This window comes from Phacochoerus africanus, chromosome 3 (assembly GCF_016906955.1).
Source record: "Phacochoerus africanus isolate WHEZ1 chromosome 3, ROS_Pafr_v1, whole genome shotgun sequence".
Taxonomy (NCBI): domain Eukaryota; kingdom Metazoa; phylum Chordata; class Mammalia; order Artiodactyla; family Suidae; genus Phacochoerus; species Phacochoerus africanus.
The window spans coordinates 204,527,809-204,596,944 of NC_062546.1; the positions used below are offsets into that span (position 1 = coordinate 204,527,809).

Consider the following 69,136-nt stretch of genomic DNA (forward strand, 5'->3'; position numbering starts at 1 on the left):
GGCCCTCGACGGTGCATCTCAGAGGCGGAGGAGGAAGCGAGTGTCAGGACGGCGAAGGTCAGCGGCCAGTGGCCCCTGGGCAGGTCCCCTCAGAAGCCCTGCGAGGGGACAGGTGCTCTGGCCTCTGCTGTACCAGGTGATTTTCCTGGCTTTGCTTCAGCTTCTGTGATGAGCAGGGGCCATCACTTCCCTCCCCTGAGCAGCCCCCACACTGGCTGTGACAGTGGAGACCCTCCCCCAGGTCACAGAGTGTTGCCAGCACAGGCGCAGGGCCCCTTGTCAACTGCCCAATCCAGTGAGTCAGTGTGGGCCTGGCTCATGGGGCAGCAGGGGACAACCCGGAAACGGGTCTCAGGGCCGGTCACTTTCTCCAAAGGCGGACCCTCCTCGCCAGGCCCCTCGGGAGGTGGGGTATGAGATCGGGGCCACCAGGAGCACTGCCGGGCCGTCCCTTGGTCCTTAAAGGGCTTTTAGCTGTTTGCTGTGGGGTCTGCGGCGGAGAGAGTACCGGCCTCCAAGGGTGTCCCCTCCTGGTCCCCGGACCTCACGTGGCACAGGGGACTCCGCACAGTGATTGAGGGTCTGCAGACAGGACCACCCTGGGTTGTCTGGGTGGGTGGGCCCTGTGCTCCAGGGTCCTCGGGGGGGAGGCAGGAGGGCCAGGGTCAGAGGCCAGTGGCCAAGGAAGGGACAACGAGCCAGGGGATGTGGGCCGTGTCCAGAAGCTGGAAGGACCCCATCCCTACAGCCTGCGGGAGGAACCGGCCCTGAGGACACCAGGACCTGAGGCCTCTGGCAAGCGAGCACGCGTGTTGCCCGAGCCACGGTCCACGGGGTTCGGACGGCCCCGCCCCCAGCCCCACAAAGCACGCCTGGCTCTCCCCAGGGACCGGCCTCCGGGCGACACCTGCAGGGGCCTCCGAGCAGGGGCCGAGGCTTGCCCCACCCTGGCTGAAGGCTACGTCCCTGTGGCCATGAGCTGCGCACGCACACACTCCCCGCTTCCAGAGCCCACACTGGGTGTCTGCGGGGAGGAGCCAGGGAAGGACATGGCAGCCTCCTGAGCTCCCGGGCTTGGGCCTGCTGAGGTCCTGCAGGCAGAGCCGGTGTGGTGGGCACCCCCACCTGCACCTGTGGCAGCTTCCTGGGGCACAGCTCTGCCCCCGAGGGGCTCACTGCTGACTGGCCCTCAGAGCAGAGGGCATTTAGGGCAAACTAAGGAGGCTGAGCTAAGTGCCTTCACCACCAGCCCTGTAACTTCAAGGCAAGAAGTAGTGACAGCAGAGAAGAGCAAACACACGGCACTTGTTGGAGGAGAGGAAAGGGCCGTCTTATGTTAAAATATAGATAAGGGAGCTTCCCGGTGGCTCAGCAGGTTAAGGACCTGGCATTGTCACTGTGGCAGCTTGGGTCACTGCTGTGATGCAGGTTCCAGCCCCGGCCTGGAAACGTCCATATGCCACAGGTGCTACAAACAAACAAACCCAAACAGACAAACAACATAGAAAAAGGTCTGGGATCTTTCAAGTCACTCCTGATAGGGCAATTTTTTTTTTTTTTGTACTCACAAATTTAAAACTCTGGCCAGCTGGAAAAGCCAGAGCAGGATCAGATAGGCCCGCCTGCAGGCACCACTGGTCTGTGGTGATGAACCGGCTAATAACGGCGGCTGCGCGCTCTGGAAACGAGTCCTCGGCACCAGACGTTACAGCTGTTGTCGCCGCCGCCTCTCCCTGCCACGGGCAGCAGCGCTTCCGCAGACAAATGGCTCGTTGTGCGGCTTTTTGCAGTGGGGATTTCTAGCCAGCTGGAATTCTTTCTGCATGTAAATCACATTCTCTCAGTAAGATTTTTTTCCCCTTTGCAGAAGGGACTCATTTTAATTTCGGCTTCGGCTGGTGTGTAGCAAGGCTTCTTGCTTTTTATTTCAACGGAAATGAGTTTATTGCATTTGTCTTCTAAGAAAGCAAGCTTCATGTTGAGTATGCAAATACCACCGATGGCAGCGACAAGGAAAACCGCCCCTAGCACAGGGCAGCTCAGCAACGAGACGCGTCAGCATCAGGGGCTGTAGGGGCGGACCTTTCTGCAGGAGGCCCAGGGGCCAGAGGCGGGGGACTGTGTGAGGCCAGGGAAGCAGAGGAGACTCCAGCAGGACCGGAGCTTATTATCACAACAGGATGGGGACCCAGGCCAGCCTACGAGCGATCAGGAGCCTGGACCAGGCCCCCGCCCTCTCCCGAAGGTGGCCCCCAGGGCATGGCGCCTGGGGCAGAGGGAGGACCCTCTCAGGTGAGGGCGACGGTGACGAGTGTGCTCAAGACCTGCCTCTCCAGGCGCCCGCCGGGCTGTGGGGCCTGTGCGGGCGTCTGGAGCCTGGACTGGGGAGGGGGCTGGGAGCAGGGCCAGAGGCCTGACTCGAGAGCAGCCGGGTTCCTAGAGGGGGCAGCCCACAGCTCCAAATCACAGGCCTGATGATCCAGAGAGGTCTGGGGTGGCCGCCACCACTGGCCACCTATGGGGACTCGCTCTGGCCGAGTGACAACCCTGATTCCCACCTGAGGTGTCGACACGGGCAGCAGCACTGAGGGCGATTCCGGGAGGGGGGCACCACGGCAGGCCCCGGGGCCGCATCCCGCGTCAGGGGCCGGGGATCACCAGCCAGCCCGGTGGAGGGGGTGGGCCGGTGCTCGGGGATGCGTAGGGGGGTGAAAGAAGCAGGAAGAGGGACCAGACCTCAGGTCAGGGGTCTGGAGTCATCCATGGCTGTCCCCTGGCTCCCAACAGAAAGACCCCCTGCGATGCAGGGCTCACCCATCCCCCCAGGAAAGCAGGCAGGACACAGAGAACAAGCAAGGACACTGGCACGTGGGGGTCACCTCCCCAAAACGGGGGGCACATGAGAAGCAGCGTCACGAACAGGAGGAGGGCTGAGCCCACCTCTGGTCCAGCTGCAGACAGCAGAGCCCATGGGGACCGGGCGCCCGTGGTGACATCCCAGGACCCAGGCTGGGCGCAGGGCTCACGCAGACGGGCGAGGTCCCTGGGGTCAGGCTCAAAGTGGTCCTTCAGGCTTCCAGACTCCTAGGAGACGGCGCAAGGCGCACAGTCCGCTGCGAGACACACAAGACCTCGCCCTGAGCGTCTGCGCCGGCGGGGCTGACGGCGCAGACGGGAGAAGCCGAGGCCGAGCCCGTGCGTCCCAACGCCTGAGGCTCCACGAGGAGGAGGAGGGGGGCGGGCAGGGCCTGCCTCCTTCCCTGCAGGTGGGGGCGACCTTACGAGGTGGCTTAACAGGCCCCCTGCCCCCTCCCCGGGACCCGGCCGCGGGCTCCCACTGGGGCCACATCTCCACGGTCCCCCCGTCTGGATCCTCCCTTCCTCAGCTCCTGCGGAGGGCGCTGCGGTGCCCCGGGGGGGGTGGGCCTGGACCTCCTCAACTGATGCCTCGCCCCCAGGGTGGGTCACCGAGCCCCGCGCCTGGTGTAGTGGCTCCCATCCGGAGCTGCGGGGCACCTGCTTCTTCACTGCCCTCCATTCAGTGCTGGCAGGTGCCTGAGCCCAGAGGCACCACACACACCCACATACAGAACCAGTCACCATCAACACATGCCAGGAAATGCCTTTTTAAATTTAAAAGCTGGGATTTCTAGTTCCACCCATGTTGCTGCAAGTGGCATTATTTTGTTCTTTTTTATGGCTGAGTAGTATTCCATTGTGTGTATGTACCACGTCCTAATCCATTCATCTGCTGGTGGACACTCAGGGTGTTTCCATGTCTTGGCTACTGTGAATAGGGCTGCAATGAACACAGGGGAGGCACGTATCTTTTTCAATGAAAGCTTTGTCCAGACACATGCCCAAGGGTGGGGTTGCTGGGCATATGGTAGTTTTATATTTAGTTTTCTGAGGTATCTCACACGAAGTGAAGTGAGTCAGAAAGAGAAAGACAAATACCACACGATATCACTGGTACCTGGAATCTAACACATGGCACAAATGAACCTTTCCACAGAAAAGAAACTCCTGGACGTGGAGGACAGACCTGTGGCTGCCAAGGGGGGGGGGCGTGAGGTGGGGGGGAATCTGGGGTTGACAGAGGCAGACTATTGCCTCTGGAGTGGGTAAGCAATGAGATGCTGCTGTACGGCACTGGGAACTGTATCTGGTCACTTACTAGACGGGCATGGAGCGGGAAGGAGGACAACGGGAGACAGACGTGCGTGTGTGTGCGTGTGACTGGGTCGCTCTGCCGTACGGTAGGAAGTGACACACACTGTAAATGGACTACAATGGAAAAAATAAAAATCATAAAAAACAGCTGGGATTTTAACGCAGTCACAAGCATAGACAGCCTCTTTATTAAAAAATAATTCCATGAAACTACATGGTAGGAACCTGAGTACTTTCCAAACACAAGTGGCAGCTGGGCTAAGCAGGAGCGGCACTTGGAAAACACGCCAACCATCTTGATACCATTTCCCGCTGGGAATTTCAACCGCATACACGTGAACTTACTTCTATGTTTGAAGAGAAAATGTGACCCTGCTTCGCGGCCTCCCACGGGGACCCTGACAGCAGCCTGAGCCAGGCTGCGAGTGTCTGGCCACACTGTGTCACCTCTTCTGAACTGGAGGCTGCAGCGGCCAAGGGTCCCGACACGGAGAAGGAGCCACCGCCCCGAGAAAGCCTCTGCTTTAGTCCCGGGTGTGAACCAGAAGGGCACTTTCCTCTGCAAAGCTCACGGCGGCAGGTGACAGAGATGCCACCTGTATCCTGGCGCCCGCATTCTGCACAGCGGCGCCTCAGTGCCCAGCCTTGATTTCCACCCGGATTACAACCCAGAAGCCTTGGGTCAGGCTTCCACTCACCTGGCGCTGACCAGACGGTGCTGCTGCGCACACAGGCTTTTCTGCTGCAGCTCCCCACACCCCCACTCTGCCAGCCCCCAAACTGTGCAGACCCGCACCCGCGCTTTCTGACAAAAAGCAGCTGCCTGCTCACTCCTTTGTTTTGACAAGCACAGCGCTGAGACCATCCACCCAGCAGTGGTAGCCACCTGCCCGCGTTCGGCCACACGCCTTGGCCGCGACGGGTGACAGCTGGGTGGACAGCAGTGGGCAGGGGACGGTGAGGCCAGGTGACCTGCTGGCCGAGGGGGCAGTAAGGAGCGGCCTGCGATCCCCTGACTCTGCTTACAAAACGGCTGCAAACCTGCTAGAACAGAGAGGACCTCTGGGAAACACGAGCACGTCCTCCTCGAAACAGCTCAGGCCTGTACACACACCCGGCGTCGGGTTCGGGGGGACACACCTACTTCCGGATCCTGCCGCCGGGCCTCGACCGGGCTTTCGAGGGGTCGGCGTCCCGGCACTAAGCCTCGGAGCTCTGAGGAGCGGAGCGGGCGCCGGTTTCCTTGCTCTGCCCGAGCTCGCGCGACAGCAGCCACCGCACGCCAGACCCCTCGCCCCGCTGGGCGCGGACCCGCCTGGGGACCCGGTTCCGCAGTCACACGCGGGCCCTGCGGGAGGGAGGCTGCAGGGCGGCAGCGAGGCCACGCACAGCACTAGCTCGTCCCGCCGAGGCGACGGGAAGGGCCAAGTCATCAACACGGTGCTTTTCCTTTCCCTCCCTTTTCTTTAATGGGTTTGCGGTGCTTGGACCAAAAGGACCCTCCTCCCCTGGCCCCATGCCTGGGGCGCTTCCGTTTCATGAAGAAAGCAGTTCGTTTTTTAGCCGCTTCAGTCTGGACTCCACCTCGGAAACTGATGGGAAACTTTATGTTCAATCCTTAAAATCCAAAGATGGGAGAGAAAAGGGAGTGGGGGGAGGGAGGCGGAGGGAGGGGGAAGAGAGGGAGCGAGAGGAGGGGGAGGGAGGGGGGGAGAGAGAAGGGGGGGAAGAGAGAGAAGAGGGGGGAGAAAGAAGGGGGGAATTGGGGGGAGGGGGAGGGAGAGAGGAGGGCGGCCCACGGGGCCCCCGCTGTGAGGATGTGGCGTCTACACAGGCGGCCAGGCGGCCAGTACGTGTGGCTACGGAGCCCGAGCGCCGTGGCCGGGGGAGCCGAGCAACGGAATTTAAACTGCCTTGGACTTGAATTCATGTCACCGCGAAAGGCCGCCCGCTGGGCGCAGAGCTGGACTAGAAAAGGCAATTTCACAGGCTTCAGGGCTACAGCTCGAGTCCTGCACCGAAAGGCGGCCTCCACGAGCCGCGCTTCAGCCCAGGGAGTGAAGAAGGGTGGTTTCCCACACGACCCACTCTGCATGGAGGGCTTGGCGTCTACACTGCTCAGCGTGTGCGTCTGATCTCGCTGACGCCCCCGGGCCTCCTTCCGGGGAAGCGGGCACAGGACCCCCGGGGTCTGGTCATCACGGGGACTCCGGAGCTCCCCGTACAGCAGACCCACGCTCTTCCCCCCCAGGGTAGCCGCCTCCTCTTCGCGGCGTCTCCTGTTCGCTTTCCCGGTCCCTCTACGGCGGCAGCGACCTTCCAAAACAACCGGATAGAGGCTTCGGGAAAACGCTCCACTCCCAACGTGCGTCCTAATCAAACCAAACTGTTGGCAAACGGGAAATAAAGGCGTGTGCGCGGGCACGTATGCGACACGCGTGTGTGTGCAGATGTACCACGGAGAGACGTGCCAGAGGAAGGGTTTTATTTCTCGACGTCTGAAGAAAGCCCGCCCAAGTCCGCCTGCCGCGGGCGGTGCGCGCTGTGCAGAAATGCAACGCTCCCGCGACACCCGCTCTCGGGGGCGACTCTTCCCCTGAGCCAAGCACCGAGCGCCCCCACAAGGCCAGAAGGCGCCCCCGGCAGCGCGTGCTCTGCACCCCGCTGCCCCGGCCTGCCCCCACCCCGCTGCTTCTAAGCCAGAGGGAGCCCAGGGGAGAGGGGTGGCCAGGGGGCATCGTCGTCCTCGGGCAGCTGGGTCGGAGGCACCGGTCACTTCAGCCAGATCCACTTGTCCCCCACGTCCTCGTTGTAGCCCGGGCTGTACTTGCGGCCTGGCAGCTGCGGGCGGGAAAGAGGGTCACTGGGGGGTGTCAAGGCCCGTCCCCCGCCCCGCCCCGCCCCCCGACCCCTTGACCCCTCGCCCCGCGGATCCTTCCGGCGGGGGCGCTACAAGCGCAGACCTACCCCAGTGCCTCTGTCACCGGCAGGAGGGTGGCAGGTGGTGCTCAGGGCAGAAGGGGGAGCCAGAGCTGCGGGGTGGCGGAGGGGATACCTCAGCCTGTCTCTCCTCCCCCTGCCTCGCCCAGGGTACCCTGCCCCAAGTTGGGGGCGGGGGGCAGGGGCGCAGGGCACACACAGTGGCAAACAGGCCACTTCCCACAGCCAGGAGGGCTCCCTGGGCAGGGGCCACAGGCTGGCAGGAGCCGCTCCTGGCGGGGGCCTTGCTCTGAAGCCCAGGGGTCTTGTGTCGGACAGGGAACGTTCCAGCACGGGCTTTGTCAGGGACGCAGTGAAACAAAGCACTGCTTTCTTTCTCACACTTTCCAGCAGCCGTGGCCACAAGGTAGACCCGTACACACCACACGCACTGCGGCAGCAACGCTCTGAATTTCGCCCTCATGAACAGGCACTAAAGCATTTAAAAGGCACCAGCCTTTCCTTTATCCTGATCAGCAAAAGACACTCAATTCCAGCCTCGCAAGGGGGAGGCGAGTCCTGCAGTAGCAGCCCAGCACCCGGAGGGAGCCCAGTGCCAGGCCCGCGCCACCCACCCCGCACCTAGCCGCACCCCGCCTGTGGGAGCGCAGGTCTGTGGTGGAAGGACAGACGTGCAGGTGGCCCGGGAGCCTCTGGTCATGAGAGGTGTCAGGAGCACAAGGGCAGAAAGGGCAACACCCAGCCCCCCGGGAGCTCACGGCCACGGGAGGATCGGGAAGGGAGCGGGCACATGGGGCAGCACCAGGCCGTCCCGAGCCTGCCAGGGGTGCCAGCAGGGAGTGTGTACAGCGGACCAGCAGAGAGGGGACACCCTGGGCACAGGGGGTGCAGGAGGGCCGCAGGACGCCAGGGTCTCTGCAAGCTCCTGAGCAGAAGGGCCAGAGCCACCTCCAGGGTCTTCAGGGCCCGGAAGTCCTGGGAAGCAGAGAGGAGCAGGAGCAGAGAGGTGGGTGGCTGCCCAGGCAGGGGAGCGCCCCGCCGGGTTCTGGAAGCAGCGTGGGGCTGCCGCGCGACGGAGGCTGGAAAACCGGGTCTGCAGCCAGGAAGGCAGGGCTGCCCCGGAGACAGACGCGAGCTCCCCCGGCAGCTCCAGGGCGGGGGTGGAGGGGTGCCACCCAGACGAGTCAGGGCACCCGGTAAACCTAAGAAGCGGGGATGCGGGAGCCCCATGCGGACTCCAGGTGACGGAGGTCTGTGGGCAGGTGGGGGCTGTGTGTGGAGACGGTGGGCGGGCAGAGTCTCTGTGTCGCACGGTAACGGCCCCAAAGACGCCCAGAACCTGTGACTGTGAGGCCACACAGCACAGGGGCCGTGCAGACCTGACTGAGCGGGGATCTCCAGGTGGGGAGACTGTGCTGGACAGTTGGGCCCAGGCCATCTCGAGGGTCCCACGAGAGGGTCAGAGCAGAGGAGATGCAGTGACAGAAGCAGAGGTTAGGCTGACCAGGGATGGGAGCCAAGGCACAGGGGCCAGAAGCTGGAAAAGGAAAGAGACAGAGGCTCCCAGAACCCCCCAGAAGGAGCACGGGCCCCACACCCGGACCTCCCACCTGGGCTTGTGCTCTGATCCCCAGGTCTGGGGATGGTGCAGGTACATGTCACCCACTCAGCTGGAGGCAAAGCCTTAGCGCAGCTACAGAACATGAGGGGCCGCTGGGGCCTGTCTGTACACGGAGAGGCCGCAGGAGAGCAGCCACCCCGAGAACCGACACCTCCCAGCGGCCTCCCCTGCCCACAAAGACATTCCCAGCCAACCGCTACAAAACACAACAAAAAAGCACAAGCTTAACTTCCACCACGCCTACAAGGTGGGCCTACCAGGAAGGACTTTCCTTTTCTCTGAAGGACCAGCCACGGCTTTATGTCCAAAGAACAGCAAGCTGACATCTCGAGGAAAGAGCAGCTGAAGCTTGTCCAGCTGCCCCCCCACCAGCAGACCCGCACCAGGCCAGCCGCCAGCACCTGCTGAGGCCACAGTCTGCCTCTGCTGTCTTCTTTGCAAATCAAATTTTAAACCACAGAGCAGAGATAAAAACTAGCAGAATATCAAACGCGCTGAGTCCAGCCAGTATCAATTAGTTGCATCACCGCCTCCGCAACCTGGACTTCCGGGGCCAGCTTCCAACGGGCCCTTGATGCCCAGAGAAGGGCACCCAGGTCCGCAGGGTCCCTGGGTGGAGGAAAGCGATCTGAAGACATAATGACCAAATAGTCCCCAAATGATAGGAAAACTACAACCCTTCACATCCAAGAAACGCCACAAACTCCAAGCAGGATACACACAGAGAAAACCACACAGAAACACACCATCATCAAATCAATGAAAACCAGTGAGAAAGAAATTTAAGAGTCTTAAAAGCAGCCAGAAGGAAAACGGTCCTTTAGGTGCAAGGGCCAAAGACGGGCCTAACTTCAGACACCTCCCCAGAAGCGGTGCGAGCCCGCAGCCCACGCAGAACCTGCGCGGGAGAAAACCGTCAGCCTGGACCTCTGGGCCGAAGGAAAGAGTCCATCGCAACGGGACGGGACTAAGCCACGGCCAGCAGAGGTCCCCACCAGCAGGACTAAGAGAACAGCCCCACAGGGAGTCCGTGCAGCGGCAGGAGGCAGACCGGAAACGAGGTTGACACGGGAGGACGGGCGGGACGAGACCAGAGCCGAGGACGTGCTGCGAGCCTAACGGGACAGGGAAGTGTGAGGTGTCCAGGGTGCTGGACGTGAGATGCACCGCCCAGAGCAAGAGCTGGAGGGCGGGAGTTGCAGGAGAGCTCCCGGGGCCCGAGAGGTGCCTCCGCCCTGCTTTCTGCGGCGCCAACGGGGGAAGGCACGGGTTCGACCCTGGGCAGCCTGGAAGCCAACAGAGGAGAGAAAGCAGATGCAGAGAAAACGCCTAACCCCTGAGGCCAGGAAGCGGGGCTGGAACGTGGCAGCAAGAGCAGGACCCTGGCGGGAGGCCCAGGACAACGCGGACGTCGGGGCTCAGCCCCTGTGACGGGCGACCTTCCCCAGACTCTGATTCGGTTTTACCGAGACAGCCAGCCTCTCTCCCTGCTCCCAGGCCGAGCCGTCTTCCTGGCACCTGTCAGAGTCCCTGCTGCGAAAGAAGCGCATGAAACCCGTTGCTCTGTGAAACAAACTCCGCGGGGACCGTCGGGTCCGAGCCTTGATGCCCGGAAACACCCATCAGGACAGAGCCGACCCAGCCCTGCTCGGCCGGCTGCCGCCCTTCCTGGAGCGCCTGCCCCAGCGCCTCCTCCCCCCGAGCTGCGGCCGGCCGGCCCTCAGGTGAAGGGGGCCAGCACCCCGGGAACCCCCCGGGACAGGTCCGCTGTCTCGTCCTCTCGGGTCCACCTCGGCGTCGCCCGCTGCAGTGACGGCAGCCCCTGCCCGGTCCGGCCCCCGCCACGTCCAAGTTGGTGCAGGCGAGGCCGAGAGAGTGCTGAGGTCACCCGGCCGGGCGGTGGGGGGCGGGCTGAGCCCCGGGCCCAGCCGCCCTGACCCTCCAACCCAGGACTCCTCCGCGAGGCGAACGGCCGCTCTGGGCGCGTGGCTCGCTCCGTCGCCGGCCTTTGTCGGGACTGGCTGGCCTCCACCCTTGCCGCGGGCCAGGGTCCCGCCCACTCACCCCCCCCCCCCCCCCCCCCCCCCCCCGGCTGCCTTCCCCCCTTTCCTGCCCTTTCACAAGCGTTCATCTCCAAGAACCGCCCTGGGGGAACTTCTGTCTCCGAGTCACCTCGGGGCTGTCCCATGAGGCTCTCCTAGCTGGAAGCTTCCCTGGGGACTGAAAGACAGGTGTGAATTCCGGCATCAACTCCGCGCTGTATTACTGTAAAAAGGTGAATGTACAACAAGGCAGGAATAAAGCCTCCCCTGGGTCTGCTTCACTCCGCGGGGCAGGCAGGGGAGATACTGGGTGCCAGGGACGCTGCTCTCGGGGCTCCGCGGAGCTCAAAGCTACCCTGTCGCTTGGGGCGGCTCCGGGACCCCCACTTCCGGCCCTGGTACCGCTTCCCCATGCGCATGCTCGTGACTCCGCCAAGAACGCCGCCTTCATTCAAAGGGAAAGCACGCAGACACTGAGGTCGCTTCTTTGCTACACAGTTTCCCAGTTCTCCACTCCTGCTAAGCGTCCATCAAGAGAAAAAACCTGAACGTCAACTTTCCAAAAGTCTTATCAAAGTCATTTTCAAACAATCTTCATTCTAAGAGTGAGCGCCTCCTATTTTTAACAGGGAAACGCCAGTGCCTACTGTAAACAGAGCCACATTTAGGACTTATCCTCACTGCCTCGAGACCCATCAGACTTGAAACCGTCTTAGCCCGGCTTCACTCACAGTAACTGACCAGGAAAGCCCCACCTCAAGCCCTCGCTCCAACACCTGAAGACAGGATGCCACCTCAACATTCCACACCACCAGTCACCACGGACCACAGAGCAAGGTCTGGGCACCCCGGTTGGTCAGGCTGCCCACGAAGCGTCACCCGATCGCTTCGCACACTGGGTCCAGGTGAAAACCTGCAATCACCCGCAGGTCAGGGCGCCTGTCGAAAGTCTGCCTTTCGTGCTGGCTTTCCTCTCCGAGGGCACAGGCCGCCTCTGCACGCAGAACGAGCCACAACGGGACGCGCAGACTAACGCTGCCCTTCAAGTAGAACTTCCCGTGGTGCATGGGGGGGGCGAGGGGGTCCCAGCACCTCTTGCAGCCGCAGCGAGCGAGGGACAGACTGACAGACCATGGGTGTCATCCACCCTCACGTGAGACGCTTCTCAACTGGGAGTCTGCGTCTGAACAAAAAACAGGTACCAGATTAAGTGCTACCTAAGGTTTCCGCATCAGGAGGAACGTGCAATGGCCAGGTCTGTGCCTGCTTCTTCCGCAGGTTTAGGCGCTTCTGTTTACTGCAGGTTTGTCTCTATTAAAGTGAGCTTCACAGAGGCAGGAACACACGGTGTGAACACATTAATGTTATTAGACATCTATTTTTAAAAGTGGTAAAGAAGAGCTCAATTCCGAAACGAAAATAGTAACCGGAGAGAGTAAAGACATAAAAATAGCAGGAGAGGAACAGAAGACTCTGTTGTCCTGGCAACTGCCTTGGACACGATCAGATTCACAGAGAGAATGCGCTATCTTAGTAGCATCTGGCCTCCTGAAATTGGAAAGAGGCTGAATCGGTAAAGCGGAAACTCACGCGCAGAGCAAGGATGGGCTGCACAGAAATAAAAAGTGACCTGATACAGTATTTGAAAAATGGCTTTGAAAAAACCAGCAGGCTGTCACGCACACAGGCAGTGCTCCCGCGACACTTACGGGGTCAATGCCAATGACGGCGGGGGGAGGGTGTGGCAAAGGCGTGGAGAGAGACTTCTCAGACTCCAGGTCCTCACAGCCCCCTGCAGGCGTCATTGGAGGGGACACCTGAGATTCCTGGACCATCCTTCCCTGAAAGGATCCGCTTTAGAGGGACCCCCCTAGTGGGGTCTACCCAGGTCCCTCCTGTCGACCCAGTCCCACACAGCACACGCACCTAAGAGCAGAGCCATAAAGCCAGCGCCTCCCCCTGCAGGCCCTGGCTGCACGCCCCGGCCCCACACTCACCCCACGACGACCCTCTTACGCCTCGTCTAGTTTGGAGACCCCAGGAGGAGCAAGTGGCTTCACAAGGAGAGGGCAGGGATGAGCTGGGAACAGAGGTTGCAGGAAAGGGGACGGTGGCGCGTCCAGAGTCACAGCCATGTCCCCACCTTCTCTCCCAGGGACCGAAGCTCCATCTCCCACCTCCATCTCTGCCCCATCCACATTCAACCCGTCAAGCAGGGCCTCCTTCCGCGTGCAGTTCTGACTCTACCACTCCAGAAACGCTGACGGCTCGCAGCCGCCTAACTCCCACCCTGTGTCCTGACACTGCAGCCCACAGGCCCTATGCTCTGACCTGCTACCCCCGCCCCCTGCACTTCACCATGGGGGTAGCACCTCCACCTCCCAGCCCCGCCCGCAGGAACCAGGACCTCTCCGACCAGAACACACTGCCTGAGATGGCTTCACTTCCACCCACAGCCTCGGGCCCCCCATCTATTTATTTATGGCTTGTTCCCCGCCCCCGCCCAGGGTGAGAGCAGGGCCTTGTTTGACCCCCCTCGTCTAACCCCAGTGCTCAGGTCCTGGAACAAGAGGCAAATCTCTGCAGAGGGACAGGTGAACCAGCGTCAGCCCCGAGCTAACGCCAGGCTCCGCGGGGCGTGTGGGGAAGGCACCGTCTCCTCGCTGCCCAGTGCTGTCCACACGGACCGGCCCCCGGGACAGAACCTTGGGTTACACAGAAGACAAGCTGCCTTCCAGTCTCCAGCCTCCCTTCCACACCTTGAAGGCTGGGGCGCAGCCACCTGCCAGGCAGAGGGCAGCCGTGCCTCCCCCGGCCCTCTGGGGACGGGACACAGGAGGCTCCAGATGCTGCAGACGCCTTCCGTTCCCAGCACGACAGCCCACCGTCCTGAGAACCCACCATCCTGAGAAGCCACCATCCTGGGAACCCACCGTCCTGGGAACCCACCGTCCTGAGAACCTCTGGAGAACAACGCCCTAGAAATGCGTTTACATGCACCGCTGAGCTTGGCCAGAACCCCACGGGCTGAAACGCAGAGGCCCTGGCTGCCACAGGCTGGGGGGACACGCGCACAGCTCTGCACTCTGCCGGCCGGGCTCCAGGCTGCGCGGGGGCGGGGGGCAGCCAGGAGGCCTCTGGGCCCGTCCTGGCGCAGCGTGGGCGGCCAGCCTCCCAGCCGGGGCTGGGCACATGAGCCACCAAGGCAGCCGACCCTCCCGCTCCACTTGGGTTCCGGCCGGGCCGCAACGCAGCCCCTCCAGGGGTCAGCCAGCAACACTCGGCACCCGGCCTGGCACAGGACAGCACCCGAGTCTGGTGCTCGCCTGAACCCGAACATCCCCGGAGGAGGGGCCCGCTCCGCCCAGGCCTGGGGTTAATGCCCACGGAGCACGGACGCGACATCCAAAGTCTCCAAGACGCAGAAGGAAAGAGGCCGCGAGGGCCAGAAGCAGGGAAACCATAAACGGCAGAGTCAGCGCACACGGAACCTAAGGAAGATGTTTAAAGGAGAGAAGATGCTGAAAGCCTGAGCGGAATAAGATCCTGTCCACAAGTCAGAAAGTCCTGGCATGACAAAAAAGGAATTTAAATCTAGACTCATCTTTGTTAACGTGTGAAACCCCAAAGACAGAGCAGCAAGCTCCTGAAAGGAAAAGGAGGCCTGATGCTTAATACAAAACCGCAAAGGTCAGGGTACTACTTCTTTTTCCAGGAATTAGAAGCACTGCCCTATAATTTCCCACCGCGAAGTATCAACGAGCTCAGTACCGACTCGAAACACGCATGCCGTGCAGCGGCCCTGCGGTGCGAACCCCGCCCCGCCAAGCGCCTGCCCCGCGTGTCTCCCCCGCGTGTCTCTGTGGGCAGAGGGCAGGCCCCTGCGGATCAGGCGGGGTCGCACCGTACCCTCATCCCCTGCCACACCAAGCAGGTGCTGAGCTGAGCCCTGGACCGGCCGGGGCGGGACCGCAAGCCAGAAGCCCCGTGTTGTTCAAGGGCCAACCGCAGAAACGTCTCGGGTTGGCCCTGTAATTTGGCTAAAACACACATTTTCAACAGTAAGATTTCTTTTTACTAAAAAATAAGAAACCGCCTACCAGGGTAGCTGATTTCCGAGGACCAAAGCCACAAAAAAGTACCCATCGACCCCGATATTCCAAGGAGCGAATGGCTGCAGAACACCCTTCGCTCTCACTCTGAGCCAGTCCTCCTCCCGAAAGGAGCGATTCCTTAAGCCGAGGGCAAGCTGCTGGCCCGGCCCCTGCAGGGAACCGGCCAGGCCGGGGCACAGACCCTGCGGCCTCGCCAGCCGCACCGGCTGGTCTAGAAACACGCCCTGCACCCCGGCACCTGGCGAGGGAACCTTCCTGAGGAGCCACACGTCTTCCAGCTGCAAGACGGCGGCCCCGAGCTGCGCAGAGGGCTCTACCGTCCGTTCGTCTTCACCCGAGTGCACCTTCCAGAGGGAAAGCCGGGCAACTGCTGCTCGCGGCTTCAACGTCCGGATAAAGCTCTGCGAATGAAGCCATCCGGGCCTGTGACTTAGTCTCACTTCAGTGTGTCACGTTTTCAACCATCAAGCAACTAAATTTCCTTTAAAAAGACAGCGTTCCTCTAAATAGCCGCACGATTTTTACTCCCCAGACAATGCAGAGCCTGCGACGCCCACGGTGACATCTGGAACGGAGGAGAGAGCGCCCACACAGCGGCGGGACCGACAGTCACCCCTCAGCCGGGTGAGCAGGGGCAACACGGCAGTGCTGTGCCCCGCGGACAGCACTTTGGCTGCGAACTCCCCCCAAACACAAATCCAGGCTAATCCCGAGAAACCCCAGTGCCCCTGACCAGTCCTCCTCAAAACTGTCAGAGTCACCAAAAGCAAGGAAAGCTGAGAGGTGGTCACGGCCAAGGGAGCTTCTGCAGACATGGCCACGGACAGTCGTGTGCTGTCCTGCGTCGGATCCCGGAGCAGAGAGGGCGTCAGGGAGAAGCCAAGGAGATCAGAATACTGGCTGGACCTGAGTTAGCAAGAGCGCATCCACCCTGCTCGTCTCCTGTAACCACGAAACACCACCGCACCGTGAGACGAGATACACCCAACTCTCCCCGTGGGAACTCGCGTATCTTCACAATTTTTCCGTAAATCTAAAACCATTCTAAAAAATGAAGCTACTTTTAAAAAGTTAAGAATTTTAAAAATTAGATTTCCCCAATCGTTTAAATACTGATTAAGAATTTCAACATTTCTAAACATTAAAATTACAAGTCCAACGTGGTAGATTCTCGTAATGCTCACAGATGAGAAATAAGACAAAACAAAATAATGGTGAGAACCTGCGGCACAGCCTCACTGGGTCACTGGCTGAAAAGACTACGTCGGATGTGGCTCCGTGAAACGAACCTGACCAGGATCCATGAAGATGCGGGTTCGATCCCTGGCCTCGCTCAGTGGGTTAAGGCATTGCTGTGGCTGTGGTGTAAGTACAGATGTGGCTCAGATGCCCCGCTGCTGCTGTGGCTGTGGTGTAGGCTGGCAGCTGCAGCTCTGGTTCGACCCCAGCCTGGGAATCTCCGTACGCCGCAGGTGTGCCCTCGCCCCCCCCCCCCCCAAAGACTACTATGTCCACCTGCTGGGGGGCCAGTACAGACCACCTGCCCCCCAGCAACCAGGAAAACTGGACCACGTGTGAAAACCAAAACCAAATCTGTGCAGAGGCGTCAAAGGCAGGGGTCCAGGAGGGGGAGCAGAGGGGATGCTGCGGGGTGGCTTCTTCCAGAGCCCCCCCATGGGTGGGAGCTGGGAGCCCGGGGGCTGGGCGAGTGCTCAGCAGTGAGGGAACCATGAGGACAGGATCCACCAAAGGAGGGGGCTCCAGGCAAGGGCTCTACCAGGAAGGGCAAGCGGGAAGCACACCGACCTCCCGAACCCAAGCTCGGCGTCCGTCCACGTGATTTCTGACGGACCTAGAGCTGCCCGCGGTGTAAGGACACACTTCGACAGCGCTTCCCAACAATGGCTGGCGCTTAAAAACACAGCAGCACCAAAAACACACGGAATGACTCACAACAAAAAGGACAAAGGGACAACTGGTGTAAACGGATCTAAAAGAGGTCCAGACACCACAGTTACCAGATAGCTTTGTAATTAACGTGCTCAAGAAATGAGATATCAGGCGTTCCCGTCATGGCGCACTGCTTAACAAATCCGACCAGGAACCATGAGGTTGCATGTTTGATCCCTGGCCTCACTCAGTTGAGGTTCCAGCGTTGCCATGAGCTGTGGTGTAGGTTGCACACTTGGCTCGGATCCCGCACTGCTGTGGCGGTGGCGTAAGCCGGTGGCTACAGCTCTGATTAGACCCATAGCCTGGGAACCTCCATATACCCTGGGTGCGGCCCTAAAAAGGCAAAAAAAAAGAAAAAAATGACATAACAACAAAAGTTCATTAGAGAACTTGAAGTTATAAAGAACGGGGGCACTGTAAATCAGCTATAATAAAAGAAAAAAGTTATAAAAGAATGGAAATTCTAAGATCAAAAAGGACTAAAATTAAAATCTCAAATACAGAAAATGCAAATCTAAGGAGATCAGGAAGAGCTGAAAAGACTAGAAGGCAAAGTGAAGGACAAATCTGGGCCAAAGGTTGTGGAGAAAACAGGGGGGAAGCTCCCGCGGAACAGAGAACCCGGTGCGAAGGTCCCAGGTGCTCAGGCGGAGCGCGCGGAGCCCAGTAAACGGCAGCCGACCTGAGGCGGAGCTCGGGAGACCCGAAACTGCCAAGCGTCTGCCCAGGACGCTCTCGGCTCCAGGCAACGCGCAGATCACAGCCCCCAAGACAGCAGGATGCTCAGAACCAAGGCAGACTACCACCCCAAACACAGCAAACCAAGCCAACCCTGCGGAGGCGCAAGGACCATCCCCCCAACTGAGGTCGGCACTGCACGGGGAGGAGGGCCCTCAGGGCTTGGGGGAGGCCCGGGGTAACGCGTCAGCTGAGCACGGGTGGGGACTGGTGACACACCGCCGTTCAAAACTCAGCACGTGATAGCACACTGAATATCCCACGTCTATGAAGAAATGTGTTCCCTGAAATCCCCCACCAGCTCACCCTTCTAACGCCGTGGGAAGACGGAGGGCGACCTCCCGCACGCTCTTCAGAGAAGGGAAGCAAGGTCCCACCCACCTCGGTGTTTGATACCCGCGCAATCCCGACGGCAAAGCTGACGAGGAAATCACAAGGACCTCTCCAGGACACACGTACAAACCCCCGACTAAATACAAGCATCAGGTCCGGCGGCAGTAAAAACACGAGAGGGATTCAGCCCAGAAATCAAGGCGGGCCTCTAAGGAGACCGACACAGGCCAAGGAGTCAATCAAATTATCACGACTACATCAGCAGAAGAAAGAGGAAAATCAGCCAAGGCAGACCCAACATCCAGACCCGACAGACGCTCCTCGAAAACTGCTAATGCCGTGGAACCTTCCTGATCTGAAGGGGAGTGTCTACCACCTGCCCACAGCCAACAGGGCAGCTGGGTGAGCTACTGGAAACCTCCTGAGAGTGGAAGCAAGGGAAGGGCCACCACTGCTAGAAATTCTCCCCCGCGTCCAGACACAGCCAGTGCGTTGAGGCAACAAAAAAAGGCATAAAGATAAGCAAGCAAACTGGATGGCCTTTTCCTCTTCTATGGGGCCTTTACACGCCCGTGCTCCATAGAGATTTAATTTCGGAGGCTTGCAGGGTCCCCTGTTGTCATGACAGTGGCCCGGCTGTTGGTCGGCTGGAAACTGATTGACTCGGAGCAGCCTCATCACAGCCGGGACAGGGCCACCTGGACCTTCCCCGCTTCCCTCCCCTCCTCCCCGCCCAGTGACCTCCACCAGGGCCCTGGCACACGACCTCCCAACTCCAAACTCATGCCAGGCCGCCCTTGGAAGCGAGCCTTGGTCCAAACCACCACGCCGGAGCAAACATGGCGAGACAGCGGTCCAGGCGTCTCTGCTTCCCGGTTGGATTCAAGGCACCTTCACCCGGGACTGCGGTCTGCCAGGGGCACGAGAGCCTTAGGTTCTAAAACCCTGCATGGCCCTGACTTAAGCGATGCTTTCTTGCTAAAACATGCTAGCCACCACCTGACAGCACGGGGTGCCGCAAATTATGCCACAATTTATGAAAAAAGAGCATCTGCAAAGTGCAACCCAACGGGGCGAGCCAGTCACATATGACGCCGCCTCCTGGGCACAAGGAGCCTCTCCGACTCAGCCGGTCCGACGGGAGAGTCCTGGTCTGTCCGGGAAAGCTGACCTGTGTCTTCCCAGTCCCTGCCTGTTCCAACGCCACAGTCCTAGTTCCCGAAGCCAAAACCCTGCCAAGAGCTGGCTTCTCTCACCTCCCAGCCCAGCTGGGCGGCCTCTGCCCTGAGCAGGCTGGTCCCCGCCGACTGATCCCAGGCTCCACTCCTTTAGCGGCCTCCTGACCCGCCGCCCGGCTTCGCCCGTGCCCCAGCCGGCCCGCTCTCTCATTAGGAACCAGGCGGTCCCACGAAGTCCCCCCCACAGCCTGCGGGGACAAGCCCGAGCCCCACCTCAGCCCAGAAGTGCAGCGACCTCTTCTGGCCCGGTCCTCCCCTCCTCCTCTGCTCCGGCCACGGCGGCCCCCTTACTGCTTCGCCTCTGCACCTGTTCGCCTCCCGCCTGGCCCCCCATCACCACCTCCCGCTCACACGGCACCTTCTCAGCGAGGCCGTCCCCACCACACCAAGGCTTCAGATTCAACCCCCCTCACGGTGGCCGCCCTCTTCAAGGAATTCAATTTCCGCAGCACTGCCACCACCACTTAACAAATTCTCGGGTTCACTTTGTTTATCTTCTGTTTGCTCCCCTCTGAGGTGAGGCCCTGAGGCCAGCGAGTCCCTGCTGCGTCACGCAGCTTTGTTCCTGTTCAGGCCTGGTGCCCAGGACGCGCTCGATAAATATTCAGTGGAGTAAAAGAGCGACCAAATGGACACGCGGAGGAACCACGCGGACAAGCAGAGGGAGCACTGCCTGCGGAGCCTGCAGGGAGCAGAGGGCGGCGGCTCAGGCCGTCCAAGGGCGCACGCTGCCCATCGGGGCAAACGCGCTGCCACGTAGGTGAAGAGAATGGAACACCTTGGGAGCTCCTGCCGTGGCTCAGCGGAAGCGAATCTGACTAGTATCCACGAGGATGCAGGTTCGATCCCTGGCCTCACTCAGTGGGTTGAGGATCTGGCGTTGCTGTGAGCTCTGATGCAGCTCACAGATGTGGCTTGGATCTGGAATTGCCGTGGCTGTGGTGTAGGTAGGGCAGCAGCTGTAGTTCCAGTTCAATCCCTGGCCTGGGAACCTCCATATGCCATGGGTGCGGCCCTAAAGAGCAAACAAAACAAAACAAAACAAAAAAAGCCCTCTTTTTTTTAACCTAAGTTCATTGTGTTTATTTGTGGCTGTGCCTTCGGCACGTGTAAGTCCCCAGACCAGGGATGGAACTTGCACCACGGCAGTGACAACATCAGATCTTCAACCCCCGGAGCCTCGGAGAACTCGCCTGCCTAGGTCTACTTTACGTAAACTGTACATCGGTAACACACACGAAAAGCCAGCACCACTCATCATGACCAACAACCACAAGAAAAAACTACGAAACAAAGCCAGCAATGGCCTTGACATCTGGGTGAGCACACACGCCCTTGGGTTGCGACGAGGGAGGAGGCCACACAGAACGGACTCGAGCGGAGCCTCGGAAGGGCTGGGACAGACGCTGTGGGTTTGGCATTTCAGCACAGGTGCTTCTGCCTGGAAGACGGGGGCCGGAGGGAGGGACTGGCCATGGAGGAGGCCAGAGAGGAAGCTGCAGGACGCATTTCAGGAGGACGACGTGGCCAGTACAAGGCAGTGCTGATGACAGGGCCTGAAGGATGGGCCTAAGGGCACCAGCCACAGCCGGGAGCCAGCGCTGCCCTGCCCACACGGCTCCCTTCAAAACAGAAGGGCAACCACAAACACACACACACCTGCAGGCGTCAGGAAGAAAGAAACACGCCACGGTGTTAACCGCAGGTCCCTGAGTGATACCTTTCATGGTTTGATGTGTTTCCCCAAATTTCTACATTTATTAAAGTCACTCCCGAAACTGCCAAGAGAACTTAGTTAAAAGAAAATAAATGCCAATGGTCGTGATGGTCGTTGTACAACTACCAACGTAACAAGTCACGGAGTAACTAAAAGGAAAGGAAAGGAAATGCCGTGTCTCAGGAAGGAAAGCGAGGGGCCGCCCAGCCAGTCGGTGCCACACGAGCCTCAGAGCGAGAATCACGGTGCCGCCAAAATGCTCAACTAAGGTTCCCAAAGTGCGGACCGCTCAGCTTGAGGTTCCGATTTAAACACCATCCTTGGCACGTCTGCCAATAACCAGCAGAAGCACGGCGGCAGGAGCCGGCCCATCCCACGAGGAGGCTCGGCTCCCACGGCGGCCAGGCTCCCAGCAGAAGCCACAGGACAGACGACCCTGCAAGCTGCTCTAAGGACAAGCGGTGCGCGGCAGAGGGCTGGAACCCAGAGCAAAGGCCGTCTCCGGCCTCGTGCCTGCCCCGCGCCCTCCCGTCCGCGTGAGGACCTTCTGTGCAGACGCACGTCCTCCTGGCGCACGGATGTGCCACGAAGAGGGCGCAGCATCAGAAGGAGCAAGACCTGAAGAACAGGGAAGGGCCTGCCACGGCCCCGCACGCCAAGACCCCGCACGCCGACAGAGCAGGCGGCTCTCTGACCGTGACGACAGGGAAAGAGGGACACCAAGGAGCCCCGTTGGAGGAGCGCCCCGCCCCGCCCCGCCCCGCCCCGCCCCGCGGGCCGTACCTCTGTGAATTTCTGGAAGACCCGGTCGCTCTGGTGCGCCCCGATGGTGATTTCCGGGAGATAGACGGGAATGGTCGTGTAATTCAGCACCTCCAGCTTATTCTGAACCCTAAAAACAGGACACACGTGATCACACCCACATCAAAGCACGTCCAATGAGCTCTAAGGCTGATCTGTGAGCATCCGTGTAACAGCTGGATCATTAAGCAGCCGCCAGCCCTTCCCGAGCCGTCAGCCCAGAAGCTGCCCTCCCCGGCCGCCTGGGCCCGGAGCTGGGGGGAGAAATGGCTTTCGGCTTTCGGAGCCGCAGGGCGAGTCTGCCGGGGCTCACGACCACGGATGACGCCTTTTGGGGAAAGGACACAGTTCTGAGAACCTAACAAGAGGAGCCAAGTGAGCTTTAAACATAGGAAGAGTGGGAATAAAACGCTAAGAACAAACACCGTCTGGTACAGAGCTACGCAGAGGCTCTGCTCACACAGCAAACGGGAGGGAAGAGCGGCAAGGCCCTCTCGAACCCTGAATGTGGGGCGCCTGCCCTCCGCCCAGAAGCTGAGGCCACTGAAGGGCTGACCTGGGAGGCAGAAGGGACGAGGGCTACAGGGACTCTGCAGAGGCTCGGGGGCGAACTGCCTCCTGCTTGCCAACGAGGACACACGTCCTTGCTTTGCCATTTCATTTTATTTTATTAGCTTTGTAGGGCCGCACTGGCAGCACATGGAGGGTCCCAGGCTAGGGGCCAAATGGGAGCTACGGCCACTGGCCTATGCCCAAGCCATGTCTACGACCTACACCACAGCTCGTGGCAACGCCAGATCCTTAACCCACTGAGCGAGGCCAGGGATCGAACCCACAACCTCATGGTTCCTAGCTGGATTCGTTTTCGCTGTGCCACCATGGGAATTCCACCATTTTATTTTGAATGTTAAAATATTTCTCCTTTGTTATAATTTGCTTATTTTAAATTAAATTTAGTCTGAATATAACCACTATGCTTGAAGATGAAAAGGATTTTGAGTGCTTTTAGGAAGAAACATTAAAACAAAGTCTCCTGTCTTAAGGGCTCAAAACAAAGAAAATAATTATTTTAAAAGGCCCTTCCCCAGCAATGACGCAGAAGGGCCGGAGACGTTTCTGTCTGTAGGGGCCCAAACGGAAGCTCCTTCAGTGGATCTGGCTTTCATCCACTCGAGGAGCGCGGGCAGAAGCGCATCTGAGGGGCCCTGAAAAAGCCGCGTCCCTCGCGTGAGGACTGAGAAGCCCGAAGACGCTGTGGGCCAGCGGTTCTCCCGAGCGCGTGTCCGCGGACCTCCGGTGACCTGCCCGCCGCCGTAACGCGCGCCCTCAGAGAGGAGGGCGTCTCCTAGTTTGCGTTTTTGCTGTAGCATCTCTTGTGCGCCTGCATCAATATGGTAAAGAGCATTCTGTTGATTTTTAACATGAAGAGAGCTGCTCTACATTCATTGAAGTAAGGGTAATTTTTGATCTTACAGTAAACAATTTCAACTAAAAACGAAGCTTGTGTTTTTAAATGTTAATAAGTATCAAGGTGGGGTATATCTGTTTTTCTCCATAGTTTGAAAAACCTCAACAACCCTGAAAAATTGGAGAGAACGAATTGGCCCAGGAACCTGTGTAAACGCAGAGCAAGAGCGCCATCTACACGCACCTCGGCAGAATGACAGTCCACACACAGACCCCCCGAAGGGGCGTGTCTTTGAACAAATACCCCCAGACTGCCTTCGAAGCTTAAAAAAATTAATCTACAGTGACTGTCCCACCACTTACGTCAACTTGGCTAAACTGCTCTTTCACTTTAGGGCCACGAGCTTCGACGACGACGGACGAAGAGAGCGGGGGGGCCCACCTCGCGAAACGCCCCCATCTCAGCCTCCACCCAGACGCTCTCCAGGGGCAGCGTCGGAGGAAGGGAGAGCCGGGAGCCCGGGGCCCAGGGAGCCCAGCGCCGAGCACTGAGCCTGACAAGGGCACCCAAAGGAGGACGTCCCCCCCTCCTGCGAAGCCGGGGAGCCCGGGGGACACAGCCCGCGGCGCGGAGACGATCCGAGGAGCCTGGCCGCCTTGCTGTTCCCAACGAGGGGGAGGCCAGAAAGGACGGGAACAGGAAACGGACCCATGACTCACCCCGCTTCCCGGGCGCAGACTGTGTATGCTTGCCCCTAAAGCGAGTCCAAGCATGACTGTACTTTCTCCTGAAGTGTCCAGTTCTGCCCGAAACCCTAGACCTCCCATGCCGAACTCATTCTCCACACCGCTGACAGCACCGGGGCTTCCTGGGAGAGCGACCCCGGCCAGGAGTCCCGGAGAAGCGAGGGCTGCGAGACCGAGGATGCCCGCTGACGAGGTTCTAGGCCGCGTCTGGAGGTCACAACCGCAGCTACCTGCTTAGGCTGCTATCACGGCCCAGAAGCCAGCAAGGGCGAGGGAGGCCCAGGCCCCGGGGGGCAGCGGGCAGGGGGGCCTGACGGTGCCATGTCACCGGCACAAGAAGGCAACCAGCCCAGCGGGCGGCGCCAGCCAGGTATGGATCGTGGATACGAACACCCAGTGCCGTCGAGGCTGAAACGTAAGCCCTCGCACACACACAACTATTCGGCAACACTCAGGACTGCAGTGGCACAAAAACGCTCGGAACCAGTAATTTGGTCAGGTTCTGGACAAAATCAGTCTAACTGGTAAGTGGCATGTTTACCGTAATTATCTCAGAAAATTGCTCATAATTTTCATGCGAGTCCCTCAAATTAAGAAATGGTACTTGTACAAAAATAAACACCATTCCACTGTGAACTGTTATGAAATATCCTGGGGAGGCAGAGGAGCAAAAGACGGGGAGAAGGAACACCACCCCCGACAGGAAAAAAAACAACGAACACTGTCGGCTGTAAACTCCGAGGGAACCACAGGCTCCGCTGTGGCCTGACAGCAGCATAACCGAATCGCCAAGAAGCTCTCATCTCCAGACGGGAATTCCGGACGTGGTCTGGAGTTGCGGGAACACACACTCCGGAGTCGGTTTAGCAACAAGGCTGTGCTCACTGCCGGGAAGCGGCAGAACCGTCACCCCACTGCGGCCTCGTCTCAGCAGGACGTCAGGCTGCAGGGCTGTCGCCTCTGGGCACGGCTCACGGACCCGCCCTGCAGGAGCAAACACTAACCAGGACTCCGTTGAGTCTGCATAAAACAAGGGCCTGGAAAAGCTGGGAAGAAGAAGGTGAACACAGCCAGGCGACGAAGTGCGCTCAGGCTTTTCAGGACGCCCGGGCGGGGAGGTAAGAGATTCACGAGACTGCATCCTGATGGCAGAGGCAGGGCCACATGATTAGGGCTCGGAATTAATCCATGAAGCCTGGATTCACGCCGCAACAAAGACATGCCGCTGAGGGATTCTGAGCAACAGAAAAGCAAGGTCACTGCGGCACTTTAAGAAGGCTGACCTGGCAAACGTAGGCACGGGGAAGGGAGGATGGAGAAGCAAGCAGCTGAGGAGCGGAGATGAGGGTCCAGGGCCCGGGAGTTCCCACCGCGCCGCAGCAGGTTAGGGATCCAACTGCAGCAGCTCAGGCGGCTGGGAGTGCGGGTTGATCCCTGGTGCGGTGGGCTAGAGGTTCCAGCATTGCCAGAGCTGCAGACCTAGGTGGCAGCTGTGGCTCAGATGGAATCCCTGGCAACGTCCACATTGTGTAGGTGTGGCCACTAAAAAGGGCAAAAACCAAAACAGGGGCTCGAACCCAAAGGCAGCAGCAGAAAGAGGAACTGCTGGGGACCAGCCCCACCCTCAGGGCAGGCCCGGGAAGGAAGGGGGAGGGCAGGGTCCCACCCGGACTGACCCCGGGCTGGGAGGGAGGGTGGGCAAAGCGGCTGTGCCCAGGGCTGCAGGGAGCCGGCGGCCACACAGCCACTGCTGCCCTGGGACTGTGCCAAGGCCACTCGGAGCCCTGGTCCCTCACCTGCAGGAAGAGCAGGAGTGCTTCTCAAAACACCCTCCAGGGAGGGTGCGGCGTGACTGGGGGAGCGCAGGCGGAGTGAGGCGGGCCCCTGGCGGGTGGCAGGGGAGCAGCAGAGCAGGCAGGGAGCGCACGCGGCGGGGCTGGCCCGCTGCGCCTCGTGGGTGCTGCGGCTCCCACAGCTTGAGGTCTGCTGTCAACGGAGCTCAGCATGTTTCAGCAGTGACTCCTTTTTAAGGAAGGAGCACGTACTGCTTTTCGACATAATGCTGGTGTCACACACCTAAGAGGCTACCGTCTGGCGTCCACCTGACTCTTCCACGCGCTGGGAGACCAAGACACCCGCGTGACTCGCCCAACTGCCACGGTCCAGAGCCGAACCGGAACCTCTCTCAGGTCTGCCTGTCAGAGGCTCTGCTTTGAACAGGGTTCAGAATGCTAAGTGTGTCACCCCATTTAGGCAAATTTACAAAATCATCCACATGTAAGTAAGTTTCTGATGAAAACCAAATTTAACCACCAAGGGCTTAAAAAACCAAGAGGGGCCCCGGTTCCACTCCAGCAGGGAAACCCCTGGAAACCACGGCTCTGGGCCTACAACGGAGACGAACGAAGAGGCTGAAAGCCCCCTGCCTGTCCTGGAACAAGAGCGCAAAGTCTGTTCTAACAAGGCCGTTCAGGAGATGGTTCACGAGGCCCCGGGGACACTCCGGGAGGGCAACGCCACGTGAACCGCCGCACAGCGTGCGCCAGACGGACCCGGGGACTCCCTTCCGTCACCTCGGGACTGTCACCCGAGAAGGTGCTTACGGCCACAGCAGGAACGCGAAGAGACAGCAACGACCGAAAGGCTGCCTCTGGGAAACGGCGAAGGGGTGAGGCCTGCACCTCAGAGGTCGGCATCTCTGGGCCGAAAGTGAGTATTTCAGGCCACCAGGGCTACGTTCCGCTTCACACGGTCTTGTCTTTTCTACCATCTTTAAACCCTAAGGGCCACTCTCACAGTTAGGGCCTGGAGGGGCCCACAAGCCAGCACTGGCCAACCGCTGGCTTGCTTTAGTCAATGGATTCACGCAGCACGAATAGCCATTAACACGCCAAATTTTTAATATTTAACAAGACCGGGACATGCCCGCATTAAAGAGCAGATCACAGAGACACAGGCACGATCCCTAAAGAGACTGGAAGGGCCTCACTCGGCTCTACACCCGCCCGCGCACCCCCGCCCAGCCTCCCCGCTCGCCTGGACCTCGTGCCCCCCCTCGAACCTTCAACACGGCCACTCTGGCTGCCGGCCCGCTTCTCATTTCACGGTGAGGACAGGAGCCACCTGAGATGCTCCTGTGCCCGCAGCCTGCCGCCACCTCCCCGCCCCGCCCCGCCCGGCCCGAGACAGGGCCACCTCACCCCCTCCAGGCCAGGCCTCTGCCTCTGCCTCTGCCTCGAGGGCCCCAGGGATCCTTCCCGCCAGGACGGAGCGCGCTGCTCCCTCCCCTAGACACACACTGTTCAAAATGAGCAACGGTGCACGTCTCAGCCGCAACAACCACATCCGGAGGTTCAAGGGGAAAGTTGTTCGCTTTCAAGCACAGGACGCGTTCCGCCAGTGGCGTCAGTTTTCCTGGACGCGCTCATCTTGGGAGGCGGCCAAGCAGAGGGAAGCAGGTGCACTAGTCACGGAGGAAAAGCGGCCCTCCGCCCGCTTCGCACTGGGGGCCGCGCCCCCTCAGCTGAGGCCGAGTGGTCGCCAGGGCAAGGTGGGCCCGTGGACGGGTCGACACAGACTTGTGCTCCCAACACGGACCTGGCCCTGCCACCGCGAGCCTGGGGTGCCAGCAGCAGAGGCAACGCGGGGCCCCAGGGGGCCGGCTCCATGGGCCCCTCCGCCACGAGGGGCAGCCCCCATCCCACAGGAAATCATGTTTCCTGGGTTCGGCTCTGCCTTCCCTGCCTGGAACGTTCCAGCAGAAGCCCAGCTCGTGGGCCTAGAACTTTCTGCCACCGTCCCCCTTGGCAGCACCCAGCCCCGGGCGCCAGGTGCCATGTGGTGACCGTGACGCCTGCCTCCCGGCTGGGAGTCTAGGATGGTTACTGGAGCAGAGGGCGCCGACGCGCCAGGCCCCCGGGAGGAATCCCGGCCACCGAGTGTCTGCCGAGCTTTCTGCCCACGTGTGACCGTGTTTTTAGTGAACAGAGCAGCTCACTCAGTGTGTCCCCTCGTCCGCCGTGGCCTCTGCTCTATGACCGGTCCCTGCCCCCACGTCACCAGGCCTCCCCTTCCCCTGCTCCAGCTACAGAGGCCGCGGGCACCCCCTGCCATGCTGCTACCTGAGCCCCTCCAGCTGCCAACACCCGTGCCCCACGCTCAGGCCAGAGGCCGCGGGACCCCTTCAGAACAGGCCTTCCCGAGGCCCTCGGCAGCCACGCTCCACCCGGAACTCGGTGCCCCTGCTCCGGCCCCTAGTAGCACGGGCTCCTGCTGCGTGGGGACCCCGCCCACACCCATCTGTCACACAGCCCCTAAATCTGGAACAGAGCCTGGTACACGACGGAGGCCAAGTATTTGTTGACCGCTACTGCAACCAATTAATTCCTTGAAAGAACAGAAAAAGCAAAGGCCGACTTGCAGGCAACAGGAAGTACGCCTCGGCGCCGGCACCCGAGACACAGCTCCTCCAAGACTCTCCAAGTGTCTCCCGCAGGCCACAGCCCCACTGGGAAGCCAGCCCCCCGCGCCCCTGTCCCGGACTCACAGCATCCTCAGCCTGTGGAAGGTGCGGTCGTCCTGGTCCGGCCACGGGCCCTTGTCGCACTCCAGGTACTCGATGTCCTCGACCACCTGGATGGGGGATCGGGAGGGACGCTCAGTCTCAGACTCTGCGGGGGGTCGGCCACCCAAGTCAGAGAGCCGGACAGACGGCCTTCAGCGAAGCAGGGGTGCAGAGGGGACACCCCCAAGGCAGGCGCCCCCCTTTTCGGCCACGCCGGCAGCACGGGGACGTTCCCGGGCCAGGGCTCCAGCCCGAGCCACGGCTGTGGCCTGAGCTGCCGCACAGACAAGGCCAGGTCCTTGGCCCGCCGTGCCCCAGGCGGGCTGTGGCTGTCACCAGGCAGGAGCGGGAGCGGGAGCAGGAGCGGGAGCAGGAGCGGGAGCAAAGAGCTCCCGAGGGCAGGACGACCAGCACTCGCGGCCGACGCCTCATGTGCCCCGCGGAGCTCTGCTCCCGAAGCCGAGACGCGGGAGAACCAGCGCGGCGCCCAGAGCTCCGGGAGCCCCGCTCCTTGGCCCCGAAGCCAGCGGCGCGTCCCGCCTGACCTCCCGGGGGGGGGGGGGGGGGGGCAGCCGCCTCAGGCTTTCTCCCCCCAACACAGCCAACCAGGACCGCTCTTCAGGTTTCCAGAACCTGAGCGCGTTCGATTATAAACTCAAGTAATGACACAGCCTTGGAGAAAATGTGCTCTTCTCGGGCCCACTCGCCACTAACGAGTCTGACAAAGGAATAAAAACAACCCCGAACCACAACTCAACATCATCGCACGTCCACGGAAGCGAAGGCTGGGGGAGGGCGGGGGATGCAGGTCAACTGACCCCGGGAGAAAGAACCAGGCCCAAAAGAGCGCCCCGAGCCGGGCTCAGAGCCCTCCGGCCCGTCTGGGAGGAGGGGCCCGCGCTCTCCAACCCCCCGCCCCACTCCTCCCCTCCCCCCCCCCACCTCTCATTCCCCCCACTTCCCTGCTTCCCTTCAGAGCTTCTCACTAAAGCTGGCAGCTCTGCAAAGCTTCCTGTCTGCTGTCACCACCTACACCTCAACCTCCAGTAATAAAAGTGCTATTTTCTTCTAGAAATTCTACAGTTTGTTTTACTTTATAGTAATTTATGCCTGCTATGTAAAATGTAGGACGTTTTGAAAAATCAAGTGGACGGTCCGCTGCCTGAGTCCATCTGAGAAATGACCCGCCCTCCTCTCCTTTATCTTACGCCACCCTTCCCGTACGGACTGAGCCACGTGAACGTCACACACAGGCACGGGCACGGGCGGCGCCTGCCTCGGGACTCCGCTCCATTCGGCTGTCAGTCCTCGTGTTTATACCACGGCGCCTGCATGACCCAAATTCCGTGGCATGGTTTCCATCCGCGAAGGAACGTGTTCCTGCGGGTTTTGGCTCTTCCTCCTTAAGCTCTCCTGGAAACTGCAGAGGCTGTGGCCCCAGGCCCACGAGCACCTACTCCTTTGGGGAAAGCTGGCACCTCTACTCAGCTGAGCCCTGAGCAACAGGCTCCACGCGGTGAAAACGCCGAGCCGAGCCCAGCTTGGAGGCGGCCCCGCGCCGGCGCAGGACGTCCGCCTCCCCGCGCTTGAGTGCACCATGCAGTTCAACCCACGTTGTTCCAGGCCACCTGTTACCGAATCCTCCTCCGTTAACCACCTACCACCCACTTAACAAAACGTGAGGTGGATAAACGACGGCTCTTTGCACGTCACTATTCCACAGTTTCGAGATCCTGGAAACTGAGTCACGTAAGAGAAAAGCAAAACTCATGACCGGGGGAGTGTGGCGGCTGCTTGGGACTTCTTCCCGATTATAGGCCACAGGCCCGCAGGAGCTGGACTCGTCACGTGACGGCCAAAAACCGAGTCTGAGGATAATTACAAGCCTTCCAGCCGCTCCCTTACCTTTTCTGCATCTTCAGCTTCCCTCGCACTGTACTGTAACACCTCACATTTTTCGCTGCAAGAGAAAGGTGACATCTCATGTACGTCTCCCAGGGGGACCTTCCTGTACAATGAACACGTGACATCGAGGCTGCCCTCGAGACGGCAACACCTCCGTCTCTGAACGGGCTCGCGGGCTCTGACTGGTGAGGGGGCAAATCAGGGGCAGGGACACGCTCCAGGCTGCGCGGTGACAACGGCGGGCCCGTGTCCTGACGTCCCCCGACGGGACACCGCCCCCTCCCCGGGCAGAGACCAGCGCCTAGGCGCCACCTCTGCTGCCTCGCAACAGCCTCCAGGAGCCCGGGCTGCCCAGGAGGCCACGCGGAGAGCGGCCCGTGGAGCCGGGGCGGGGCCGCGGCTCAGCCGCGAGGACGGTGGAAACCAAGGCAACTTGCTGGGAAGCTCCTCCCCGTGGAATTCTGGAGCAGAAGCTCCCCAAGGGGGCTTTGGAACTGAGATGCCCGGCTCCACGCTCCCTGCCTCCCTGTTTCGTCTCGGAGCCCTGTGGCCCCCTCGCCCAGACTCACAAACTTAGTAGTTTCCTGCATCTGGTCTTGAGAAGAGAGCGGCCCCACCGCAGGCGGCTTCCGCTCTCGGACCTCACAGGCGAGCAGGCAGCAGAAGCCTCAGTGCTCCCCCCAGTTTAAACAGCGAGCCTCTCTCCCCGCGTTACCAGACGTGACCTTGTTTACGGTCACAATTTTATAGTCACTTTGAAATCTGAAGTAACAAAAGCGTGTAACACGTTCAGATAGAAAGAGAGGCTTACGTTCGCTAAAAGTCTGCGAACTACCACCGGGAGCCTGCAGCAGAAGCACGATTCAAACCCCCGAGTTCGAGACGGTGGGAGTGACGGTGGTAAGTGACACCCCGCACAGGACGCGCGTGAGGGGACAGAAGGACTGGCTGGGAAGAGTACGTGCGAACACACATCCCTTGGTGCCGTCGCTGAAGAAAGCGGAGGCGGGGTAGAGAACCCAGGGGGCAGAGGTCTGGTGGTGCCGTGGTTTAACCCAGACACCCCAGAGGGCGCCTCTCAGAAGTACCCAGAGGTGCCGCTGGCCCTTCACAGCCGAGCGTGGACTCGGAGCAGGCCTCCAGGCCTCGTGCTGGTGGACAGGACACTTCAGTGCCACCCAGAGTCAAAACGGGGGACCTCTAATGCCAGGACCTGTCCCAGAATACGGTGCCAGCTGACCTCTAGCCGCAAAAGGTGCTAAAAACACAACAAAAAGCCCTGGCAAAATAAGCCAATCAGAAAACAAGTAGACCAACCCCAAGGCGAGCAGATCAAGTGGCAAAGCCTGCTGCTGTCCTTGCTCGTGACCGTCAGGCTGAAGCCCAGACGGCATCCCGGGGTGAACGCGCTCCCCGGGACGGGCCTGGGGACCCGCGGGCGTGGGGCTTGGCGGCGCGCACCCGCCTGCCCTGGCTCACCTCATCTCGGGCAGGAAGGTCTTCTTGTAGGCGTCCTCGATGTCCTGCAGGTAGGCGCCGGTGATCTTCATCTCGTGCGGCTACACAAAAGCAGAGAAGCCCGTCTGAAACGTCTCCGCTCTCCCTCTGCCCCGGGCTTACGCGGAACGTGAAACAAACAGGGAACACTCTGCTCCTAGAACAAGTCACGCCGGGGGCTGCAGGGACTTTGGGGTAAACGAGAGGGGCCTTGGTTCCCGTGAGAGCAGTTTTCGCCCTGCCCAGCGAGCAGGCAAGTGTGGCCTGGCGGCCCTACGGCACGGCCTTTGTCTCAGAGACGTGCACCGGAGCAGGGCCAGGACAAGTCCCCTTACAGTTCCAGGGCCCGGCTTCCCGCTGCGCTGGGGCCGAGCGCAGGCGCGGGGAGAGGGCAGGCCGGGCAAGGGGCTGGCCCACGCCTCCCCAGCTCCCCTCGGCCCCTCCCGCCGGCGCCAGCTCCCAGCACTCAGCTCACCTCTTCCACCGTCACCATCGCCCGCTTCCCTCTCACGTGGCATCTGCTAAGCCCGTCTCATAAATTTAAAACTCTAGTTAGGAGCAGCGAGCTTCCATACACAAAACCTCTCACGGTGCAGCAACGCTAGAGGCTAAGCTGGCTTCCGCCTGTTGGGTTTTCGCCCCGGCACCTGCCTTCGTTTCATGCGTTTTGTGTTCATTTCCCTGTTTACTGTTAGTCTCCCCACGAGGCTACAAGAACACACATCTATTAAGGACAATAAAATAATGCTTGACGAAAAGTCTCTTTTCTTCGACTCGGCGGTAATCTGACCTGGGGACAGGACTCACTAAGTAGTGAAAAATAAAAAATGTTCAGAGCTCTAACCTGTTCCTCAAGATTCTTTCTGAAATACCCTTATCCAGATGATAAAAAAGTTACCTAGAAAACGCTAAGTTTCTATCTTCATATTTCTCAGTAAATGTCATTTTAATAACCAAAGTATTCAGAACATTCCACTGAGTGATAATGAAACATTTTTGACTTGCAGTTCCCTCCTTTCGCCACTTGATGGGGTGTCCCCCAAAGGCTAAACCGCAGGTCACAGGAGCCAGTGAACCCCGAAGCTTTCCACGGCGCAGACTGGTCGCCAACAGAGACAGAGGCCACGTGGGTGCCTCCTACCCAGCTCTCCCAGTCCCTGACGAGGCATCCCGGGAACCCACAGGGCGCGGCCACCCTTCCACCCCAAGGCGCAAAAGGAGGGAGGGACGTTCCCAGACAAGAACTGCCGTGGGGGCAAAGGCGGGCCTGTGAACCTGCTGGCGCCTGCAGGGCCGCCTGGGGAACGCAGGCTTTCCAGGCACCTGCCGCCTCAGGCCACTGCGGGAGCGCAGGCGTGGGGAGCTCTCCGCTGCTCTCCCAGAGCCACGGGGTAGGAAGAGGAGGACGAGGCCGCGCTGAGGAAAGAGACGGACGAGGAAACGGAGAGGGTGTTGGGGATTGCTTCCAACCTGCCGGAGACGCCACCAGAAAATGGAAGGGGACAGGGCGGAAAGCAGCTCCATCAGGAGCTGTGCCCAGGCTCACAGCGGGCCGGGTGACCCAGGGGCAGGGGATGACGGCACCAGCGACGGGAGAGCACGGGTGGGGAGCAGCGGGTGCCGGGGCCTGGGAGGGCGACTGCAACACGCGGTGCAGGGCGGGTCTGAGTGGGACGAGGGGACACGGGGACAGGTGGGTCCCAGACGAAGGCTGACTCACGTTGCCCTTCTTCTGGATGCGGCTCTGGATCTCGGGGACGGGCACGTCCAGGTAGACGACCACGTGCGGGGGCAGGTACTCGCAGGCGGTGACCTTCTTCACCTCGTTGTAGTGCTCCACGCCTGGCACGAGAGCCGCCACCGCCGCCTGTCACCCAACCGCACCAGCCACCCTGCCCGCAACAGGAGGGCAAAGGGCCTGCGGGGCACGGGCGGCCCGGAGCAGGGCTTCCCCCATCTCCAGAGACCAGAGCATCCGGCCGGCGAAACGGGCCGCCTACACAACGCCAAGTACGGGGCCTTAGGGCCGGGCTCACTCCTGCAGGACGCTGACACCTGCGTCCTGGCTGCTCAGATGCACGTGGGGCTGGCAGTGTGCCGGGTGCCATGCAGCCTTGGCGCTGCCCCCTCTGCCCGGGCTGGCAGGAGCCGCACCTGCTACCCACAGGTCCCCCATCTGCAGCAGAGCCGGCCCGCCGCCTGCACCCCAGAAACGCTGGCTTGACGGCCCCCTCGGTGTCTGTGTGGGAGGCAGGGCTCTGGCCGCTCTTCCCCTGGGGGACGGGCCACCCACCCGGACGGGCCCGCTCGGCTCGCTTCCGCCTCCCTGTTCCCATATCTCCCTCACTGCCCAGACCTGAGCCGCCTGCTGCTCCAGGCGCCCAAGATCGTGGGTGACCTCCCGCAGGCCCTTCCACAGCCCCGCCCGGCACGCACCTGGCTCGACACCCCAGCCACCCTGGTGGGACCCCGCTCTCCTCGTGGCCGGCTGCTTTAGCCAGGAGTCTTGACTCCTACCCACTGGCCGCCTGTCTGGGGTTTTTGACAACCCCCCAACACAGTGCTGGTCCCTAAAAGCACTGGGACAGCAGGGGCTGGAGAGAAGGGGGGGCGGAGGCTGCTCCCGCAGGTGTGGGCCGAGGGCAGACACCCCAGCCACACGGCAGGAGGCAACGCGGGCAGGACCCTGAGGGTGAAACCACGGATCAGAGAGAAGGGACGCAGGCGTGCGGCCAGGCTGGACCCGGAGCCGGGGGGCGGGGGGTCCTGGGACCTGGGACAGCACGCGCCCTCACGGGGAGGTGAGTTTCGGAGGGAAAGACGGCAGAAGGGACTGGTTTTCCCTGTGGGATCTAATGCCTAAGGGCATCCCTCGTCTGTGTAACAGCCGTTCCCCAAACGTGCGCCCACTGCAGGCTGAGTTAGCAGGGCTTTTCCGCGGGGACCCCACGCCCGGGGAGGCCAGCCCGCCCCCGACTCACACTGCTTCCGGATGAAGCCCTGTCTGTACATGGCCTCCAAGAACACAAAGTCACTGTAGATGGAGCGCTCCAGCACCACACCTTGTCCTGTTGAAAACACGGCGACAAAACACAAGCTCAGACGGGATCACGGCAGTGCGACTAGTCAGGCCTCCCGCTTTAGAAACGGAAAAAAGGAGTATTTACAATCCCATTTCCACAGCAAACACTGTCAAAAGAACACACATGCACGTCTACGTGGGAAATCATTTTCAAAAACAACAATACTTTTCCGGATTTGGAGAAACAACGTTTGGTTTCCTTCCCTCAGCCCTGACACAGCATCCAGAGGACAGGGAGAGTCTTGCTTTTTCAGTCGTAGGCTTCGCCTTACAACCCACTGCAGTCCTGCTCCCACCCCAGGGGGCCTGGGCAAGACCCCAGGGGCGCCCCCACCCCCGCCCACCTCCCAACCACCGGCTCCGGCTCCCGCCTCGGCAGTCACCTTCTCAGGGCACGGCCCCCAGCCCTGCCGCCCCCACTCTCAGCAGGGGGCATTCTCACAGCAGGGCCAGCCCCCCACCCAAACCCCCCACGGCCCCTCTCCCCTTCAGAGGAGAACCCCTCCGGCCCCGTCCCGGCCTGCTCGCCACACCCGCTCCCTGGTGGTGGCCTCCTGATGGTCACGGCAGTGCACGGGGACGCTCAGGCCACTCAGAGGGCCAGTCCCCAGGGGCCCCCAGCGCCACCCCGCCCCCTCCTCTCAGCTGCAGGACTTCACCACTTCAAGCCCGTGGTCACGAGCCGCCGGGCGCCCCGCTCTTCAGGCAGCAGGGCTCTCTGTGCTCCCTCGGCCCTCCTCCGAGGGAGTCACCCCCTCCTCAGGCTCCTTCTCTCCTCCCCCTCACCGTCCGAGGACTCGCATGCCCGCAGCCTCCTCGGGCTGCGACGGTCCTCTCGCACGCCTCACGCCACTGGACCTGGCTCAGCGCTGCTGCTGCAGAGCGCCCCCCTCCCTCCCCGACCCCACGCTGGCCTTGGATCTCAGTGTCACCCGACACGTTTCATCCATCCGCTTAGAGCCGGGCGTGGAAACTCCACACAAACCAGAAAGCCCGCCGCGGCACACAAAAATGAAACAGCACGAAGTGAATTTTATCTTAAAACAACGGTTAACGGATCCCAGGACCTTCCCGGAACGTGCCGCATCCAATCCCCTCAAAAAGGCTCTGGCCAGCGGCGCTCGGAGACAGCCAGGGCTCCCGGGCAGAGCGCGCCGCCAGCCCCCGGGCCAGGGCCACTGCACCTGTGCTCAGCAGGTGCTCCAGGGCGTCGGCGTACTGCAGGAGGCGGCTGGCGTACAGCCAGGACTGCAGGCGGTAGCTGTTGCCGTCGTTACTTTTCGGGTCGTCATAGAACTTCTCCAAACTGCAGTTGCCGCTGAGCTGTACGTCCAGGGGTTTCCCGTCGCCGGTGGTGCTGTCGGCGTAATGGATCCCGGCCTCGGGGAAGTGCCTCAGGCCTGCGGAGAGGAGCAGCGGGGACTCGAGGCCACCACCGAGGCCGGCTGGTCAGGACCCGGGGAAGGCACCCCGACCCCTGTGCCTGCGGTGTATAAAAGGAACACACGAGACACTGAAGACACGTCCTAGCACGTGTCCCTGGGCCCTCGGAGGAACTCCCGGTGAAAAGGAGAGAGGCCACAGCTGTGGCGCCCGCCCGACCGCGCCTGGAGTCAGGAAACGGCCGAGCCTGTCCTGCACCAAGTAGCTGTGTGACACCTGCTTCTCACGAGGTCACCTGCCTGTGCCAGGAGTGACAACACTGGCCCTGGGTCAGAGGGCAGTTACACGATTCAAATGAGACGGCTCATATGCAAGTGCTCTGCTTTAAGCCTCAAGATAAAATTCCAATTCAGGGAGTTCCCCTCGTGGCACAGCAGAAACATGCCATGAGGTTGCAGGTTCGATCCCTGGCCTCGCTCAGTGGGTTAAGGATCCAGCGTTGCTGTGAGCTGTGGTGTAGGTCGCAGACGCGGCTCGTATCTGGTGGTGTTGTGGCTGTGGCTGTGGCTGGCAGCAACAGCTCCAACTGGACCCCTAGCCTGGGAACCTCCATATGCCGCGAGTGCGGCCCTGAAAAGGACAAAACACAAAAGACCAAAAAAAAAAAAAAAAAAATCCAATTCAAACTGACAACCAGCACGGATTTTTTAAATTTTCCGTATCTGAGAGATTAAAAACAGCCTTTTCAATAAGCATTTCAAAAATGTAAAATACCCACCTTAGGCCCAACTCTGCCTACTCAGCACTGAAGTAAAAATCAAGCTCTAGGCTACTGCAGAGCTGAGGAAAAGCTCTTCCTCCGCGCGACGTACATGCCTACCTAGCTTCTCGGCTATTTCTCTCGCCAGCCTGCCCTTTCCGGAACATATGTTGCCGTCCACAGTTATCACTTTGCTGGTTTCCGTCAGCTTCCTGGTCGTTCTTTCCCCAAGGATGAAGGCCAAAGGGCCATACTGCAGCCTGCACGGGGCGCCCGTGTGGATTCCGCCCTGAAGGACACACAGCACACAGACCACGTGAGCATCCGGCTCACGGCCGCACCAGCCACTATCAGCTGTAAGTGCCAAGAAGACCCCGGGTGACGAAAAAGCCAGCATCTCCATCTTTATTAAGTACTTGGCGAGGGCTTCTGAGCCCCGCCCCCAGCCTAAGTCCCTAAAGACACAGGGGACTGTGGGTTTTGATCACTGCTGATCCTCAGGGCCGGGAACAGAACATACTTCCCATGTACACTAAAAACTGGATGGATGGATGGATGGACCGAGGAAAGAAAGGCAGCAAGGAGGGGGCTGGGGGAGACTGGGAGGAAGGGAAAAAGCACACTTCTCCAGGCCTGAGCACTGGACCTGCCTCTGAAAGTTCCTGAAAACTAGCTAAAACTGAAATGTAACATCCAGACCCTGATAACCCCCAACCTGCTCCCCCTCTCAAGCTCCCACCCACCACCCACCACCCACCTACCTAGCAGAGCAAAGACAAGAGGCAACCCCGATACCCTCCTCCCTCCCCCAGCTCCACAATCACTCACAAAACCCCACGGACCCCAACTCTTAAGTCTCTCTGGCCACAGCCCCCGCACACACAGCCCCAGGACACAGACTCCTGGACATCTCACATCCACAACGCAAACACCTGCTTCACCTCCAGTCTCCAGCATTCCAATCTACTCACCACCTTAAAACGAAAACAATCCTCCCCCAAAATACACAAAGAAAAAAAAAGAGAGAAACCACAGTCTCGAGGAAAACAAAGCCAAGAAAACCCAAGATGCAATAGCCCCAGCGTGTGTGGAGACTGCAGGTCAGCAGCAAACACAGGGTAGGAAGGCACGACTGGCTCCGGCACAACACGGGTTTAAACTGCGCCCGACGTCGTTCAACAGTAAAGACCAGAGTGCTGCACTGTCTGTGCCTGGTTGAATCCTCCGTGGCCAAGATGCTGGGTCCTAAACGGGACACTAGGGAAAACTGAGGAGAGCTGGGAAAAGCAGGGTTGCAGTGGCTTAAAAGAGAGAGAGGGCACTAGGGCTGCTAATCCTCTCTCCACGGTCTCAGTCTCATCCTCCTGCTCTGGAAGCACATGGAAGAAGTGATCTTTCACGACACGTTTTCGATTCCTGCAATTCTATCAAGTAACAAGCTGTAAACCCCAGCATCTTAGTCATTCTTCTCCGGACCCACTGAGGTCCACCTGCACACCCTTCGGGGAGCAGAACGCACAAGTGGGCAGTTTCAGATGCGTCTATGGAGCGTGTCCACTGCAGGAGAGCATCACCTCGGCTATCCTGGGGCCCTCACCTCCACCACACACGGATGCACCCACGGGCATCATAAGGTCAACCACCTGCCTTTCTTCCTTTTTGCAGCTTGATTTCTCTCCTTAAAACACACACGGCTTTTTAATAAGACTGCCGAACTGTTGTACTGAAAATCCTCTGCTAATCAAAACCCTGAGCGTAGACATCAAGTCCCTTTAATTCGACACCAACGATGCTCCAGCCACTAGCAAACCAAGACGCCAGGACACAGCCACAGTCATGGAATAAAGTTCCCCTGAGGTTTGGAGCCTCGGTTCATGTGCCTGTCTTGCGGGCTCCGCGGGCAATGCCATTCCTCTGTTCTCTACTGTACAAAGTCCCAATCCTTCCATACCTAAGCCGAACGCCTTCTCTCGTTTCTGCTCAACGCCATTAACTGGCGCTTGACAGAGCTGCCACACGAATTAATGCAAGAAGGAGCGCGCGTGCCCCAGGCTCCTCTGGGCTCACGCGCACCTGCTCTTTCGTCCAGCGCACAACCGCGCTGGGTAACGACGTCTGCACACCGGCCTCCCCCAGCAGGGCGGCCAGGCGGCGCATCCAGCCCCGTGCCCCAGCGTTCTGCTTGCAGCAGAGAGAAAGTGGCCCGGAGGAAGCCCGAGGCCGCTCCGAGGTCCTTCCCCCCGACTCGGGACCAGACGCTCTAAGGATCAGTATGGGTCCCCCGAGAATGACCCCGGGAACCACCGCCTGGGGACGCGGGGACGTGAGGAAGGGGCGACTCCAGGAGGGCAGGCCAGGTCCCCACCCGCGGCTCCCGCCCGCCGCCGCCTCACCACGCGCTGGGCGACCGCCCCGAGGCCCCGCGGGACCGCGGACGCGGACGCGGGGGCCAGTCTCAGCAGCCTCAAGGCCATGGCTCCGCGGTCTGCACCGGCTCAAGGACCCGAGGGGACGCGGTCGCGCCGGGGTCCTCTCCCGCGGCCGTCGCGCCGTCGCGACGTCACGGCCGGGGTGCCCGCGCCGCGCCTGTCGGGAACTTCCGGGCGGCGGGCGCGGGCGCCGCGAGGGCGGTCGGGGCAGGGTCGGCGCCGGCCCTGCTTTCAGCTCCGTCTCCGGACCTTGCGGCTTTGGGCAGTTCCTCCCGGCGCTCGTCCGCGGCCTGAGCTCTAGCGGGAGGCCCGCCCCCGCTCCCCGGGGAGGCCGCTCGGCCGCCGATTCTGAGGTCCCGCGGTTCGGGGAGTGAGGCAGCCCGAGACCTCGGAGGTTTCACTGCGCCTCGTCCCACGTCCAGGACGCTCCCCTCCCCGCAGACGCCCTAGACCCGCCGGGGCCGACTTCTCATCACAGTATCCGCAGCTCGCAGACCTGCGGAGGCGAAGAAGATGGCCCGGGGCTGGGGCAGCGCAGTGGAAGGAGGGCGAGCAGACGCAGGACGGGCGCCGGCCCCGAGCCGCTGGGAAGAGGGCCCATGGCCGGACCTTCTCGCCCCGCGATGCCGGTCAGGGCCCAGGACCGACGGCCTGGCCGAGGTCCGCGCATCCGCCACCTCGGCACGGGTCGTCTCCCCGCCGCGGTCTCCTCCCAAGGCCCATCTCCCCGCCGGTTGGGGCTCCCGGTCTAACGGGTCTCGTTCTCCCTGGCCGGCCTGGTGGTGCTGAGACCTGGAGTACAGACGAAAGCTGTCTTCATTCCGTCGCTAAGACCGCAGTCCCTTCAGGACTTGGGTCCTCAGGTCCGCTCAGGGCAGCACAGGTGACTCCAACGGGGAACTTCTTTCCTTCTGCACCTGTCCTTTGACAGGTCCTGTAATCTTCAGGCCCCGCCTCCTGCTTATTGACTTCAACACCCTAACGTTTGTTTCATCGAACTTGTGTTCGGTTTTCAACTTTTCAGAGTAACCATGGAATTGTAAACACATCCTTTCCGTGGATGCTTCTCTAATAAGAGAATAACTGCTTGTCCAAATACGGTTCCTAGTCCCCAGCACCAGAGGGTCTGACTTAGAAGATCCGCTTAAGCCTTCAGCTGACTCCTATGTCAGCGATCCACACCCTACAGTTCCGGAGAGCAGGGGCCATGTCCAGACCCTACGCCACTGTCTCCCAGCCCCAAGCAAAGCTCCTGACACATCACAAATACAGTTGGAGAAGCAGGTGTGACCAGGTAGCCCTAAGTCATCCAGCCCCGTGGAGTCCCTCCTTACTATCTGAGACCTGACTCCACATTCCAGAGTCTCTGGGAAGCCCAGTGTGCTGGCCGGTGTGTCTGAGAAGCTGGGGGGTGGGGGACACCTCCCTTTCTTGGGCCCTGCCCCATTGTCCACCCGGGTTGGCATCTTGCCTCCAGCACTCCACTTGTCTGTCCCAGCTTCACTCCAGGCAAGCATGCCCTTCATCTCACCTCCCAAGACAGAGTTCTGAATTTAACAGCCTTTTCTGACGGCACAGTGAAAAAGGGAGAGAGATCTCAGTAGGAAACAGAAGATAGCCTTAAATAACCTGAAGTTAAATATCACATATCACTGTCCTGAAGTTTTGCAGACAACTTTGCCGCAAGGAATCAGCCTCCTGGGCACCTTGTCCACCACTCTAAGGAGGGCCTTTCCAGGCCTCGCCTCCTCTCCTCCCTGGTACCCACCTCCAGAGGTGGCTTCTGAGACAGGACAGGAGACAGCATTACCGACACAGGCCACCTCACGGCCCTTCACACTAGCGCTTGTGGTGAGTATTGCAGGGAGCATGCTTTGTTATAGCTGATGTTTTTCAACTACTTTTCCAAAACCAAAACTTGGTTGAACAGAAGCACCCTTGCGTTCGAGTGAGTTGAGCTCTTGGTGCACAGAAATGAACGGTACGTTTTAATGTCCTACTTGTAAGGTCACTCACATGGAAACCTTACGGGATCTGGACGGCCAGCCATGACCAGATACTGCCCTTTTCTACCCAGAGAGGGGAAGAGGAAGCTTCCCTGGGGACAGCCACTTCCAGAAGAGCTCTGTTTATCAATCTGTCTTAACAGTTGCAGTTCTGTGCAGCTTCAGCGCGAATGACTGTACACTCGCTGCCGTTTATGAATCCATCCTAACAGTTGCAGTTCTGTCCAGCTTCAGCGCGAATGACTGTACACTCGCTGAGGGACAGCGGTGAAACCACATGAGGGGAAATTCAGTATTAGCTTATAAGAGAAAAAGGCGGTACTTCTGGATCAATAGGAGACAGCGCAATAGCAAAACAACTATACTGGCCTCATCCTGAAAGCACATAAAGGGCAGCAATTTACCAATTAACCTCTTGATAAAGAACATCTCCGAAATCCATACTTCACATTGTACCAACGCTGTCCGAAGCCGTCTAAGATAGGAAAGAGGCCAGGACGTTGCTCTCCCTGCCCATTCAGCAGAGCGCCGGAGGTTCTAGCCAGGGCAACTGGGCAGGAATAAAAAGGGAGTTAGAGGCGTACAGATGGGAAAGGAAGAGATGAGACTGTCAGGGGATTGTGGATGTGGAAAAGCCAAAGCAACCGGGGAAAAAAACAAAAACAAATGAGAATTCAGCAAGATTGCAGGATAGAAAATCAACCCCAAATTAGCTGTGTTTATTGGTACCAACAACGAAAATGTAGAAACAAGAAGAATGCAATACCATTTACAGTTGCTCCAAAAAATACATAGAGGAGTTCCCGTCGTGGCTCAGTGGTTAACGAATTCGATGAGGAACCATGAGGTTGCGGGTTTGATCCCTGGCCTTGCTCAGTGGATTGAGGATCCGGCGTTGCCATGAGCTGCTGTGCTGGTTGCAGACATGGCTCGGATCCCGCGTTGCTGTGGCTGTGGAGTAGGCCAGTGGCTAAGGCTCCGATTGGACCCCTAGCCTGGGAATTTCCATATGCCACGGAGCGGCCCTAGAAAAGGCAAGAACACACACACACACACAAATATATATAATGCTTAGGTATAAATCTAGCAAAACACAAACAGGATCTATATGCTGAAAACCAGGAAACACCTGTGAAAGAAGTCAAAGAACCCCTGTGAGTCCCCATGGAGAGACTGTCCATGGGCTGGAAAACTCAACAGACCAACGATGCCAGCTCTCCCCAAACTGATCTGTAGTTTTAATGCAGTTCCTGCCAAAGCATTCTTGGTGGACATAGACAAGCTTGTCGCAACACGCATACGGCCTGTAAGGGCCCAGGATAGCCACGGCCATTTGCAGAAAGAAGAGTGGAGTGGGAGGAATCAGTCGTTCTTCCGGTGTCACGGGTTTGCTCTGTGACCACGGTACTTAAGATGGCACTGGCAGAGGGGCAGGCGTAGATCAGAGGGCCCAGAAATAAACCAGCACTAGTGTTCCCAGCTGATGCTTCACACAGGTGCAAATGCCAATCCATAAAAGGTCTGTGGCCTTTTCGACAAGTGATGTAGCGACTGGACATCCAGGGACGAAAACATGAGCCTCAATGTGACTTTCGCACTTTATACAAAAGTAACTCAAGATGGGACTTGGGTTTAATGAAAACTATAAAGCTTTTAGGGGAAAAAAAGGCGTTAAGGAGTTCCCTTGTGCACAGCAGGTGAAGGATCTGGCATCACCACAGTGGCGTGGATCACTGCTGAGGGATCGGCTCGATCCCTGGCCTGGAAACTTCCGCAGGCCACAGGCATGGCCAAAAGAGAAGAGGGCATTGAATAAAACCTCCAGAACCTAGGAGCAGGGGGAGAATTCTTGGCTATGACGTCACGAGCACAGTACATGAAATGGAAAGTGGGTAAATTAGATCTCACCAAAATAAAAGCTTTTCTCTGCGAGAAACCCTGAGAGGATGAAAAGGCACACTGTGGGAGTGGGGTGGGGTGGGGGTACCTGCCAAGGACGTATATGACAAAGTGCTGGCATCTAGAACACCTAAATCTCAAGACTGAACCTAAGACTCCATTAGAAATTGGGCAAAAGACATGAACAGACTTTCCATTGAAGAAGATATACAGATGGCCGGTAAGTAACACGGAAAAAAAGGGTTAACATCACCAGCCATTCGAGAAACGTAAATTGAGCCCACCGTGAGAGACCGCTGTCCGCTAAACCGGAAAGGCCAAATGGACAGAGTGGCAACCCCAAGTGCTGGAGGAGATTGCAGGGTGAGCAGCTACACAAAGTGTGGTGCCTTCCTACCACGGAACACGGATGAGCAGTAAAAGCCGAGGAACCGTTGCTCCATGCAGCAGCCTGGCGGACCTCCGAAGAATTACGTTGAATGGAAAACGCCAACCTCAAAAGACTGCATACAGTCTAATTCTGCTGATGTTGCATATCCCTAAAGGAACAAAACTGTAGAGATCGAGAAAAGATTTGTGGACACCAGAGGCCAGGAAATGGGGTGTGTGTGATGGGACCGTTAACGTATCTTGGTGGCGGTGGTGGTCCACGAAGCTGCGCAGGCGATAACACTGCATAGAGCTGCATGTGTAGGTGCACACACACACACACACACACACACACACACACACACACACACACACACACACACACGTGCATGCGCACGGGCGAATGCCTGTGTAACTGGTAGAGGCGTGTGGATTGCAGCAAAGCCAGCACCCACGGTGGGGAATGTCCCCTGGTCATGAGGATGGTGGTGTTGGGAAAACAGGTGCGGTGTGCCCAGAACCCCCTTCTAGCTTTCTTTGTGGTGGAGTTTTGTTTTTTTAGTTTAAATAAATTTCTTTGTAGGAGAAGAACACCTGAACCTCAGGCCCACTGTGCCCCACAGTGATCCAGCAGCAGCCATAACTCCCTCTGGCGGTTCTCTCGTGAGGCTGCCGGAGAAAGTCCACCTGGAGCGTCAGCTGGGCACTCATCCGAATGCTCAAGGCCCCAACCTGAGCATTACGCCGCACATAGTGACCGCGGTACAGTACTAAAATACAATATCAAATACTCACTACTTTGTGAGCTATGGCTGCAATATAAACAATTTAGGCCCTTTTTTAAAATTGAAAAAAATATTTCTTTTCTTTTTTTTTGCTATTTCTTGGGCCGCTCCCACGGCATATGGAGGTTCCCAGGCTAGGGGTCGAATCGGAGCTGGGGCCACCAGCCTATGCCAGAGCCACAGCAACGCGGGATCTGAGCCGCGTCTGCAACCTACACCACAGCTCACGGCAACGCCGGATCGTTAACCCACTGCGCAAGGGCAAGGACCGAACCCTCAACCTCATGGTTCCTAGTAGGATTCGTTCACCACTGCGCCACAACGGGGAACTCCGAAAAAAATATTTCTGTGATAGCTTTATTTCAAGCATTTCAGTTAGATACAGCTTTATCTATTTTCACTCACGATAGATAGCAAAAGAATGCCTTCTTAAGTATCTGTAGATGAAATGTATTACTTGTTTAAATGTTTGTGCTCCGAGGCATACTCCACCAGGTATGAGCTCTGATGAGAGAGTGAAACTGCTGTGGCAAAATCCTGGCTGATGACCAAGATTTGGATAGGTTTTATGTTTGTTTAAGAAAACTGAGATTAGGGAAAAAAGAAGTGAGGGCATAAAGAGAAGCAACAGTATTCTTTTTCGACGAAGCAGTCTAATTCCAGAGAACGGGCTTTCCATGTTGAATTCAAAGTGTGTGGTCCCCAAGCTGAATTCTTCCCAGTCCAGGGAGCTGCCTGTGGCCAAGGCAACACGTAAGGATGACGTGAGTTGAGAGGAAAGTGTCACCTGAGCCACAGGGATGGTCACGGAGAAGACGCGTCCCCAGAGGTCCTCGGGCCACACAGAGGCGAAGGGCAGCCGGGCCAGTCGGCGCAAAGGAGAAACGCGCTCACCGGGCTGCACACTTAGAGCTTCTGGGAGCGTTGAGCGTTCTTGACAAAGGTTCCTGGTTGTAGTTTCCAATATCTGCCTTCCCCACCCTCTGTGACCGTCCTGCTTCTGCTTTGTTCAACTTGATTCCAAGGATTTCAGCAGCAGCTTTCTGAAAACACAGGAAGACAGAGGCTCCTGTCTTTGCTGAGACAACATGGCTACTAAAACCATTTTCCTGGCAAAACCTTAAGTGTTTTTCAGGTCTTACTGTTCACATATGCTCCAAATCCATTTTATTGCCTACCAAGGCAACCGGTGGCTGAGTTTCCGACTCCTCCCTCACTTTCTGCACCACAGAATACCAATCTTCTGAGTTCTCGAAGCTCTGATAATTTGTAATATCACCTACCAGGAGGAGTCCCTGTGCTCCGCAGATCTCTTTATCCAGCATCTTGCCTCCAGTTGTGTGTCCTCCCAAGTCTCAAACTGGAAGAGTAAGAGTCCAGTTTCCTGGCAATGATATCCTTCTCAAAAAGAAATCCAGTCCTAGAGTCCGTTTGTGCTGTTTCCCAAAAGTTTCTTGAGCAAAACACGCAGCTAAGGAGGCCTTCCCGGAGGTGCCGTCCCCCAGCACGCCAATTTTCAGTTGTTGCTGGTGCTGGCTCTCTTCCTTGGAGTCCGACAGGGTGTCCCAGGAAGCAGGCCCGCCTCCCATCTTCTCCCACTGTGGCTGAAGGAGGCAGGAAGGGGGGGGCCTCGGGGGGGGGGGAGAGGAGGAAGGGTGGCAGTGGAGGGCAGGACCCCCGCTGGAGCTGGAGCCGGGAGAATCACTCGCCCAGTGCCGTCTTGCCCGCCTCCCCTCCCCTCCCTTCTAGTTTTCTTTGAAATGTCCTGTAAGTCGATAGTTGTTTCAAAATTAAAATTTTAAAAATTGTATTCTGTGTACCAGCAACAAAGAAAAAGATTAAAATTTAACTTTAAAAATAATACTTAAAAAGATACTATTTGTGTTAGAATTAAAAAAACAAAACCAAACCTTAAATCCCTAGGAAGATGCGAGTGACTCCCTACACTGAAAACGACCAAACGGTATTGAGAAACTGCAGGACCCGTAAATGATAGAGGATAGGTCTTGATCTTGGATGGGAAGTCTCAGCATTGTAAAGATGACGCTTCTTGCCAAACTGATCTGCAGATTTAATGCAATACCAATAAAACCACCCCCAATATTCTTTTGTTGAAATTGACAAGCTAATTCTAAAGTGCATCTCTCTATAGCCCCCACGTGGGAAGGGCTAAGCAGAACCACGGCAATCTTGAAGAAAAGAACAAAGATGGAGGGCTCACTACCAGCCATCAGGATATACAAAAAGCCGTAGTCATGACAGCAGCGTGGTACTAGTGCAGGGCCAGGCAAATGGACAGTGGGGCAGAACGAGGGGTCCAGAAAGAGGTGGAGATGGATGGATGATAGATGGTAGACCGACGGTAGATGGATGATAGAGAGATGGATGGATGGATGGATGGATGGATGGATAGGCAAGACGATAGGTAGGTAGGTAGATAGATAGATAATAGACAAAGATAGATAGAAAGAAAATTTGGTTTACAAACAGGGTGACATTGTAGAAGGGAAAGCCTGGTCTTTTCAACAAATGTTGGGCGCTGGTCAGTACCACGTCCTCACAGAAAAGCATGCCTGTTGACTTGCAGCTCAGACCGTAAATAAACCTCCATCTCCGATGGATTGCAGAACAATAAAAAGTAAAACAATGCACCTTATAGAATTAAACAGGAGAATATCTTCACAGCCTTGGAACAGGCAAACATCTCTCAAATGAAAAATTAAAAACTCCCTGTGAGGGGGGGAAAGGGACAAATTGGACACCAAAATAAAGAATGTCTCTTCACCAACACATGCTGTTCAAAGAATGGAAGGCGGGCCCAGAAACTAAGATGTTTTGCAATCAATATAACCAAAGGGGCCATGGCCCAAATACGCAGAACTCCTGCCTATTAAGAGTAAACAGTGGCTCTGTGTGTAAACAGGGGGGAGACTTGAGGTCAAGCGCCCTTCAGAAAGGGCACACCCGCAGGCACAGTAAACCACCAACTCACGAAGGTGCCCAGCAGCCTTAAAGTTGCCGTGAGCCCTTCTTTGGCAGCCCTGGAAGAAGGGCAGGTGGAGAAATGCGTGGGATAGCAAGCGTTGGCAATGATACGGAGCTGCTGAAATTCTCATGCACTCGTGTGGGGAGACAGTCTTGCTGTTCCGACTAAGCTGGGTCATGCATGAACCTCTGGTTGTGGGTGCGGCCTGAGTCTAAGTTGGTCAGCCCAGTACACGGCTCATGAACTGAACGTACGTTCATGAATTAAACACGGCCAGAGGGTTACAGCAGCGCTGTGTGTGATAGACAGCATCCATGGTTCTGTCCTCAGCAGTAAAGTGTGCACAGGCAGTGTGATGTGTTTGTGGGATGGAATGTCACATGTTATATGTGTAAATATCAAGGATTCACATAAACATCAGATGAATGAAAGAAGCTGAATGTAAAAGCGACCATCATGGATTCATTCATAAAAGCCTCAGAAACGTCAGCACAAGAATCTAGCCTTGGGAGTCAGGAGAGTGGAGCTTTTGGGGCCAGGGTGAGAGGGGGCTGCTAGCTCTTGAGCTGGGTGCCGATGATCTGATGACCTAACTGTGGTACTTTTGTGGAAACAAATCCAGATGGAGGCTTGTTATCTGTACCCAGTTTTGTAGGTTTGCTAAATTTCACTTTAAGACTGACTTTAAAAACATAGAGGAGTTCCCTTCGGGGCTCAATGGAAATGAATCCTACTGGTATCCATGAGGAGGCGGTTTCGATCCCTGGCTTCGCTCAGTGGGTTAAGGATCCGACGTTGCTGTAACCTGTGGCATAGTTTGTAGACGAGGTTCAGATCCAAAGTTGCCGTGGCTGTGGTGTGGGCAGGCAGCTGTGGCTCCAACTCGACCCCTAACCTGTTCCATGTGCCATGAGTGTGGCCCTAAAGAAAAGGAAAAATAATAATAATAAATAAAAAACATAGAGCACATCATAAGATGATATTTCTGCTATGCCCAAATTAGATTTTAGGACGTTGAGTTGTGCTGCTGTGAAGATTGACCTAAGCTGAGAGCCTTCCGCAAAGCATCCTTGAATTCTTTGTTCCTCAGACAGTAGATCAAGGGGTTGACGATTGGAGTGAGCACGGTGTAAACTGCGGAGATGAGCTTGTTGGAGCTCCGCGAGTCGATGGCCTGGGGCCGGACGTACATGAAGAGCAAGGCCATATAGAAGACGGTGACCACGGTGAGGTGGGAGGCGCAGGTGGAGAAGGCGCGCCGGCGGCCCGTGGCCGAGGGCGTGTGCAGGACGGCCAGGACGATGTGCGCGTAGGAGAGCGCGGTGGCCGCGAGCGGGAACACCAGGATGACGAAGGCCAGGACGAAGTCCACCAGCTCGGCCGTCGAGAAGTCCGTGCAGGCCAGTCTGAGGATGGGGGAGATGTCGCAGAAGAAGTGGTTCAGGACGTTGGAGCCACAGAAGGTGGCGCTGGAGATGAAGTAGACCTTGACCACGGAGATGGAGAAGCCGCTGGCGAAGGAGAAGGCCACCAGGCGGGCGCACAGCCCCGCGGTCATGATGGCCGGGTAGCGCAGGGGGTGGCAGATGGCCACGTAGCGGTCGTAGGCCATGGAGGCCAGCAGCACGCACTCGGTGCACATGAGGGCGCTGAAGAAGTAGAGCTGCGTCATGCAGCCCGCGAAGGAGATGCGCCAGCGCTGCAGCAGGAAGCCGCCCAGCATCTTGGGGACGATGTCAGACACGTACCAGAGCTCCAGGGCCGACATGCAGCCCAGAAAGCAGTACATGGGCCTGTGCAGGGTGGGGCTCCTCCAGACCGTGAGGATGATGGCCAGGTTCTCCAGCAGCACCAGGAGGTAGATGAGCAGGAAGAGCAGGAAGAGCAGGCGCTGCAGCCCAGGGGCCGTGGGGAAGCCCAGCAGCACGAAGGCGCCCACCTGGGTCCCGTTCTCGCCCCTCATCCTGCTGCCTGGGCGCCCCGGGCTGCAGACCCCCGTCGGCCGGGCAGCCCAGGGAGGGCGGAGGGCGGCTGGGGAGAGAGCAGAGCTCCGCTGGGGGTGGGTCTGGTCCAAGGACGGGCGCCCAGCTCCTCACGCACCTGGCGGCCTTGGTACCGTATCTGCGGTGTTTCCCAGCAGAAAGGCCCCAAGTGCTGGCACCGAGATACCACGACAGAGGGGACCTGGGGAGAGGGGACAAGCAGGGGCTCGGTGTCCAGGGCTGAAGAGGCCGTGTGCACGGCCCATCAGGAGCCGCCGCTGGGACCAGGCCTGGCTATGGCTCTGACCTGGGCTGTGGGCCTTGATGTCTGAGCAGACCTGTGCCTGGATCCCCCGCCACCCCTGGCAGCCCCTCCCCCCAGCACTCAGTCCCAGCCAACCGGGACAGAGGCTGCTTTTATCCATTGTCCCTACATGTCAGAGATGGCAGGGCTGCGGGCCATCTCTGCCCATGTTGAGCCCCGGCACAGCAAGGACCTGTGGGTGAGGCCAGCGGGCATGTCCCCTCCTCCCAGAGGGACGGGCTGTCAGGGGCTGAGGAGCCGCCACAGGTGAGCCAGGGTCTCTCGGTCTCCGGTTGCTGTGACCTGCTGCTCCCCCTCAACCCATGCCCACCCCCACTAGGGTCACTGTCACACCAACACACTCATAGGCACAGAAACACACAGACATGTTCACACAACGCTCTTACACGCTCACCCACCGTACAGACCCTCAGACACACGCACACTCCTCGTGGCCGCCGTTCCCGGCCTGAGCCCACAGCAGTGGGGGCGGGACGCTTGAGGCTCGGGGCCTGTGGCCAGTAGAAGGCCCCGCGGAAGGGCAGCCACTGGCCTGCCGTGGCTGGAGGAGGGAGCAGGGGTCACAGATCCAGAAGCGTCCTCCAAGCCACCGAGGGGAAATGGCAGGGACTCTGCAGGAGGTCAGGGACCAGCCAACAGGGAGCATTCCCAAACCGGGGTGAGGGCTGGGGTTCTGCTCGCAGGAGACCACAGGATGGGCTGGGGGCTGCGGCCTGGCCTCTGCTGGCACGGGGTCAGTCCCCTGGTCACCTAGGCAGGCTGTCGCCAGGGAGGCGAGCAGGGGGCACCTGTGCTAAGGCAGCTGTCTGGGCGTCAGGTCCACTGGGTGGCTGCAGGGGGCCAAGGACCACGTCTCACCAGGCACCCAGGACCGCGCTGGCAGGAGGGTGGAGGTGGCAGGCCTGAGGGCCTCTCGGGAACTGACCATGAGGCGGCCCCAAGGACAGGTCGCGCCCTGAGCTGCAAACCTGGTGCCTTCCTGGCCCACAACACAGACCTCTGCCACCTGCTGCCACCGCCCTCCTCCCCCGACCTGCCCTGCCCCTGGCACCTCGCTCAGCCTCCTGTCCCTGGGTGACACCTGGGCCTCACTCCACCTCAGGGATCTCCGAGGAGGAAGTGGGGACCCGGCTCCCCGGGCACCGACAGACGCCAGTGGCTTGCACAGCGGGTGCCTGGCAGCCCCGCACCTGTGCTGTCCAGAGGGCCCCAGTGGGGGCAGCGGTGACGGGACTCACTGAAACGAGTCCAGGCGCACAGTTGATCTTTGGCTTTGTCCACGCCGACGATGTCACAAGAGAGGGTGCCAGCTGCCCTGAGCCTGCTGGGAGGCCACGGGGTCTCTGGGGGCCGGGCGTTTCCTGGCCTCTGTCTCCGGCCGCCCCCGCCTGCGAAGGTGCGTTTGTCTCGCTGGGCCGGCTCTCAGGGGTGACTCGGATTTCAGGATTTCACGAGTGCCTTGCCTTCTTCTTGCTGTCCCGTTTTTCTTGGACTGGAGATGCTTCTGGAGCCCCTGCTGGGGGCTGTCCCTGTGGCGCTTCCATTCCCCGAGGAGGCGGTAGACTCAGAGACCCGACGGAGAGGCAGGGAACCTGGGAGACGGCCCTGTGACGGGTCAGGACGCACGGCCTCCGCCTGGCATCCTGGCATATTGAATATTTTCAGTGGAGGGAGTTTGAGCAAATGGCAGAGGCAGGAAGGTCACTGTGACCGTTCCCCCCCCCCTGCCCCCGTGCATCGGCGGATAAGACCCTCCAGGGAGGTGGGCGCTCCCCACGTCCCGGGGGAAGGAAAGAGGCCGCCTTGCCTCTGGGCAGGAGGGTGCTGGGAAGGTCCCCCCAGGCCTGGCTAAGGTCCCCGCCTCAGCCCAGGCCCCTCAGACTCCTCGCCCCTCTGAACCCACTCCGGACAGCCTAAAAACGCCCCGGCTCAGCCATTTCTTCAGACCTCTTTTCCTTACCGGGGCCCCGGGGTTTCATCAAATGTGCATTAAATACATTTACATGCTCTTCTCCTGCTCTTTTCTGTCTTTGTCCCTCTGACTTCAGACCCAGGCAGGAACCCTAGAGGGCCCCTGAGAGGGACAACAATTTCCCTCCACCGTCCCGTGGCCCGAGGGGGGTGTGGCAGGGTCGGGGCCCTCGGAGGGAAGTCAGATGAGGCCATGAGGAGGGCTCGGGCCATCGGGGAGCAGCGCTTCCAGCGGAGGGAAGAGTGGGCGCCACGGCCGGAGACGGGGAGGTGACTGGGTCACGGGCAGGAAGAAGGCCGCTGGGCGGGGGGCAGGCAGTGAGTCTCGTCACATGACCCAGCCGTTTCCACACACGGTCTGCACACACAGGATCGGAGCAGCCTCATTCATAACTGCCAAACATTGGACGCAACCAAGACGCCTTTCAGTAGCTGAGCGGATGAACCCTGATACACACTCTCACGCCGTGGGAGATTAATGGGCAAAAAGGAGAAGCGAGAGAGCAAGCCCCCGATTCTGAGACCCGGGTTTTTGGCCCAGATGCTTGTCACGGACAACACAGGAGGTGCAGGAGGGGACCACAGGTAGCCAGCAATCCGGGGGTGTGCTTCGGGGCAGGGTAGGGCGCTGGCTGGATGTCCTGGTGGGAGCGCCTGGGTGGTTGGCTCTTGGAGTCTGGAGTAGAGGGGAGAGGGCTGGGCTGGAGAAGAAATTCCGAAAAGGAGTTGCCCCAGGGCACAGCCTTGCCCGGGAGACTGTTCTCCTCCACCAAGGCCGGGCTTTGTGGGAGAAGCCAGCTTACCCTCGGGGCCGACACAGCCGAGAGCACACAGCTCCGAGGTGAGGCCGGACTTCAGGAGGCACAGTGTTTACTCTAGGGTTTCAACCCAAACCCACTGTCTCCTTGTCTCCAAGCGCAGCAAGGACCCTGCCCTGGGAGGGGTCCCGACCGCCAAGCCTGATGCGGCCAGGGGCCTGCCCCGCGTCCCTGTCCCCACTGAGGGCCTGCCGGGGGCGGGGGTGCAAGCCCCCACTCCTCGGACGGGTCGGGTCCCCTGGGGGCTCTGGCCTCTGCTCCCCTCCTCGGATGGGGGGGGCTCTGAGGCGTCGGTGACAATTATTTGGACCTTGGTAACGGATCCCTAGTGAGTTGGGGAATTAACACTGGATGGGCTGGCTAAGCGGAAACTTGGGTTCACTTACAAATTCAGGGCCCTCATGGCTTGCTTTCGCTTGCACTCAGGACCGCGGCTGTATTTTCGAAGTCCCCTTTCGATTTGGGAATAATGTCAGGCTTGCAGACGAGCGGCAAGCCAGTGCAGCCTCTCCCTGCAGCTGCTCCGAGATCACACCCGCCACAGGCTTCACGCTCAGCACGTCCACGGGATGGACAGTGGTGCGTTGCAGCCGGCGGGCCCCCAGTCCGCCTGTGGAGTCGGTCTTGCTTTCCTCTCGTGTCCTTCGTCCAGTCCTGGGTCCCAGGCTCTTTTGAGACCGGCTGCATTTTCGGCTCCGTTGCTCCCCCGGCGCCTCCCCGCACAGAGTCCCACAGGCTCCGCGGGTTGGCGGAGGCAGCCGGCGTCCTGTCCTGGGAAGCAGGTCCCCCAGGGGCCGCGGAGAGAAGGTGTTCACCCGGCCGGCGAATGCCACCTCCAGTTCTCAGGAGAACCAGAGCGGGGAGGGAAGACCCCCTTCCCAGAGAGGATGCATTTTAGGGCCTGTCAGGGGGCAGCGCTGCAGTGTTTCCCTGACTCCACCTGCACCCTCAGCTTCCCTCATACCTGGCAGACCCCCTGGACAGCACCTGAGATACGATGGGGGCAGGTGTCCTCTGATCTGCTGGGTCTGGATGGGAATGATGTTAGAAAGTCGGGCTCAGCACAGTACCCGTGGTGTGTACTCAGCACAGTACCCGTGGTGTGTACTCAGCACAGTACCCATAAGTGTCTACTCAGCACAGTACCCATAGGTGTGAGGGCCATTAATGGAGCACCCTTGAGCCTTGGTGACGGGCTGCAGAGGGGAGTCCTGCACAGCCCTTGCCTCAAATCGGTTGTGTGCGGGCATGCGTGGTTGGGGGTGTCACACACACACACACACACACACACACACACACACACTCCCTCCACCAGATGCAAGGTAAATGCATTGCTCTAAAGTCACAGCACAGTGAGTCAGGCGCCAGCATGGAAAGTGCTGGGTCCCACCTGGGGTCCTGGAAACCTCACTATGAGTGGCTTCTCCCTGTGTCTGGCGACTCCCCGGCTGGCCTCAGGGACATGCTCTGGAGAAGCAGGCCACCTGGGCATCTGGGAGGCATGGTCGTGGTGTTTTCAGCTAGAGCATGAGGACTCCAGGGTCCAATTACCCTCGACAGACAGGCGACTCTGCCCACACAGCCAATTAGCACTTCCTCCTGCCTCTGGGGTCAGCCGAGGGCAAGTCTGTGGGGCCCACGGCCGTGGCCCTGGTCCAGCTCCCCCACCACGCCCCTCGGTGGCCACATCCTGTGCTCCTGGCTGGAGGAGCCACTATCCCTGGCTCGGAGGGAGGAGGGACTGTGGGCTGACTGTGCTCCAAGAGGGTGCAGGCCAAAGCCAGAGCCACCGGGTGGCTGTGTGTTGGCCACACAGCGTGTGGACCGAGGGGACGCAGGTCAGGTCCTGGTCGCCACAGCTCGGAATCGCAGCAGTGTCCAGCCCCAGGAGGACGGGCTCGTTGGGGCCAGCACGGCCCCCGCCATTGGGCCTGGGTCTCCTCCCCTCTGGTCTCATTCGACTCTCCCCTCTTCCGATGCCGCTGGACCCCCAGCCCCACACGGGGGCCTGCCCCCTCCTCCTGAGGGCTTTTGGTTCCTGTGGCCTCTGGAACGTTCTTCACGACAGCACTTTCTCCCCAGGGCTGCCCCATTCTCTTTCCTGCGGGTTTAGTGTCCTGGACCCGGAGTAACACACTCCCACGGCTTCAAACAACGGAGTTTATTCTAAAAGTCCCAAATCACACGTGGGACTGCTGAGCTCCTCCTGAGGCTGCGGGGAGGGTCCTTGCTGCCCCTTCCAGCCGCCGGGGGCTCCAGACGTCCCCTCGCCCCCGCCCCCACCTCTGCCTCTGGGGTCACACGGCACCCTCGGCTGTGCTCAGCCTCCTCTGTGTGTCCCCACCTGGACGAGCCGCAGTGACCTCCCATCTCCAGGTTCTTCGCCTGATCACGTCTGCAAGGACCCGGGTCACATTCGCGGGCTCTGGGCACCACGCAGGGTAACTCCCGCTGCACTTTTCCCTCTCCCATGTGTCCCCGGCCGCCCCTCTGCACGTTCAGCCTCGTTATTCTGTGTGTGTCTCCACCCTCGATGGAACATAAGCGGCACAAGGGCTGGGTTTGGCCTGTTTGGTTCAGCATCAGACCTCGGCTGCCTGGATTCAGGTCTGGCACCGAGCGAGCGCTTGGCCAGGCGAATGAATGAGCGGGTGCGTGAAGGAGGCTGTGGACGGAGGAGGTTCCCGGGAGAGGGAACCTGTCGCTGGCTCAGCCACCAGACGGGAGGGAAACAGGCTCTCGGAACCCTGTGCGAGGCCCTGGCAGGCACATGGCCGGGTCCCTGGCTGGTGGAGCAGCAGGAGGCAGGGTCTCCTGGCCCCCTGCCCCTCTGCTACGTCCTACAGGGCCCTGGGGTCTGACTGAGCAGAGCGAATGGGGCACGGAGATCAGTCACTTCCCGTGGAGGAGGAGAACCTGGGGGCCTCGGTCCATCTCCCCTCTGGGTGCCGACCTCCACCTGCCTCTCACGCCTCCTTTTGTGCATGCCAGGCGTCAGCCCCGAAGTGGGCCACCACACAGAGCTGCCTTTGGGACCCTGCAGGCGCTGGCACTGCCCGGAGCCCCTCCTCTCCAACCCTCCTGCAGGGGGCCCTGGGTTTGCCCTCCACTCTGGCTTCATTAGGCCACTGCACACCCCTGCACCTGTCCCAGCGCTGTCCCTGTCCACTGGCCCCAGGGGCCACCGCAGCCGGCTGAATCTCCCTCGTTTTGTGTCTCAGGTATTGACCTCGGGCCGGGCGTGGGGGGATGGCCAGCAAACGACCCAAACCAGAGCACGTGCATGTGGCTGGAGGGACTAGAACCGATGTACAGAGATGGAAGGAGAGGGTCCCGGCAGCACCTCAGACCTGCTCAGGTGCCCGGCTCCACTGCGGACCCTCTCCTCGGCCTTTGCGCCTGGCTGGTTTGAGTCTGACCCCTATAGTGACCAGCAGGGGGCGAAGGGCCTTGTGCAGCTGGACAGCGGCTGGACTCCACGGGGCTGATGGGCAGGGATCCCCTGGGGCGGGTGGGGGGAAGCGAGGGGGAAAGCGGGGGTCTGTCCCAGTCCCAGGCTGCGTCAGACAGAGAGACAGAGGTGGTCTGCGCTGCAGCAGCCCTGTGGTCCCCACGGCCCCTCCCGCCTTCCAGTCCCCAAACCCCGCCCTGATCCCGTGGGAACCTGCTCGGATCTGCCCTTGTCATTCCCAATGTCCTACACACTGCTGTTTGAGCGCTGGAGCCGATCAGTGGCGTCTGGAAACCTGTCTAATGCTGTAAGGGCCTCCGCACACACTGGAGCCACATCCCGAGATGCTGACCTGGTGCCCCAGTGCTGACTCGGTGCTTTTGCCCCTGAAGGTCACTCCTCCTAAGATGCCAGCTCCTCTCCCCGATCTTGGGCAGGGCTCCTGGCACTCAGGCTGGGGTGCAGGGCCCGTGGTCGCTCCTTGCAGAAGGCTGGCACCTGGTTTTTACGCCTTGGGGCATTCGTTCCCCACGTCTGTGGACTGCCCAGCAGGCAGCATGTTGGGCTCTGAGGGGCTCCAGATGTGGTTCCCTCCTTCCGGGACACCTGCTCCTGCGGTGCAGGTCCACCAGGGTCAGCTCCCACGCGAATACAATCCTTCTCTCTGCAGCTGACGGATGGGGGCGGAGGTTCATGCGCAGGAAAAGGAGGGGCTGGAGTCCAGCCCCAGACTGAGAGCAGCAGGTTTGAGTGTTGGAACCCAGTCTAAGGTCCCTGCGAGTCCCACGCACTTTGCTCCGAGGACACTTGGGGCTCAGGTACCCATAGAGCTCAAGGGCTCAGTTCTTTAAAATGCTGCACTGTACTGAGGACTCTAAAAGCCTTTTGCTGTTTCCTGAAATGTGCAAGGTAATTCAAAGCCGAGGGAACACCCCCAGCTCTTCCTCGCTCACACACGACAGGCAGAAAAGAGCGGCATTCCCACACCCACACCCACACCTAGATTCTAACGTCTGTGAGCCGAGGGAGAAAAACAGATGTGGAAGCAAGGGTCAAAATAAGAGAAGCCCCGCAAGACGGCAAGGCGCCTGCATCATCACAACTCAGATGGTCTCATCAGAGAGGAGGCGTGTGTTCAAACGTTTCCAGGAGCAGAAGGCAAATGGTGCCTATGGCCGAGCTTGGCCAAAGCCCAGAGCCTTCCGCAAAGCATCCTTGAATTCTCTGTTCCTCAGACAGTAGATCAAGGGGTTCAAAATGGGGGTGAGGACGGTGTAAAAAACAGAGATGAGCTTGTTGGAGCTCCGCGAGTCGATGGCCTGGGGCCGGACGTACATGAAGAGCAAGGCCATATAGAAGACGGTGACCACGGTGAGGTGGGAGGCGCAGGTGGAGAAGGCGCGCCGGCGGCCCGTGGCCGAGGGCGTGTGCAGGACGGCCAGGACGATGTGCGCGTAGGAGAGCGCGGTGGCCGCGAGCGGGAACACCAGGATGACGAAGGCCAGGACGAAGTCCACCAGCTCGGCCGTCGAGAAGTCCGTGCAGGCCAGTCTGAGGATGGGGGAGATGTCGCAGAAGAAGTGGTTCAGGACGTTGGAGCCACAGAAGGTGGCGCTGGAGATGAAGTAGACCTTGACCACGGAGATGGAGAAGCCGCTGGCGAAGGAGAAGGCCACCAGGCGGGCGCACAGCCCCGCGGTCATGATGGCCGGGTAGCGCAGGGGGTGGCAGATGGCCACATAGCGGTCGTAGGCCATGGAGGCCAGCAGCACGCACTCGGTGCACATGAGGGCGCTGAAGAAGTAGAGCTGCGTCATGCAGCCCGCGAAGGAGATGCGCCAGCGCTGCAGCAGGAAGCCGCCCAGCATCTTGGGGACGATGTCAGACACGTACCAGAGCTCCAGGGCTGACATGCAGCCCAGAAAGCAGTACATGGGCCTGTGCAGGGAGGGGCTCCTCCAGACCGTGAGGATGATGGCCAGGTTCTCCAGCAGCACCAGGAGGTAGATGAGCAGGAAGAGCAGGAAGAGCAGGCGCTGCAGCCCAGGGGCCGTGGGGAAGCCCAGCAGCACGAAGGCGCCCACCTGGGTCCCGTTCTCGCCCCTCATCCTGCTGCCTGGGCGCCCCGGGCTGCAGACCCCCGTCGGCCGGGCAGCCCGGGGAGGGCGGAGGGCGGCTGGGGAGAGAGCAGAGCTCCGCTGGGGGTGGGTCTGGTCCAAGGACAGGCTCCTTCCGCACCAGGGCAGCAGACACCGTCCCCGAGTTGAGCCCTTACCATCCGCATGTGAAAGCTCTGGGTCTCCGGGGGACCCGTCACTCTGAGTACCCTGCCCCCTCCTCTCCCAGGGGCGTCTCGAAACCGTCAGTTTTCGCAGCCTGGACTTTTCCAGGGAATGTAGGAGAGCAAAGGACGCCCCACAGTCTCTGCTGCCAGGATCGCCTTTCACGTGGTTTCAGAGAGGACTTTGCAAGAGGAAGGGACATTGGCAGGGCCCAGGGGGTCCTGAAGAGCCAGACCCCAGACTTAGGCTCTCTTCAGGGAGAGCAGCAGGAGCCCCCAGGCCAAGCAGGGAGAGGGGTCACCTTTCCACCCTGGTGCCATCTTAAGGCCCCTTCAAATATGGTAAAAGAATAATAAAATAAACCCCTGCAGCATCAAAGAGATCCAGAGGGGACATCAGCCAGGGAGGGGTGTCAACCAGATTCTGGAGGAGAGACAGCACGGGGCAGAGAGGGCCGGGGCAGCAGAGTGGAGGCTTGTAGAATGTTCGCCAGGGCCTGTGACTGGGGGGAGAAGCCACCTGCCAGGTGCCTGTCAGGCATGACGGGGGAGTGACAGGGGCATGAAAACAGGGCCCCTCCATGCAGGGTTTCGGACAGTCCGGTGGCTGCCCAGGCCCACGCACTCCGTGCCAAAGGTGGGTCCCCAGAGCCCTCTCCACGGCATAAAGGGCCGTCTAGCGCTTACCGCGCGCCAGGTCTATTCACGGATCACCCCGCAATCATCACCACAGCCCTGGGGAAACACGGCTCTCACTTTGAGATGAACAGCCGAGGCTCACCGTGAAAAGTCCGTGGACGCGCCCAAGCTCGCGGCAGCACCAGGACACGCCGGCTCCTCAAGCACCTGGGCTGTGGCTCCTCCTGCAGGACGTGGACAGCAGAAAACAATGAACCACTCGGGCTACAAGTTCGGAACTCTTAAGACGGACAGATGGAGTTGTTGGTTGCCCTCTGACGCTGTGGGAACACGAAACACATGGACCAAACAGACAGTGTCGTCCAGGAGCGAAGGCAGAGGCTTCTGCAGGTGCCCTTACAGGCCGCGCTGCAGCCGAGGAAAAGGACGCTGAGCTTGACGACGCCTAAAGGCGGTCACGCGCTGGCCCGTGTCAGAGACTCAGCATGACTGCCCTCCAGGAAACGGACAAGTGAAAGACAAGGTGAAAGATATCCCCGCGACATAAACACGAGACCCGTTAGAGTGGCGTCCAAGAAAGCCAGCGGCCCCGGAAGCTTCGCTGGCACGAATCTCGCATTTACATCAGGAGTGGATCTTCCCATGTTTTGTAAACGGTCCCAGAGCATGAGAATTCCCCCCAGTTCATTTCACAAAGTGACAAAGTCTTTGCACAAAAGAACTACACGCCCATGATTTTTTAAAAAAACCGTAGTTACAAAGCGCAAAGAAAGAGCCAGCGAACAGCCCCCACCAGCACATTAGGACAACACACGCCCCACCCTGGCCACCCCGGGGAGTGTGAGGGCCAGCAAAGCTACTAAAACCATCTCTTCAGGGTCCAGCGGCTGCGGAAACGGCTTTGGTTAAAAACGATTCCAAATTTTTCATACCTTTGCCATCTGCAAAAGAGTTACTTATTTGAATATGACACATGATCTCTGACTTCAGCCAACAGCCTGTGACAGCTGTGTCCTTCGTACCGGAGCTGCTCCCATCCCACTGAGATTGAGACAAAGATCAATCCTCTTTAAAACCACCACTGTCTCCTGCTGACTACAGACACGGATAAGGAGGCAGACAAAAGGGTCATTACTTTCAGATGACAGAGGTTTTTGTGGTTTGTTTGTCTGTTTTTGTATTTTTTTTACTCTGCCGTGCCCATGACATGTGGAAGCTCCTGGGCCAGGAATCAAACCCAAGTCACAGCACTGACAACCCCAAACCCTTAACCACTAGACCACCAGGGAACTCCCTGACATGGCTTCTAACCTAGAAAATCCAGGACACTACTCTAATTGGTTAAGGGATATCAAAAGGGATATTAAAACTGCAGTCTTCCTACATACCAGCAACCAATAATGCTCCTTGATGAAAAAACACATTATAAAAATGTCAGTATCGCCAATGGATTTTAAAATTTGACTCATTTACGGTTGAAATCGCACCACATTTTATTTTTCTTAACACAGAGTGAAATAATTCTTAAAATCATCTGCAAGTGCGAACATACGGGAAAGTTCAGGAAAAAGAAAGAAGAAAATTAATGAAGGAGACATGCTATCTTGGAGATGAGAAAATACGATTAAGTGAAACGAATGGTTTCATAAAGTAATTAAAAAATAGTACTGCCATTTAATCAATACAGCAGTGCAGAAACATTGTAACGAGCCCTAAATCAGGGCTCATATGATACAATCAACGAGGAAAGGGCAGACTGTTTAATGAATGAAGCCAAGGTCATTGGTCCAACATTTGGTTAAAGAAGCCAAATGAGTCTCTTCTTCACAAGTTACTTCAGAAAACATACGAAAGGCTTTGATTAAAAACGATTCCAAATTTTTCATACCTTTGTCGTCCCCAAAGGCGTTATTTATTTCTGGCGTTTCCATTGGGGCTCAGCAATAATGAACCTGACTAGTATCCCTGAAGATGCAGGTTCGATTCCTGGACTCGTCCAATGGGTTAAGTGTCCAGCATTGCCGTGAGCTGTGGCGTAGGTGGCAGACTCAGCTCAGATCTTGTGTTGCTGTGGCTGTGGCTGTGGCTGTGGTGTAAGCCGGCCGCTGCAGCTCAGATGTGACCCCTAGCCTGGGAATTTCCATGTGCTGCACCTGTAGCCCTAAAAACAAAAAGAAAGAAAGAAAGAAAGAAAGAAAAGAAGGAAGGAAGAAAGAAAACAAATGTCTGAGGAACAGAGTGTCAGCACCCGCAGGCCCTCCAGCCCCATCATCCTCGTCCACAGACACCATGGAGCCAAGAGCACAGCCCAGAAGCACCATCCACTCACAGGGTGTCCGGTCCTTGATTTTCTTTAGGCTTCGATTGTTATTGTTTTATTTTATTTTTCACTTTTTAGGCCCACACCAGTGGCATTTAGAGGTTCCAGGCTAGGGGTTGAGTTGGAGCTACAGCTGCCGGCCTACACCACAGCCACAGCCACGCAGGACCTGAGCCGCGTCTGTGACCTACACCACAGCTCACGACAACACTGGATCCTTAACCCGCTGAGTGAGGCCAGGATCGAACCCGCATCTTCATGGATACTAATCAGTTTCATTAACCGCTGAGCCACGAGGGGAGCTCCCTGATGGTTATTGTTAAAGAATAAGCCAAAGATGAAAAGTGACACTTTATTTTTTTCTTCTTTCTTTCTGGCCATGCCTGTGGCCTGCAGACGTTCCCAGGCCAGGGACTGAACCCACACCGCCACAGTGATGACGCCAATCCTCAACCATGGGCCACCAGCGAACTTCAAGAGTGACACTGAAAATATACCTGGGGAGAGCTCCCTGGTGGCTCAGCAGGTTAGGGATCCGGTGTTGTCACTGCCGTGGCTACGGTTGCTGTTGTGGCGCAGGTTTGATCCCTGGCGATGGAAATTCCACATGCCAAAAGCATGGCCACAAAAAAGAATGAAATGAAATGAAATGAAGTGCAATACCTGGGCGGAGGGATTTCATTGGGGGGCGGCGTGAGAATTTAACTGAAGCCCGAACAGCTCCGAGGGCCCCGCCCCCACCCTGTATTGCTCCGTTCTCCTCTCCCACACGTGTCGTTACTGAGAAGTCTTTACGGACTCCCTCTGACGACCGATTTGGAAAATCAGAACATGCCACACAGAAGCACAGATTTCTGGCTTCTTTTGAAAAATCGTAATATCTGGGGTGACACATACCCTCATTCCCCCGAGCCCACTATGGGCTGGACCCTCGGACTCTACGAAAACCACCCCCACCAGCAGCCGCCCCGTCAACTGGCAGCGCTTGCAAACTGCTTTGCACCCGCTCCTGCGGTGGGGCGAGGGGCCCCCTCAGATGCCCCCCCCAAGCCTCAGATCCCACCCCTCCACGCTGCTCTCGCCCCAGCCCTGGCTCCTCGGAGCCGCTTACATTGCCCGGACTTGGCGCCTCTGCCAGACCCCCTCCTCTCATTCGTAAAAGACCCCTAAAGCCAGGGTCCCGGTTCCCGCCCACCTCGGCCGCCAGCCACCCCGCTTCTGTCCCTGCGCACCGGGCACTGGCCGTCCCACAGCTGCCGGGACCAACCTGTCTCTGGCTTCCCGGCAGGTCCCAGTCCCTCACCTCCGGCTCTTGGCGCCCACACTCCGCAAAGGCGCCCCACTCCCCTCCATCTGATGCTACCCCTCCCTCGTCTCTGCACACCCCACTCGTGCGGCCAGGGATTACCAGGGGCCCCACGGCCTCCTTGTGCTGGTCTCGGGCATCAGCACCACGGCCGCCGCCCCGCCGCCCAGGCCGGACATCAAGCTTCAGCCCCCCCCCCCCAACTAAGCCAAAGCTGAGTCCGGTTTCTCCCGCGTCTTCCTCCGGAAGCTCTAGAATCAGTCTCCAGCCTCATGGGCTTCCGCGCAACCTCCCCGCACCCGGAGTGATGGTCACGCCCTGGGCCGGGTCCTCGTCCGCCGTCCCGACTCCGTCTGCCCATCCCCCACAGCACGCAGCTCCCTCTCCAGCCGCAGTCGCCAACCGTCCCCCGAGCAAGCCCCTCTGCTGTCCGCCTCTCTCCCGTCCCCTCCCAAAGGACAGAATTCTGCCCAGGGAACCAGGTTCAGTCCCTGAGAGCACCTCGCTGACCCCCGGTACCCCTGCCGCCCTGCCAATCGCGGAATCCGGGCTCAGCTCAGTTCAAGGTAGACTCGGGCTCGGATGCAGAAGGACAGGAGGGGAGAAGTTCACTTGTGAGACAGGACGGAGGTGGGCGGCTTGGCTCGGGATGTGTTGGTTCCGGGGTGGCCAAGTAGAGACCCGGGTGAGTAGGGGCAGGAAGGGGTCCCCCCCATCCATCCGTCCCAGCAGCGCCTGCTGCTGCAAAGTCGTTGTCTCCAGGCACTTGGGATCAACTGGGAGAGAAATCAGTCTGAAACCTCTGCCCTCAGGAAATGTAAGTTCTGGGGGAGGCAGGGAAGCCGAGGAGAGGTCAGCCGCACTCCGAAGACCCAAGTGCTCAGCGTGTGCCCAGGGGGTGGTGATGGGAAGAGTGGGTCAGGACAGGCGGTAGTGGCAGTGCTCAGCACAGGAACAAATGTCAGTGAGAAGGCGACACTGGGCAAAGACCTGACAGAGGTAGGCTGGGCCAGGTGGCTGCAGGGGGTGCACATTGGAGCACGCCTGCTGTGTGCAGAGTGGCGAGGAGACAAGTGTGTCTGTGGCAAAGTGAGACAAAGCAGCCGTTGGAGGCTCTGTCACCAAGGTGGGGGGCATCGCACAGAAGGTCATGGGCCATGGGGAGGATGCTGCTTTCACCCCGAGATGGGCAGTGGTGTGGTCTTACCCTGGATCGTGCATGGAGATCAAGCCGCACGGAGCAGTCGTGGAGCTGGGGAGCCTGTACGAAGCCGGTGAGGTCGTCTGGGCCAGAGGCGGTGCGGCTGACGTGTTCCAGCAGCCGTGCCACGGCCTTCCCGACAGGCTTCCTGAGAGCCAAGGGGACACCACTGCTCGCAGCTGGGACGTGAGCAAGGAGAGCGTGAAGACGAAGAGGAGAAGGCCAGGCGGAGAAGCATGGCTGTCCAGGGCAAGAGGAGGAAGAGGGCACGTGGAGAGGGCCCGGGAGGCAGGGGGCTTCCGCCAGGACAGAGGCGGCACCATGGGGAGGAGAGCGGTCCGCGGCTGACCCGGGCAAAGCACGTGGGGACTGGCAGTTAGGGGGCCCTCGGTTAACTCAGCGAGAACACAGAGAGACAAGACCAGGGAACCAGCAAGGACAGAACACTCTTAGGAGACGTGAAAACCAGATCCAAGTCGGATCCTTATTTACCCAAACGTTCCATCCTTTCGTCCCGTTGCCTTGAAGGACAGCAACGCTTCAGTGGAAGTTTTTCAGACCCCAGCTGTGCGGGGTCAGCGGTCACAGTGGGAAATGCACACTGTGAGAATCCACGTTCTCATATAAAACAAGACCCCCCACCCCCCCCCCAGTGTGTTTCGGGGAAGGTCCATCCCAGCGACCACGTCGGGGAACAGGAGCTGCAGTAGAGGGAAGGGGGGCGGAGCAGAGGGAGCCAGTGCAGGGGACCAAGGACGTGGCCTGTCCTTTTCCTCTCCCCCCCACCCCCACATCATCGGGGTGGCACAGAGTCCAGCCTGGACCAGAGGTGGCGTCCCGCCCACTGCAGCGTAGGGCGGGAGTTTGGGTTCTGTGAGATTCGAGCCTAACCTTGGAGATGGTGGGATCTTGGGTTTCTTTGTAGTTTGGGGCCACACCTGCCCAAGGGGTCAACCCAGAGGGAGAGGTCGCTCCATGATACATCGGGGCGGGGGGTGGTCCCACTTCAGGTGTAGCTCCCATCCCCTGGGCTTGGCGGGAGCAGGTGTTTAAGGTAAGTGACTCAGTGTCCTCTGAGTCCTTGTCACCCTCAAACTTTCCAGAGATGTGGGGTCATTTCTGGCTTCCTCAAAGAGGGGATCAGAGCAAGTTCACACGAGGAAGAGACGGAAGTGGGGCTGGGGACACAGGGTGGGAGCGGGAGCAGAGGCCGGAGTGCAGGGGGCAGGGGAGCCTCCGGTGCACACCCAGCGGGGTATCTGGAGGCGGCAGCAACCAACACCTGCTCTGGCTTTGCAGCAAAGTGCCCTGGTCAGCCGGCTCCCGGTTGGGGAGGGGAGGGTGGGTGGGGAGAGGCAGAGAGCAGCCCTGGTAGACACAGGGACAAGGAGCCTTCAGCAGGGGTCCCCCATGCTCCTAGAGTGGGGGGCCTCCTGGGGGGGTGGACAAAGTGGGTGGTGGGAACAGTGCCTGTGCGCCTGGGTGGAGAACTTCAGAGCTCAGGGGGGGCGGGGGCTGCAGACACGGGGTGGCTGGGGGTGAAGCCTGGGGGGTGGGGGAGGAAGTCCCCACCCTGTGAGATCAGGGCCCGGGCCAGTGGTGTGAGTGGCCCCTCTGTCTGGCCTGGCTCCAGCCACTTCCTTGAGGGACCAGGTCCAGAGGTTGCCAGGCCAGCCACTTCTCCGAGAGGACGGACACACAGGAACCTACCTGGAGAGCCACCAGTGTCCCTGGCCTCCCCAGCCCAGTGCAGGTCAGGAGCCGCTCCTCTCTCCCACCGACAACTGAGTGGGCGGCCTCTGGGAACCTGGCCAGTCCTGCGGGGCGGCTGGCTGGGCCCTGAGCGCCTGCTGGTTTAAAGAGGCTGGGGAAGAAGCGCCGTTGGCTTCCTGCCCTGTGGTGCACAGGTGTGGGGCTCCAGGGTCCAATTACCCCTTCCACGGAGATGAGCTGCCCCGCTCTGCCAATTAGCGCAAATCTCCTGTCCCAGGCCTCCGGGCCCCGCTGGTGGCCTCTGGCTGAGGGCACTGCCCACTGGCCGCCCCCAAGCTCTGGCCAGGTTTCTGACCAAGCTACCTCCCCTGTCAACACAGTCTCCGGTCACACAGTGCTGTCCTCACCACGACGTCCACTGCCCCCTCCCTTTGGGGCTAGGAAAGGGTGTGACCCCTGCTTGGGGAAGGGGACAGCTGCAGTGCAGTGACCGTGACCTGATCCAGGGCGGTGGACTTGGTGGTCCCTGCTCCATCTCAAGCTCATGAACATTACTACCCACAAAGGGACGGGGAATTTGAGTTTCTGGCGTAAAAGAACTTTTGCTCCAACTGTATAATTAAAACACACCCACCCTTGTGTCCGTCTCGGCCAAGACAGGCCTGTCCTGCTAAACGTCGCCCCGAGAAGCTCTTGTGTTGGGAGGAAAGACGGGACCAACTGAGAGAAGCCTGGGGCTGTGCTTGTTGGGGCTCCCTGAGCTCAGACACGGGGGCAGGAGGACCCAGCCGGCGGGGTAGGGGTTATCATTCTTGTAAATAAATATCCCGACCTGCTGACGTCTTTCCTGCTCTCAGGAAAGCCAGTGGAATGAACAAAGAAAGGACAAACAGACACTCCATCAAAGAGGATAAACGGACAGCCAATAAGCGCTTGAGAGGAAGCACATCCACCAGCCACCAGGCAACGCCATCAAAACTGTGACAAGATTCCCCTCACGTGGGTCGGAAGGGCTAACACAAAACCAGTGACCACAGCCAGTGCCACAAGGATGCCGGAGACGGGACTGTACACACTGCTGGTGTGGGTGCCTCGCTGGAGGTGCCACCACCCTGGGAAACAGCTCGGCAGTTTCTCATAAAGCGGGAGTTACATTTACACGCACACCTGTGCACAGGTGTTTATAGCCGCTCTTCTCATACTTGTTAAAAGCTGACATGGCTCAGGTGCCCTTCGAAGTGTAAGTGGATAAGAAATGGTAGCGTCCACACTGTGAAAACACAGCAGCTGATGGCCAGTGTGGATGGAGCTCACGTTTGCACAAGTTTTTGTCCATTTGGACATCTCACGTCTCCAGTGTGCATTTCTCTAGTTGCTGATAAGACTGTGCTGCTGGTAAAACTGGCTTAGTGGCCGTTTGGCTGTCTTTCTTGAGAAGCGATTGCTTGTCTTTTACTTGTTTTTAACTGAACTCACCGCCCTTCTCTTACTGATTTGAGTTCTTTATTCTCATCTTTAGGGGTTTTGGTAAGTTACACATATAACAGGTATTCTCGTCTCTCTGTATATTAGTATATTGTTCACTCTCACCTGCTCACGAATTTCTTCTGAGGAGCAGACGTGCTGGGCACCACCCTGCCTGGGGCCCATTCCTTCCCTACTGAGTTCATGGGACCTGGGGACAGTTTCATGACCTCGGCCTGTAGGATAAACTTGCTCATCGCACCCCTCTGCCCTCCGTAGGTCCATAGGAATCGAGACTGCATTAGAATATCTCCGAGCACTGCTTTGCCAGGAGTTCACCGTTTCAGGTGCATGGTGACTGAAACTGGCCCACTTTGTTGGTAGAAAGATGCTAGTTCTTGTTAATGGAGAGATGCCTTCTCATTACTGGTCTCACCGACTCCTTTTCCTTTCGGCTGGCGCTGGGCAAGAAATGCTTGTTCTCTCTGAGTCTAGCGGGCCTCCCGTGCCCTGTGTGGGAGCCTGTCTGCGCTTCCCTCCGTGGAGACCCCTTCATGCACGTTCCTGTACCTTCAGCTCATTCTTTCTCTCCACTTGTCACTGACTTCAGCCCAAACTTTCCTTCTTTGAAGGATGTTGGTTTCAGCCCCTGTGCTGGTCAAGATTCCTGGCAGCAGCCAGTCCAGCAAAGTCTCCCCCTTAGTCCTGCTCCCCCCCGACAGGGTGGGTCCCCCAGAGGCAGAGTCCCTGGGCTGCCTCAGCCGTCAGGGCCACACAGCTGCCCCCCTCCGCCCCCCTCCACCCACCGCCCACTCCAATGCTTCCAGACAGCATGAGGCACACCCCACCCATCACCTTCAGGATTTCTGGTCTGAAGGTTTAAAGCATCAATCGTTACAGTTTCTCGCTAGGGGCTGTCCCTGCTTCCCGCACCCGCAGAGGCAGTGCTGGTCCTGGACCATCACACGGGAGAAGGAGGGTTGAGACCAGCAATGACTCCGGCCCCTCCCCCAGCAAGGAGCGGCTATCAAGAGGGGATCCCCCCCCCACCGCCCTGCCGCTGAGGGTCAGCCAGCCCTTGATGCCCTCTCTCCCACCTGAGGAAACAAGTGTTCCGATGACCTGCTCCACTTCTCTCTCAAACCACTGCTCTGAGGATGGAATGCCACTGGACGTGGAGTGTCTGCCCACGCTGGCCTCCTGGGCTGTACGCGTGTCCCCTGGTTTGAAGAAATGCAGCTCTGTGGTCCATATGGGCACAGTGCCTTATTTCCTGTCCCTGACAGGATTCCAGCATTTCGCCCACCACTGGGAATGCAAAGCCCAGTCCAGGGTAAGACACTTACCTGGACCTGTTTGCGGCCTCCTGGAGTGCCCAGCAGTGGTCTGGGGCAGCCTATCTGCCTGCTCCCGGTGGGGCCTTCCCCCAGGGACCCTGCACCCAGGCATCCTGGGCTCTTCTGCGGCCTCACAGGTCCAAGGGGCTGCGGCCCCTCTGTCCACTCCTTGCATGGATTCGAGTGGTGAGCTCCGGTGACAGCGCTGAAACTCTCATTAGCTGTTTCCGGTCACCTTCTGATCCTGGAAGGGGTTTCTCCTGATGGCCTTGATGTGTCCTACCGGGGCACCCCGATTCTCAGAGTGTTTTCTGTAGGGCTGTGCCGCATTCCAGCACCCTCTTGCCAGGCCAGGTTGGCACTGCCCATCTGCCCCGCCACATAGCCAGGCTCTGCCCATAGGTGAGGGAACACGCAAACCCAGGGGCCTTATTGTTTACTTCTTCCGTCGCTGCAAGAAAAGCAGATGCAGTTCCGCCCTCAGAACTGACTGGTTCTTACCTCCTTCAACCGGGGCTTTTCCATTAGTTGGTCACGGGACCGCAGCACGTCCAGTGGGGTGCTGTCCATCTGCCTTAAGCTGCCCTTCCTGAGCCAAGACGCTTATGGCTGGTCAATCAAGAGCCGCTCACAGACACTGTCCACCTGGCAATGGAATCTGGATGTTCCACAGGTGCTTCCAAATTCAGGGGAGGCTCCCAGCTCGTGAGCACAAAGAGACGGTCCCCCCACACCCAGGCGGCAAGCTCCTGAGTGGCCGTTTCTGTCAAGGAACCCCCTTCTCATCAGTTTCTCTGCCATCACCCAAGATATCATGGCTGTTTCTGGTTTCAGGATC

General features: G+C 59.0%; 3 protein-coding genes and 1 pseudogene across 4 annotated transcripts; all 4 read right to left on the bottom strand.

The window, feature by feature from the left end:
• Positions 1 to 6,641: 6,641 nt before the first annotated feature.
• Positions 6,642 to 39,571, bottom strand: NDUFA10 (NADH:ubiquinone oxidoreductase subunit A10). 2 transcript variants are annotated; one of them, XM_047773947.1, is made up of 10 exons: positions 39,410 to 39,571; positions 37,137 to 37,305; positions 36,058 to 36,273; positions 34,773 to 34,859; positions 33,512 to 33,633; positions 31,774 to 31,853; positions 30,295 to 30,349; positions 28,372 to 28,457; positions 21,654 to 21,762; positions 6,642 to 7,014 (listed from the first exon to the last, which is right to left on the bottom strand). In XM_047773947.1, exons 1-10 carry the CDS (start codon positions 39,488 to 39,490, stop codon positions 6,946 to 6,948), a joined length of 1,074 nt encoding a protein of 357 aa, XP_047629903.1. In that variant the 5' UTR covers positions 39,491 to 39,571; the 3' UTR covers positions 6,642 to 6,945. The 2 variants fall into 2 exon arrangements, with proteins under 2 accessions (XP_047629903.1, XP_047629904.1); XM_047773948.1 differs by lacking the exon at positions 21,654 to 21,762 and having other exon boundaries at positions 39,410 to 39,565.
• Positions 39,572 to 45,394: 5,823 nt separating this feature from the next.
• LOC125122007 (ras-related protein Rab-28-like) lies at positions 45,395 to 46,093 on the bottom strand (annotated as a pseudogene).
• Positions 46,094 to 48,496: 2,403 nt separating this feature from the next.
• Positions 48,497 to 49,453, bottom strand: LOC125122008 (olfactory receptor 6B2). Its single transcript, XM_047770267.1, has one exon. The coding sequence runs from the start codon at positions 49,451 to 49,453 to the stop codon at positions 48,497 to 48,499; it is 957 nt and encodes a 318-aa protein (XP_047626223.1).
• Positions 49,454 to 57,206: 7,753 nt separating this feature from the next.
• Positions 57,207 to 58,145, bottom strand: LOC125122009 (olfactory receptor 6B3-like). The gene has a single exon (XM_047770268.1). It carries the CDS (start codon positions 58,143 to 58,145, stop codon positions 57,207 to 57,209), a length of 939 nt encoding a protein of 312 aa, XP_047626224.1.
• Positions 58,146 to 69,136: the final 10,991 nt, after the last annotated feature.

Coding starts and splice junctions, on each gene's coding strand:
- NDUFA10 (XM_047773947.1), bottom strand. CDS start 39,490: ATGGCCTTGAGGCTGCTGAGACTGGCCCCCGCGTCCGCGTCCGCGGTC. Junction 37,306..39,409: donor GGGCGGTCGCCCAGCGCGTG/GTGAGGCGGCGG, acceptor TGTGTCCTTCAG/GGCGGAATCCACACGGGCGC. Junction 33,634..34,772: donor GGGCTTCATCCGGAAGCAGT/GTGAGTCGGGGG, acceptor CTCTCGTGCCAG/GCGTGGAGCACTACAACGAG.
- LOC125122008 (XM_047770267.1), bottom strand. CDS start 49,453: ATGAGGGGCGAGAACGGGACCCAGGTGGGCGCCTTCGTGCTGCTGGGC.
- LOC125122009 (XM_047770268.1), bottom strand. CDS start 58,145: ATGAGGGGCGAGAACGGGACCCAGGTGGGCGCCTTCGTGCTGCTGGGC.